This window comes from Paralichthys olivaceus, chromosome 7, assembly GCF_024713975.1.
Source record: "Paralichthys olivaceus isolate ysfri-2021 chromosome 7, ASM2471397v2, whole genome shotgun sequence".
Taxonomy (NCBI): domain Eukaryota; kingdom Metazoa; phylum Chordata; class Actinopteri; order Pleuronectiformes; family Paralichthyidae; genus Paralichthys; species Paralichthys olivaceus.
Window position 1 is genome coordinate 24,446,925 of NC_091099.1, and position 72,089 is coordinate 24,519,013.

At 38.7% G+C, this 72,089-nt stretch overlaps 1 protein-coding gene across 1 annotated transcript; it reads left to right on the forward strand.

Annotated features, from left to right (window-relative positions):
• The first annotated feature begins 20,909 nt into the window (after nt 1–20,909).
• LOC109624102 (solute carrier family 23 member 2) lies at nt 20,910–60,394 on the forward strand. Its single transcript, XM_069528833.1, has 12 exons — nt 20,910–21,213; nt 30,411–30,563; nt 35,154–35,311; nt 36,663–36,846; nt 38,116–38,297; nt 40,653–40,770; nt 44,849–45,005; nt 47,329–47,582; nt 49,984–50,148; nt 52,866–52,974; nt 58,381–58,476; nt 58,553–60,394. Exons 1-12 carry the CDS (start codon nt 21,142–21,144, stop codon nt 58,735–58,737), a joined length of 1,833 nt encoding a protein of 610 aa, XP_069384934.1. The 5' UTR covers nt 20,910–21,141; the 3' UTR covers nt 58,738–60,394.
• Nucleotides 60,395–72,089: the final 11,695 nt, after the last annotated feature.

The window sequence follows — 72,089 nt, forward strand, 5'->3', positions numbered from 1 at the left end:
GTACAACATACGAAGTAGAACTCTCCAATACATTTAAACAAACCCTAATGTATAAAATCAGTGGAGTCTCCCTTTAAGTTGTGAAACACTTGTTTGTCAGTGTAGAAAACACAGAGTGTGAAGATGTAGCAACATTTCATATAATTAATTAATAAGTAATAATAATAATTGTTATCCTGCAGTCCGGGAGACAGAGATACTCTGCTGAGAGAGAGAGAGAGAGAGATAGTGAGAGAGACTATGGGAGGTAAAACAAATAAATGAATGCGGGGGCAGAGAGACAGAGAGGAAGGGAGAAGTGCTCAGTGCTTGATGGGAGTTCCCCCAGCAGTCTAGACCTATAGCAGCATAACTAAGGGATGGTTCAGGACTCACCTGATCCAGAACTAACTATAGGCTTTATCAAAAAGGCGAAAGAGAAAAGAGATTTATAGTTTGACGTGTTTGGCTGATTGAGATTGTGGCAAACTGTGATTAGATTACAGAAAATACCCATAGCCTGAAAAAGGCGGGGAGAGAGAGAGAGAGGGAGTCATGGTCTTCTTAATTGAACATAGAACATTAGACAGTGGTCAAGCAGCACAGATCATTCCGATATGATTACAGGTGCATTTGCGGTGGCCTTATGGCCTTATGGCCTTTAATTTCATGTGAACATCCAGGCCATACATGTCAAAATGGCTGCTGTAAGGTCCAATACAAAACCCTTGTCACCTACATCAAACTAAATCCACCAACTTGTGCTAGTTTGACTTTGGCTTTGCAATTGTTTTTGTATGAAGTAATAAATGGCTTTGCATGTCTTTCAGACTCAATTTGAAGGAGGGCATGGGGGAAGGCTTACAGAACATTTTGTGGGCGCCCACTGACAAGCAATAGGAAGGATTCTCAGTTATGCAAGATGTTAGTCATCATGGCATGATTCATCTCTCGGTTCAATCTATCTTTTTTATTATCTAGGTCCTCTCCCCAACCTTAAACTCTCTTCCTGTTCAATATCACTCTTCAATGGGGGGCACAGGAGGTGGCATGGATAGCACAACGGCTTCTTATTTTTTACTGCAGGTGGAAAATAATACTGGGTCCAGCAAGATGCTAGAGGAATTAAGTCGTTGTATCTCCACTGCATGGGTACCATTAGCCTATAAAAGTGGAGGGAAGCGTAAATCAGAGGGCTATAGGCAATATGATATGTAAATCACTACACGTATATTACAAACTAAAATATTCTGTTATCTATAAGGCTGTGTTCATGAAACTGGCTATTGCCTGGTACCAGATGTTTGAATAGCCACCGACATCTCTAATTTCTTTTGTGATTCAAAAGGTGTTGCTCTAATGAGTTGAATGTTTTATGTGGTTGGATAATCAGAGGCAGTCAGAGCCTGTGGGTAGGTGTGTAAAAAACAAAGCCATCTAGTGAGAGGCACTTCTGTGGATGGAAACTCCTTGTGGATGAGCTGGTTAGTAAGAAAATGACCAGACTGGTTCAAGCTGACACAAAGGTAACTCAGATAACCACTTCTTACAACTGTGATTAGCATTAAAGTGTCAGAGTGTGCACAACATGTTCTTTGAGGCAGATACTGCAGAAGACCATGTCTGTAAAGGATGAACATGGAGCATTGGAATGTTTCCATGTTGTGCAGGAGGCAGGACATGATGCAAAACCTATGACACCGTGACCCTTCTTCTTCACCCCTGAATGTTTGTATTTTTTTAAGTTGGAAACATCATGAAATTGTGAAAGCATTGTTTGTCACATGAATGAGTGTTTCACTTGGTCGTCCTCATGCTTGCTCAGTGCAACATCTCGGCACATTTGCATTCCAAAATATCTTAAATCACTGTGTAACCCTTATAAACCTCCCCTTTAATTAAATTTTGCTTGCAAAATAGTGTTTACAAAATCTTTCATGGAGGTTTAAATTGCATTTTGTGTAGTATTTCAATTAATTCTATTTCCCCTTTTGCATTATACATTAGCCGCAGCAAGTGAAGACCTGCTGCTGGAGTAGCTGGACTCAGTCCACTGAACCCTGAAGCAGCTCCACCTCTGCTGCACAAAGCGTTGCTCACTTGTTTACTCAAACAATCTCATCTCATCTTATGTGATCTGAAATTGGAGGCAGCAAACAACTTTTGAGTCTCTTTAAGAAACATGGTGGCCTTGGTCTTTTGACATCCCATACTTTGCAGAACGGTTATACTGATACTCCTTAGCTGGCATAGGTGTGAATGCTACAAATTCTAGCTTAAAACTAGCATCTTTTCTCATCCTTGCCCAATCTCGTATGAAGCACCAGAAGAAAGAAAATGGTGAAAAACTTGATGAGTCTGTATTTGGTCCCCTTTGACATCCATTTAGCTTGCAGATTGAACGGGAGGTTGTCCACAACTGTCGCGATGCCACAAGCAGTGTCCAGATATAGGAGTCCTGGTAAGCAAACCTCCTCTTTGGCTGAATCAACCTCCATCAGTAGTTCCCTAACGTCTCGGAGTTTATTCTCTAATGGAGATTCTTAGAAAACATTCAATTATTTCGAGAAGTGCTTTTTCTATTGCTTTAGGTGAGCCAAAACACTCTTCTAGCCTTTCCCAGACCTTGTTCAAACCAAGTGCAGGGAGGTTAATACGTACTGAACGAATGCGTATGGTGTGCCTTGACGACTCATCGCCAAGCCACCGTGTGAGAAGATCCAGTTCTTGGCTGGGCTTTAAACTTAATCCCTTGATGGCATTTTCGAATGATGCTTTCCATCCCCAGTAATCTTCTGGTTTATCCGTAAACCTGGTTAGACCCTAAGCAACTAAGTCATTCCTAGCCATGTATCTAGCATGTATCTATTCTCCTGTGGAGCTGTATGTGATCTATAGTGGGGTGATGGGCTACGAGGGGTGAAGGTGTGGTTGGGCTGTTGAGGATCTCATAAGGTTGAATGGGGCGTTGTGGGTCATCGATTGTGTCAAGGCTCCGATGGACCCCTTTATGCAGACTATGTGTGTCAGATGGCGGTGGATTCGGAGCATGACTTCTATGTATGGGCAGTTTGACCTGTGTATGATCATAGAGGTCCTCTGTATTTGCCTTCTAATTTGCTATAATTATGATGCTATAGGTCTAAACTGCACTGAGCACTTCTCCCCTTCTTTCTGCTTCACCTTAAATCTGGTTCTGTTAGAGGTTTCTTCCAGTTATTGAGGGAGTTTTTCTCTTCACAGTCATCAAAGTGCTGCTCATTGAGGGAACTGTTCTCTAAACATTTTAATGTCTTGACTTTCTAAGTAAAGTGCCTTGAGATAATGTATATTATGATTTGCACTAATTGGATTGAATCCCAGGGCAATCCAATAATTCAGAATAATATGAATCTTTTTGAAGCTTAGCATAGCATTCATCTCATCCATTCACAATTCTCTTACACTGTCACCCCTCCTCTAATCAGCTGACATCAGATTTTGCAATGAGCTCAATCAGCCAATCATATTAATGCTATCAAACTTTAAATCAGTTCACCCCTCTGTCACTGTCAGCTGTCATTTCAGTGTTTTCAATTAGCTGTGACCTTCCTCCTCATCCATTCACCTCCATTCTCCATATCCGACAGAGGGTCTAAACCTCCAAATAGACTCATTTATATCACATCATCATCACTCTGATTATGTATTGTGCATGGAAATAAATGTAGTTCATTATGATTGGAATAGTACTCTAGATGTGACTGGCGCATATACTGCAGGAAAGTGCCACGCATGGCAAAATATTTAAGGCTTTATTTTATTTTTTGTGCAAATTGTGCTATGACAATGATTTATTCTTCATCTTGCACCATACAACCATTTCCAAACACCATCAACATCAAACTACATAAACCTGTTCTGATAATGATGTAATAGTTGATTGAAAAGGATGAGGGCTATTTCTCTTTTCCTCTCTCTCCTCCCTCCTTCACCTGACCTCCCCTTCTCATCCCCTCTCCCCCTTGCTTATGTAAGAGGGTGATAACAGCTGTCCACTGGGCTGTGGGATTTTTGAATGAAGGGGAAATTATGAATGAAAATGCAGCCATTGTTAATCTCACTTCGCTCTCCGATGCCTTCACATCCTCTGTCTCCAGATCTTCACTTGCTTTCTGTGTGTCTCCCTGGAATATTATCTCTTCTGTCGTGTGCTTTTCTCCTCTGAAATTTCCTTTTTTACTTTCTCCCATCCCTCCCTTTTCCTCTGCATTACAGCAGCACAGGGGCTGTTACTGTGCAGATTAAGTGTATGAAACGCACGGATGCAGGGAGCGTGCATGTGAGAAAGCACATGCACAGCCGTCTGCAGAAGACCGGATATTTCTGGTTGCCTCATATTATGGCAAGAGCAGCGGTTTATGACCGCCGCTCCATTCCACACCGCCGTTCCATCACCATGAGCAGCCCTGCCATCATCATCATCATCATCATCACTCCATCTTTTTAGGGGGGAGGGGGCACAGCTGAGCCAATGGTGAGGTCATGGGATGCTAATTCAGGAAAACAGCAGCTGGATGATGGCGGGAGGGGGATAAGAGAGCTCGAGTTGGAGGGGAAAGCTTGCCGTCATCAGAGCACATACAGTATAGCCATGTGCTCATTCAGAAAAAAAATGGCTTCAACAGAGAAAAGAAGAGGAAGAGGGGAGGGGGATATAAAGAGGTGTTTATAGCACCAGCTAGCTTCCCATTCATGTAATAACAGAGTATAGTGAATGCAGTGGATGACAATAGAGGTAGGGTAAAAGAAACACAGATAGATATAGATATAGATTTCTTTTACAAAAAAATATTTAAAAAGAGGACGAATAGAATATAGGAAGAGATGTACTCAAGAGGAAACAGAGAACTCCAACATTGTGATGAATAAATGATTTAGTGGAGACAGTAATGTGTGTGTTTGTCAGCATCATGCACAGAGGGGAGTGAAAACAGGCTACAGTGCACAGCCAACATATTGACCGACTATACAGCAACTCTGCAAACATGGTGGTTTGGAAATAAAACTGTGTCCTCCATGCAGTGAACTGAAGAGGGAGCCAGAACTGAGCACACGCAGTTCACCCTGACTGAACTGCACATGCACGTGATGAAACGTGACAGTGTGTGATGGCACGTTTTTGTTCTCATTATGAAAAAAAAACTGACAGCATGAGATATGACAGGAAACAATATGAAGATGATTTGCAGGCCTAAAGACAGATTAAAATGGACATGCAGATACAGTTTAAATATTATATTATGTTATTATATCAAAAGGTTCTTCCTTATGTTTAAATTAACAATGCAATGTTGCTACTGCTAACATTATTTTCCACAAGCCCGAGATTGCAATTAGTAGAGGAGAAGAATATAGGGAATATAAGAATTATATAAAAATGTAGGTTTAGAGACTATGGCTTAAAAGAAGGTGGATATCATAGGGGAGGGAAATAAGAGTAACAATACAATGTATTGTTATGCATGCGCTGCAGTTTTTTGTATGACAATAGAATGATTGTGCTTGGTCAAATCTGTAAGGGCTTGAATTCTCATTCAGATAGTTCTATACATTTTAGTAACAACCAAATGACTTCTCTGCTTTAAATTTAATGTAGGGTAGGCTGCTTTACATTCTCTACAGTCTTAAGGTTTCTGGATGAAGATCATGAAATTAATTTTGATTTGACTAAATCATTTGACAAATTCTGCACACAAGAAACAAAGATGTGTCTTGCCCTGTTAAGGAAGTTGCCTCTAATGTTGATAGTTTAGTATATTCATGTGATGTAAGTAAGGAAGAGGTCAATGTTTCTTAAATGCTGCAAACATCAGTGTAAACTGGGTCAGTCAAACACGCTGAGGCCCCAGGCCATGTGTGTCGACCAGTGGCTTTGTCTCTCTCTCTCTCACACACACACACACACACACACACACACACACACACACACACACACACACACACACACACACACACACACACACACACACAATCAGTCATCTCCATTGTACACTCAGTCAGAGCAGGAGTCAGGAAGTGCATGTGAGTGTCAGTAATGGTGTTAAATTGATTGTTCCCCATAGTGTTTTTTTGCGTCAGTAGTGAGTTTGTGTGTCAGACATTTTTGTGGTTGAATTGCCTTTGTCATTTCCATTCCAGGGTCATTAGCCATGTGGTCCATTAGTGAGTCGTCTTCCGCCCCCACTCTCGCCGACTCTGGGGGTATTTTTCGTTTAGTTGCTTTTGTAGCCATAGCGGGTATCTTCAAATACCAATTCCTATTGGATCCTGCCAGCTAACCCAAGCCAGCCCTCGTGGGGTCTATTCCTTTCAGTCAACTATCTTTCCTGGCTGTCACAAGGTCTTTCCCTTGTTGTCAGCTGTCCTGTTCTTAGCGATCACTGTATGCATCCAGCCAAAATCATTTAGAAAATAGGACAAGATGTTGAATATCCCTTGTACGTTTGAAGGTTTTCTGCACAATTGATGTTAATACCTACCAGTAGATGTAAGCAGGTGTTATTGGCCACCAGCAGATTTTTGGGACATAACTTTAGTTGTGCACCTTAGCACCATAAAGTGTTTTGGCTTGTAATCAATACAGGCCGAACTTGAGGGTACGCTGAGGCTAAAGGTAAATCTGCTTCCCTATTTTAGAACATACGACAAGATTGAGAATATCCCTTGTACGGCCACCACAGTAATTAATGCCTACCACCAGTTGATGTTATTGGATGTTAGTCACCAACAGCAGATGTTAGGGAAATTGTGGCAATTGACGATGCCACTGGAGTCTCCCACACAGCCAGAGACAAAACAATTGCTTTTCAGGATCTTTATTAAACAAAGTGAAAACATAAACTGACAAAAACCAAAGTTTTAACTGGCAGCAATTTCTGCTGGCAATTAACTTTGCAGCTCAGCATTGTCTCTCATGGGCCCCTGCTTTTCAAACATGAGGATCAATCACCTAACAGATTTCAACTGTGCTGCCGCAGTCAATTCCGTCAAAGTTTAGGAAAAAGGATTCAAGACTTAAGGTCTTTATTGTCAATTTAAGCAATTTAAGAGGCAAAACAGTGGAAAGAAACTTTGAAAAGCCAGAAGAGAAGCCCAAACTGTAATGTAGTTACACTAACTCTTAGTTTGTTTTTGTTTTGTTGTTTGGTTCCATGTCTCATCACTAACTCTCCTGTCATTTCAGGGCCTGCCTTTCTTCCCTGCCATGCAATCATCTCATTTCCCTCATTTGGTTTTCACCGCCCACCTCCTCACCTGCAGTCCATTTGCTCATTAGTTCCTCAGTATATATTCCAGTCATTTTCACTCGATCCCTGCCAGACTGTCTTGTGTTGTATTTTGCCAAGCTCTACAGTATTTCCACTTTTGCCATCTTGTTCTGACCCTGTTTCGCCTTCTTGGACTTGGGATACCTGCCTGCCCCTTGACGGATTTGTTTGCCTGATTTTGATCTCCTGGTTTTGACTCTGCCTGTTTCTTGGACTGAATAAACGGATCTTCCCTTGCAACTTGCCTGCCTATCGTCATGCTTTTGGGTTCTCCCTTGCCACCGCCAGTGACCGTGACACAAACAGTTGTTACAACCCATGCGGAGCCTGGGACAACGCGTCCCCTTCACACAGCGGATGTCAAGGCAATATGACTGCAGAAACAGCGACCACCTAATCAACCTTTGATTGGGACACTGCAGTGAGTTCAGGAAGGTTAGGGGGTTGTGATCAGTGTAAACCACCAGAGGAGGACCACAACCACCAACATATACAGTACATCAAAATGTTTTATGGCAAGGATTAATGACAGTGCTTCTTTCTCGATAACCGAGTAGTTCAACTGATAAGAGTAACATTTTTGGAGAAGAAGCTAACAGGCATGTCTATTCCCAGGTCATCAGCCTGCATGAGGACGCACCCTGCACCTACATTGCTGGCATTCACATACAGTTTAAATGGTCGGTCAAAACGCAGAGCAACAAGAACAGGAGCAGAGCAAAGTAGTGCTTTTACTTGTTCAAAGGACTGCTGACAACTGAGGGACAAGACAAATGTTGCATTCCCTTTCAGCAAGTCTGTGAGTGGAGCCACAATACTTGAAAAATGTCTTATAATAGCCGATAAGGCCGAGGAAAGCTCATTAGTTCTTTCTTGGTTGCAGGCACTGGGAAGTTCTCTATAGTGTGAACTTTTTCATCGATGGGACGCAATTGACCTTGCTTAACCAGCTCCTTTCACAAGGGACCTGCCTGCTTCTGCTTACTGGTATCACTGCAGGAACCAACACAGGAACATTAGATGGATTTGGATTCAGACTTTAAGTCCATTGCGCGCTTCACTGCACAGGCTGTGAAAGCCTCAGGAACATCACGTTCATTTTTATCCAGCTCTACTGTCACCAGCGGAACAGGAGCCACCAGAGCAAATACACACCTGCCCACACGCGAGTACCTACTAAATTGTTGCCCAAGACAACAGAAACTCCATCAGATGAATCAGATTTATCGCACTGAGGAGTAAAGGCATGAGACACGGGTGAGGCTAAACCAACCCCTTTTATGTGGACCACAGGCGTAGCATTTTTTTCATTTAAGTAAGTAACAGTCCACCTTCCAGTGACCTGGTATGTGACAGTAATTACAGAATGCCTCTGAATCACATATGTTATCATTTCCTTTACTCTCAGCCTCAACATTTCTACTCACTTCATTGAAGAATAAATATGACTTTCAGCGTCAGTCATTGCTGAGAGTGCTTCCTGCGTGTGCATGGAATCTGGCCAGTTATGCACATCAGCCATACGCTCAAACAATGAAAATAATTTTTTACTGGTCAAATGTTGGAACTTTTGTTGCAACCGGTGGGGAGACAGTGCCAGGAGATACAACAGACAGGTTTTCTATCAAAACTTTTTCTTCCAATAAATTAGATTCCAAAATAGCCTTCACTCTTTCTTTCAAACATTTATCACCAATTACAAAACTGTAATGTTCTGCTATTTTCTGCAGTTGATCTTTGGTGCAGAGATCCAAACACTCCTCAGAGGGAGAAACAAAAAAAATCTTCTACACTCATACTTATCAAGTGTGTGTTACTCAATGTAAGAAATCGTGAGGGCTACCCTGCGCACAGTCAAAGACTATGTCTCCTCTCAGCTCCTGGAGGTGTGACATAATCATATTTATTTTAGTTGCCTGATTAAACCCTTTAACATTCCAGGAAATAAAACAAATTTTATTCATAGATGACATGACTGATCAAAATCTGAGTATTGAGGCAAAAACGGAGATAAAAAAAAGGGAGAAAGGGAAAAAATAAATAAGAAAAAAGGGACAGAAAAAAAATATTAACAGCAATGCCATCCAGCTGAGTACCCCCCATCCCCCACACAGCAACTGATGTGTCTGTGACACAATAATGCCATGCTGCTTTTTTCAAAATCATTCCGGAGTTGCTTCCCTTCCTTATACCCTCCCCCCATCACACAGTCATCAAACAGAACAGACAAGAAAGACCACGGATAGTCTCTGGGGTGATAAAACAGTTCGCAATAGTGAAGTAGTTGCACACACGCAGCAAACCTGCTACTACAATACCATTAACAGCGTGACTCATCAGTGTTACATGCCCATACCAGACTTTCCCGTCATGAACATATTTTACTCTTCAAATTGAGTAGATTAAGTCGGAAGCACTGCCTCCACTTATGGTACTGATTACCCAATGTGTTTATGAAACATAGAAAACCAAACACGCAAAACATAACTCCTTTTACTCCGTGCGTTGCTCCACCACCTCAGCACAGTCATTTTCGTATATGTAGACCGGCTTGTCTTTGTATTTCAGCTCTGCTCGCTTCTTACGTGCAGCACGGATAATCAGATCCTTCACCTGATATTTGTGGAGACAAATAACCACGGCTCAAGGTCTATCTCCTAAACCTGGTTTGGGTCTAAGTTCATTATGAGCTCTATCAAGCTCTGAAGGAGAAGGGAGCACGTCTTTCCCCAGTATATCCACCACAAAGTTTGAAAAAAACAGCGTTGGCTGTGCACACTCGACAGCCAAAGGTATTCATATAAGACGTAGATTACATCGTCTGCTTCTCCCCTCCCTGTCAGTAAATTAAGCCCTTAGCATTCTCAGCAATCAGAATGGCTTGTGGTGCCACTAAGGACTGTAGCCGGTTTAGGCAAGACTCCACGTCGGAAATGCGCTGCTCATGGTTCATCACAGTGGTCTGTATCCCGTCTAGTTTAGAGTCAATAGTGGGAGTTTGGTTTCAAATGTGACGGCTAGTCAGTCATGTGGGCCGATCTGCTAGCAAGTAGGATGGGTAATTAGTCAAGACATGAACTGCATGATGGGAGCCGAAATAAAACACTGCTACTCCATTCTCAAGCCAGCTGGAAGTCCGGATCAGTATATTTTAACAACAACCCCTCTGTTTATAATTTTGGTCGTTTAGACATGCTGCAGTTTCCCTCTCAAAAGATTTTTTTTTTCTCAAAGACAACCTCTGGATCTACATATGAGCTAAATTCAATCCACCGTTGGCTCTGCTCTGAGCTGGGGGCGGGAGGCAGTGAACAAGGCAGCTGCAGCGTGATTGACATGTTCCCCAGCAATTCACTGTAAAGCAATGAATGAAGACATTCATTTTGGTTGTTTTTTACATAATGGACCATATTATTACATTTCGATAAAAAAATATATTTTTTTTAAATGCAACACATGCATTTTGTAATAACTACTGCATTATGTAATAATTTATTACATATTGTGTTCATGCTATTTATTACAAAAATGTGTCCGATTATTACATAATGCGGGCGTTATTACATAAAGAAGAGAAAATGTATTACATTTTTAAGTTTATTTACATAACGTGGTGTTATTACATAATGTGGTGTTACATGGGTATATAATGATTCCTCTTCCATCCTACATCCATCCCTTGAGGTGTGAGTCGGCATAGCTGCAAAAAAAACTTAGTTAGTTTAGTATGTGGTGTGGCAATGGGACACTGCTACACTGAGAGTACGTTCGAAACGGATGAATTCAGCTTAAACGATGTACAAATACCCATTCTGAACTACCAAAAACTGTGAAAAAGAAGAAGAGCAATAAAAAAAAGTTTAAATTATCCCACTGGTGCATCCAAACGAAGGCATGTGTCCATCACCTTTCAAGTGGGTCATAAAAAGTATCTAAGCACTGGTAGCAACATGTTTGTACATTGCAGCAAGCCCTCTGTCAAGTTCTCACACTCTGTAGAACAATAACACTGTCACTTTATCTTCTTGTGAAATTTAGTTTCATTTCTCGTGCTGCAATAAAAACCTTGTACTTAAAGAGGACGCAGAGGTGCAACCTGAGATTTGCCTTTGTGCAGGTCTGTGTCTGAATGTGTTAGTACCACATCATTCCATTGTGATGTAGAATTAGTCTTTCCATATGAACACAGTGTGTCTGTGTGTTCACCAGTTCAGTCGCCTCTGGTGTCATACCTTCTGTTAGGATATACTGTCACCCTGTGGACAAAAATAGGTTTTCAGTCTGAAGCATGCACAGGTTTGTGTGTTGTATGGAAAATAGTTCACCACAGTTCAGTTCCGTTTAATGATTCATCACTGACCAGTAGCATTTTTCCCCACCACTTTCGAAATAAAGGTGCTGATTGTTCCACTTCATGATCTGTTAAGTGTCAGAAATCCTATGTCAGGACAGGAGATATGGTTTAATTGATCACATCTTGGAATCTAAACGTCTTTGAGGTCCGAACAAATGTCTTTGTTCCTACTCATACATTGTTGACATCAGATGCTGCTGTTTGGACATGTGCAATTTTTCACTCTGAAGTTGAAGTGCTCATACTGGTTAGGTGATGTATATATGTATATAATTTTTGTGCTTGTTACAGTTTTATACTTTTTAGCTTGACCTTAAAGTTCTTCATCTGCCGTTACCTGCCACATCACGTCAAGTCTTCATCAAACTGCTTGGTTAGGAATCATTGTTTGCTTCACCATCTGCCTGTCAGACTCCAGTTCTGCTCCTTTGTGTTACCTGCCTAAAATCAAGTGCAACTTTTACAACAAAAAAAACATAAAATGTCAACAGTCTCTGAATGTGTACATTGCATTTTGAGTCCAGTCTATCAAAAGCTCATAACATTAGCTGCTAAAGTGCTGGGATTGTTGTATAGCTATGCAAATACTGCAATTTACTATGGTCAATACAAGTACAAATACAAATTATCAGTTGTGATTGGCTATCAGGTGTTGGGTATATATTCCATTTATTATATTAGATATGCAACAATTAAACTTGCTTTGAGGAATTCTGACTGGCATTTTATGTAAAGCCCACTTGAATACACAGCATGACAAATGCTAATAAGAAGGTAATGTCAGACTGACTTAGTCGTAGAGAAATATTACATGGTAGAGAAATATTACATGTGTTGCATGATAAAGTGGATATGTGATATTTACATCTTGGACATTTTGTTTTTACAACTGTCTTACAACTATTTAGAACAAATACATTTGACATCATTTCCTGACCCTTCCACGTGTCTAGCATGTGAGCTTATATTGTGTGAGCTTATAAAATTAAAATTTTTATGCCCAGAAGAACCTTTTCACAGTGACTTTTCTCTCATGACAAGTCTTCCAAAGATGCCATGACATATGACTGGCCTGGCATTCATGTTCTTACTTACGATAATTTCACTAATCAGTTAAACAAGCTGAAGAAAGATTTTGATTTTTGGAGGACTTTGCCTCTATCTCTTATAGGGCGTGTACATACAATTAAAATGGTGTCGCTCCCCACGTTTATGTACTTGTTTCAAAATATTCCAATCAACCTTCCGTTATTTAAAAAAAAAAAAAAAAACTTGACTCAATTATAATGCCGTTTGTCTGGGGCTATAAAACACATCGTATAGCCAAGAACCACCTACAAAAGCTCAAAAAACTGGGGGTGTAAACCTTCCAGTGTTTCAACATTACTATTGGGCAACTAATGCTAGAGCCCTAATATACTTGCAAGATCAGCTTCCCCAGAAAAATGAGCTCCATGATACACCAAAGTTGTTGAGATTGTAATCGAACACTGCAAGAAACAGCTCTCTGTCAGCTCTCCTGTTTTCTGCTAAGGATTACCCAGTGCATCTAGTTGAGGACAATTTTGCTCTCCAAAATTAATCTAAAATTTAAAAAAATATTAAAATGATACTTTAAGTTCCTGAATTTTCATTACATTCTCCTATTTGTTTTATCCACAATTTTATTCTGTCTCAATCTGATCCGGTCTTTATTTACTGGCACGACAAGGCACTGACTACTAATAAATAATAATTTAGCATCTTTTATGGAGCTGAAAAAAACCTTCTCTCTACCTCATACTCACTTTTTCCGTTAATTACAAGTAAGACATTTTGTTAAAAATAATATAAAAACCCACCAAAGGAACACTCTTTTTATGATTTGATGAAACAACTTCCTAATTCTAAACATCTTGTTTGAAAATTTGTGTCACTATTTGCGAAATAGGTCTTTTGTTTCATCAATACATATCAAATCTGCCTGGGAAGCAGATCTAGGTGTAGAGTTGAGCGACAACATGTGGAGGGAGGGGATGGAGTGGATCAATTAGTATAAGCTGTCACGCTGTAGCTTATCTCAGTAGAGTCTGGCTTTTTATTTTATTTTATTTGTATTTTTTTTTCCTTTGTGATGCTTATCTTTTATGCTTATGTTTGTATAGTATGTTCCGTTTTTTTTTTTTTTCTGTGTGAACTTAGATATAATACAGCAAGTGCCCTATACTTACTATCCTAGGAAACCATACAATTTTAAAAAGCATGGTTTAAGGACATAAAAATCTGGATGACCCACAATTTTGTCAGACAAAACAGAAGTTCTTCAAAACAAAAATCCTTCCTGAAAAAAAAGCTGAAGATTTTTGATTTATTGAATGATTGAACTGAGTGCACAGTTATACTGAAATTTTGTAGACGTATCCTATATAAATGTATAACATAGATAGCTGGTAATACCTCATACAATCTCAATAACTGATTTAATAATGGTTGGCTATGCCTCCCCACATGGGACCATTCTACAAGATACCTTTGCTACTGTGGGTGAGCTACTGCGTCACTTGTGTGTGTTGTCCTCATTACACTACTGTTTTACTTACACTATACCCAACTGATGCATATTCCTGGGAAACACTTTGTGTGATTGAACATGTCTAATCCCCCTTGAATTTAATATCTCACAGCATTTTGACTAAGGTTCAAGATTACATGCGATTGAGTTGGTCATCTCTTAAAGTAAGATTCATTTAGTGGGTTTTAATGGGCAGGCATTGAGAGGGGAAAGATGTAAGAAATTCAGTTTCTTATGGGAATCAAGATTGTTAGGTTACAGTCATCTGGTGGTTGAACTTTGATGTTACTGAACACTGAGGACCACAACATTAGCGTGTCAGGTCAATTTACCTCAATTGCTCTTTTTGTCATGGAAGGACCCTGGCGCAAAGATGTCGGACCTTTTACTGCATTCCTTCAATTCCTCAGAGACAATCTGCTAAAACAAAAAAGACACAACAAAGGATGCACTTTGGGCAGACCATGATGTGGATTATGGGATCGCAGAGGCCGTCATTGTCAGTCAGCGTTTCCCAGTTAATCATTAAATTATTTAAAAACATTTTTTTTTTTTTACTGAGAGCTAAATTATCTGCAAAACAAAGAGAACAGGCTAGTGAAACCAATAAAACACAGACCAGCAGTGTCACATAAACAGTCGTCTTTATTCCGATAACTTATGATCCAGACATTCAGGAAGTTAAAAATAGATACTGGGTGATTATATCTGGTCAAAACAAAAAAATATGTCTTTAACTGCTTTCTGACATGCACTGGACTCTGCAGCTTCCCCGTATTTTCCCCAGAGGAAGTGTATGTTACGCTCCACAGTTTCTACCAACTTTCTCCGCCTGCTCCTCATATAAAGTATGACTGACAACAGCTTTAGACTCTCAGTGGAGATTCTCTGACAATGTAACATCCAGACCTCCGATGACTAATGTGAGTTTAAATGAAACATTGCGTTAGTTCGTGCAGGACACGGAGTCATGTGCTCAGCTGCCAGCTACTGATAAGTTATGGGTGCTCGTCAGCCACCCACCAATCACAGCCCGTTCTCTCACCAAAGTGGTCCCTTTAAACACGAACTACTGATAGAAAAAAGTCAATTTTGACATGTACAAAGGGGATATGACATCACTGGTAGGCAAACTAAATTACGTATTTCTTTAAGTTTGAAAATTGCTGGAAACATTTAGGACTAATATAATATATTATTGTAGCACGACTCGTGCCACCGCGGGTTCCTCGTCACAGATGAGTCAGTCAGTATTCGGTTTACTTTCATTATTTGTCTTCTACACACATCTACACATGCATATTTCAATGTTCTTTTGCTGGGCTTCCCAGGTTGCCTCCAGCTTCTCCTCCTGTGTGTGTGTGTGTGCGGCCCTGTCCCAGCACGCTACTGCTGATAAAAGGGGGGAGAGAGTCATTAGCCAACACAGTACACCTGTACACAATCAGACTCTCTCCCTGGCACCAATCCCTGGGCCACCTGCCCACTCTCTCCCTCCTGCCACCAAAACTAACCACCCCCCACTACCACAATTATGTTCAATGTTTTTAAACTGATTAGCAGCCCAGCATGAAGGGAGTTTGACTTGGAGGTGAAAAATCTTGTATTCCTGGAGATATTTTCAAAATGAGTTTGAAACAATTTTGGATATCAATTTTAATTTAGATCCAATACTGTGTATATTCCCTGAAAACTATATAGAGACATAGATTTGACTTTCTCAGTGAAATTCTGATACTAGTAGCAAAGAGAATGATTACAACAGCCACAGTCCAGCAATCCAGACAGATTTGTTAAACGATGGGCAGTAGGGCACCAATAACACAAATGACAGAGCTCTAAGCACATTTCTCTGATTCCTTTTTTTGTCTTATTTATATGGGTCTTTAATTTCAATTCATTACCTGTATTATTGGTATGGGTGTCTTGTTTGTGATTTTTGGCCCATCACACTGTTCTACTTTGGGGTTCACCACAATTTGGAATGGGTTGAATTATTAGCGACGGCTCATTTGCAGGACGCGCTGGCTATATTAAAAGATACACCGCAGTAGTTTTCTGAATATCTGCCAATATCTGGTGGTTTAGTTTTGGTTTAACTAAGGTCAAACTAAAAAAGTTATAAATTAAACAACAAATTTCCTCATTTTGGAGAATGATTATCTTTAAAGAAAACTGGCCGAGACAAGGTGCTTATTGCTTTTACAGTATCAAAGTCTATAGGTTGAGTGAAGCTGTCTCGTGAGGCGACAGTTACACACGCTGATCACTTGCCCACAGGTCAGCAGCTAGTGTGTAAACTGCTTTTGTTCTGCACGTCACAGTGTCATGAGTGTCCATGGTTAATTAAAGCCTGCAAATGATGCTTTGATTAATGTTCAATCGACATCTACTCACGTGTTTCGTTGGACACTCTCTATCAGATCTGTAAGAAAACTGAGTCTATTCTAAAGAAAGAACCACACATCACTTTGAGGAAGTTTTGTAGTAGGAAATGTTTGGCAGGGGTCGACTGCATAATGTTGGTTACATCTGCGTGATTTTTAAAGCAATCAAGCACAGGTTCCACTTGCTGCTAATGTACAACATGTAAATCCTACACAGTCTAAATCCCCTGTGGTTGTTGATGTATCTGTGGTGTCATTTGAAATGACATGACTGTCTTACAACCTTGGGAAATACATAAAACACCATGGCCTTGGGGCCTCTTTGTGGTGAAGATGTAGGTACATGTCAAAAGTGCAACAAGAGAAAAGAAAAAAAAAAAAAACACTGACGGCCTTTAATGTTCGCAGAGGCCCTCTTCCGGCCTGGCATTCATGTCCATATGGTCTGGGAATAATATGACCTGATTCTATTGGCTGTGTGAGGAGGGATGTGTCGTGAGTCACACTGAGGGATCGCTGGCTCAACTTCAACGTCTGGGGCCAGCTACAGTGTCAAACCGAAAATATTTTCACACTTTATAGTGTTTCACACAAATTATGCATTTGTGTTGGTCTAACACAGTTCAGTTTAATTCTCATTTTTCTGTAAAAATGTGTGAAAAGCATAAATTTGTCCCACCCCTTATTTCCCTAAAAAAGATGGTGTCTAAAATCTTGTTATATTACAAGAATGCAAAACAGTTTCTATCATTTTAGTTACTGCATTAAAACTCTTGCAAAATATGACACCTTTTATCAGAGCTAGCACAACGTTAAATACAAATAACACAACACTTTGGTAAAGTACATTTGAAATAAAGATTCTAATACAAAATATTTAAATCAATATTAAATTCTGATTGGCTGGAATGTGCCCATCAAGTAAAGCTGACACTAAAGAGGACAATGTCATAAGAAAAATGTAGCTAGTGATGCGTCAATGAATAATTCACATTAAAAATGGACAGAAACAACATAACTGTTCTGACCTCTTCAGAACACAGAATGTTTCGTGTTTTATTATGATGAGTGTGATTAATGAAGTGTATATATATATATATATATTGATTTTATTCAGGTATTTTATTTTTCAATATCAAATAATGAATAACTATCTTATGTAGTCTATTCATTTATAGAATAGAATTATGTGCAATTTGTTGTTATTTGTCGAATGTGTTATTTCTGTGAAACCTGTTCTTCCATATAACAGGCTTGTTTGCTTTTTTACTGTTTTTACTGCTTCTAGCCAATACAAAGTTAAAGAAATATGAGCCCAACACATTTAGTTTTCTTGCATACCTAACAACTGTACTAGCATTGAGCAACTTCTACCACCATTTTCTGTAAACAAGCTTGAATAATTGTGTGTCACTGTGAACAATGTCATCAGATATGACAGGCAGTTTTTAATCAAGAGGGTTCATGTCAGAGTTAAATAATATAAAATATTATATGACAAAAAATGTATATTAAATAGATTTAAATAACAGCCTCCATTTTTTCGAGAAAATAAATTCAAAGCGCACAATTTTTCTTGCATGATATGATAGGATAGGCTGATATTTACATATGACAACTTTCATCAATTTCTTTCCAGCCCTAGGTTTTGCTAGTATTTGGTTATACTAGTTGATTTGTGGTTGAATCTTTATTGCAATCTAACCTGTGTCAACTTGTGTCTTTGCAAATCCCTCACATGTAGCATATTGCCTGACATAAACGTTTTATTTTCCAAAAATCTAGCTCAGAAAATGATCAGCCCTCAGCGGCTCCTGGCCCAGAAGAACCATTTCTCAGTAACTGCCCTCTCATGTCAAATCTCCCCAAGATGCCATGACATAGGAGTGAATCGATTTCTCATCCCCTAAGCAAGAAAATGGATTCCTATCCAGCATGTGGGATAGTGATATTGAGTGTAGTATTCCAGTTTACTTCATATCCAGAGCGTTTCAAATTTCTGGGTATGCATGGAAATAGTAGAAGTGAATATCAGTACTTTTGGGTCAGATGAGGTTTCAAATTTTGAACACAGTACAGACTGAAGAAAATGTTACATTTAAGCCCTGATAAAATAGATGTTCAGGCACAGAACCATTTGCATTTGTGAAAGCATTTGCAACCTGTGTAAGATTTAGGTGAAAGGGATTATAGGCAGAAATTGAATGTAGAATAATCCTAACGATGTTTTTCAATAGTTTGTTTCATCTAAATTATATGAATTGTAGTTTTCTTTACCCCATAAAAGACTCTTTATATTTAAATACTTTATATTTACATCGAGGGGGTCCTCTCTACAGAGGCCGCCATGTTTTTACATTAGTCCAGACTGGACAAAAAATTACAATAGCAATAACTCAAACTGGTTTTTATCCAATTGAATTTAAATTGTTGTGCTGATTGGAGCTAGAAGGATCTGGTCTGTTGATTTTCTTTTTCTTTTGTCAAAGGTCAAGGTGGTAGCATGGGATCATAGTCTAAGCATAATGCAAACATCAAATATAATACAACTTTTGTATTTTGACCAATCTCGGGATGTAGCCATACCCATTTCTGTCATAAATGAGCAAGATTTGTCAAAAAAGGAAGGCCGCCATCAACCTTGCATTCAGTGGGACTTAGTCTTGGTAGATTTCTGAGAATTTTGCTTTTTAACAGGTCAACCACAGCATTTTTAGCCTGACCCTTAGAAGGGACCACAATTACCTTCTGTGTTCAATTGTTGACCTTTCCACATCAGCATCCGCCATCAACGTTGTCCAGGTGCTTCCCGTCAGTCATCACATCAAACCTATTTTATTTTTGGTTGTGATTGGCCCGACCTGTCTCAGACCTATGAGCTCATCAAGCTATTTTTCCTTTTTAAGGCTAAAATGGAAGATGACCAAAATAATATGAAATTCTCATGAATTCTCAAGCGATACAATGAGGGAACTCGAGTTGTAAATTAAAGACCTGGGTTTTTATTTACCCAAAGAAATACAACACATTATAAACCAAAAATGTAATAACTAGGCCTATAAAAGGAGTCAACAAAAGGTAACCATACCTAACGCAACAGCAGATGACCGTGTTAACTGAACAAAACTGACTCTCCGCAATGAGACATGAGGCCACATAAATGGAGCGATGCCTGCAAGCTAGTTCAGGCAGCCAACTCAAGCTGTGCTGCTCCAATCATGTGACACACAATACATGACACACCCACCTTATAAGGCGGTCTATTTAAGCAGAGAAAATTTCCCATAACCCCCTTTGCTTGCATCACCTTTGCGTCCCTGTTGCAGTCAGTTGCTTCAGTGCCTCAACCTCCCCAGCATCCACCTGTAGGGTTACAAGTATTTGCTCACCATTCTCATACTGTATCTATGTGATCAAATCAGGGAGAGCGATTAAGTCGGAGCCTAGATGCCAAACACTCACCTGTTCTACTGTTGCAATAAACGTTTGAACATGAGTTGTCTGACTGAAATAGGGGTTTGGCCAAACCAGATAACAAACAAAGTGTAAACAAGATGGCCACCAACTGCAACTAAATACAAAGCAAAACAACTAAACATAACTCGGCCCAATGAGCTGGCTCCAGGATTTAAGTGTCCTCTGCCCTCAGCCACATCTTAGCCAGCAGGAAGGGACTCCCCAACAACCATGGTAAGCTGTGTGGCCGTGGCCATCACAGTAACATTGAGGATAACATTAAAACTAACAACACTACTTTTTACAACATTATACATTATATTGAGAACTATGCTGACTCATTCAGAGATACAAATGCATTGCAAAAATTTGACAAAGCCCTTTAGTTGAGGTTAGGGAAAGATTTAACTTGTGATGAAATAACCTTTAATACTGGTGGTAAAAAGATCCTTTTTAACGGCAAGTTGCAAACGTTCTTTACATAAGTTTGAAACTGAGTTATAATAGAGCATCACTGCAGGCAAGAGTCCCGGCATGAGAAATGATACATGTGAGTTCATGTGAGTTAGTGTAACACAATGTTCTGTTTCAGACATAACGTGATATGACAGTGTCATCCTCCACAATTGTCAGGCATCATTATGTGATATGTGATAACATGGTGTCTGTCATAGCACAGGTAAAAAAGTGGAGAAACAGCCATGAATTTCATCCTCAAAAATACTAGGTAAGACATGATAAGGAGGAGATCATCTTAATAGGTATGCCAAATTAATGCATGTGACAAACGTGCTTGTCTACTCTCCTAGGTTCCGCTCGTCACACACCAGCAGGCACATGACTGTAAGCCAGGGTGACTAAAGCCTACATTCACTTAGCGAAAGACCAGAAACATCTCAGAGCCACGGAGAGGACTACAATATAACAGAGCCGCTCTCTCTTTGACTGTGATACTCTGTTTCCCTGGTGACACGAGGCGGTCACTTGTCCCCTTAGGTCTGTTCTCAGTCTGCGGTTGGACTCCCACCGTGTGTCTGTGTATTTGAGCAGAGTCCACTTGGGTCCTCCGAAGCAACTGTACAACACCTTGCATTCTTATCCAGAATGCAACTCACGACAGAGGAGAAAATAGAGCTTGGGCTCAAGGAACAGGGGTCAATCAATCCTGCATTTATGGTAAGTGAAGTGTCATCTCAGTTCTTCAAACGGACTTTGCGACACCAACAAAATCAAAGTTTCAAACAGACTGCTGTGGGAGATTGTACCGTAAGTGAGGACGGTCACATGCAAGACTTTTGAAAGAATTATTTTCTTTGAGTTTTTCTAACAGAGCAAGATAAAGTGAAGTACAGTGCTATTTACTTACAGCAGTAAGAGCTAAAAGTAAGCCACTGTGGAATGTGTTCCACAAAAGACAGGCTGTTTGAGTTGAATCAGTAGTACAGTTTAAGTGTTTGTGGTAAAATATCAGCCTCGAGTGTGGTCAGACTGGATCAAACGTTTTCATCTAGAAGTACTCTTTGATATAAAGTCAAGCAAGACACAGAAAGTGAATAAAGAGAGTACATGTGGTACGTTTATGTATGAGAATGCTACGAAGGTCTGGCATCATGGGGTGTGCAAGTGTACACAGCTGACTCCAATGTTGATGTTTCCCTTCTTTTCTCTTTAGCCCAAATAACGGAAGAATTTGGGAAAGTGGGAATGCAAAACAAGCAGCGGAGCATTGACTCGCAGATGTGTGAACATGTCAGGCTGTCAACACTCACACTGGGCAAAGCCTTCATTAATTATTATTTTCCCATACTGACACTCCAACAAGAGACTAAAACAAAGTTTCATGATAAATGTTTAGGCTTTGATCAGGTAGTCACACATCAGTACAGTGTCCATAAAGAGTCTCAAAAGCTAAATGTTTTTCCTTCTATTCACACATGTCACAAAATCACCCTGATTAAACCAAGTTGTGCAGAACATTACATTCCTTTAGTATTTTTTTTCTCTATTGTTACTGTTGTATGTGGGGCTTATTTGTAGAAGTCCCATTGAGCTGTCATCAGGGGCAGATATTGTCATCCCCTGGCGGATTTAATTTGAAATGCTAAATACCATATTAAATGGCTTGTTAAGACATTGCAAGTGAGAAAAAATCACTTCTTCAGGCTAACTGATTCAGACTAGAATCAAATGGTAACAGATAATCATGCTTTAAACAGTGAGACTAAATGATTTCATTCAGTGCTAAAGTTTTTTTTTAAGATTATTCAATAATTTTGTAACTTGAGTATTTTTCAATGACTTATTTTCAGATGCCAAGAGTTTGGAAATGGACACATGTTGTAAGTTGTACAACTGATCCAGTGTACAGATTAGCCACAAATTTTAAGCAAAGCCTTCGGCTTGGAGAGCAAATATCTTTGTAGGCATTTTTCTTGCAGCTTAGACAAGAGAGCTTTTGTCTGTCCATCCGTCTTTGAATCCAGAGGAGGTCAGGTAGTGCCAGTACTTTAGTGTCAGGTATCAGCATAAGATAAACTCCAAAGCAAAAGGCCAGCTTTGTGTAAACGAAGGCTAAAACCTCCGGTGACAATAGCATCCTTGAGCTCCTCATTGGTGGTGTTTTGTAATTAGTGGCCTGTGGCCTTAGTTGCAGGTTAGACACAGCACTGGTTAGGTAACCCTAACCCATGCCCTGATAAAAAACACTATCAGCTTTTGTACATGTGTAAATATCAAAAAATAAAAAAGGAAAGATAACATAGTTGACCCATGGAAGTCATTTTTTTAAAATTAAAATCTGAAAACATGGGTAACTAAGCTGAGTTTCACCTTTTCTGCTTGATCGACTCCACATAGTTTTTAGTGTGGCCAGACAAGATCCCAAAAGCATTGAGCAGTTAAATCTTGAAGGTATTGTTGAGTCTTGATATTAAACTCAAGTCAAGTCAAGTCAACTTTATTATCAATAATGCCATATGTGCAGGACATAAAGAGAATTGAAATAGCGTTTCCCTTTAATCCCCGGTGCAAAATGCATTAAACGTGAAATATGAAATATAAAAAATATGAGTAATTAAAACTCGAAAGTAACATCAGTTAGAGTCACGGCAGCATATACGTTTACAGACACTGTTAACAGAAAAGCTAAAAAAGGTGTCTTCCTGCTGCACTGGAGCATCATTGGACCCGTTCTTTAGTTTTCTTCAGTTTGCTTTGTGGTCACTAACCACAAGTGCCTCTCGACGATCCGCCAAGCTAATGGGGCTTCCCACGCCCAACTTCTTCAACTGTATCATAACAGCTGTGACATGGAAGGCACACATCTTAGCACATGACACTGTGCGCTTAATAATCGCACTGGCTACATTCAGTGATGATTAACCACACTTTTAGTGCCATCTGGTTCTAGCACTTTCCAATTCTTATTTTTGTCCATATAGTGAAACCTGCTGTCTGTCTTTGCGGATAAGGAAACTGACTGATAAAAAATAATTTTAAATTCATGTTTTGTTGCTAAAATGCAGTTGGAATACCTCCACCTGGACCAACATTGAACCGGGGGGGGGGGTTAAACAAATATCCCCAGTTGTAATCAGAGTGGGCAAATTGTAATTACATGGTTAGTAGCCCAAAATACAAAACACAGTCAACAATTGTCCCTGAAAGACAAGTTAATTTATCTTTTTGTTCAATCATTGAAGCTTTTGGAAGTTTTTACAAATGATTTAACCCATATAATAGCATGAGGGAAATAGGTGGTGACAGTATTTTTCACGACTGTTTATGTTGGACCTCTCCCTGTACGCAGACTCATCCCCTGTGGTCAGTGGAGTGCAGGTGGATGACCACTAGAGGGAAGCATATGGTCATGTGATCCCATAGCAAATGTCTTTGCAAACTACCATAAATCAAAGACAGAGAGGAAATGTGGTGCAGATTTGCAGTCTTTCTCTCTCATGTGAATCTTGTGTGAGACAGATGCAATGGTTGGATGTGCACAACAAGGTGTTTTCTTTGAAGAGCTGACTGAATGCCAGACTTACCCTAGGAGACAGCAGGTTTCAGAGTGAATGACGTAGCATCTGGCTTTTTCTCTTGTCATAGGACTTTGATGTAATATATACATAGATTCCTTGCAGTCTGGGTCTTATCTTTTGTGATGTCTCCAGTATATAAGCTGTCAGACATACTGTGAGAAGGATGATACAATAGCAAATAAACTGTTAATTATTAGTGATATGATGCAGATTTGATTGGTAAAGTAATATTTAAAACTCAGTAATAAAGCACTGGGGCAACTGTGGCCTAGAGGTTAAAGTTGTTGCTTCATACTAAAAGGCTATTGGCTCTATTTCCTGGACTGGTAGGAAAAGAGTGGAAGGGTGCTTGAACTCCCCCATCCTCAAAGTCCACGTGGTTGTGAGTTCACTGCTCCTTGTAGTCCCCTTCATACATAGATCCTGATGTAATATCGTTATGGATGCCCTTCAATGTTATGTCTTTGCTCGCTTACACTGAACCAACCAATGCGACATAATGTGTGTAATTCAAGATAGACAGCAGGCATTCCAGAATCAGAGGCGTGATGTCTACCAAAACATCAGCATCCACCCCGCCGAGCTCTATATTTGGCAAATATGATGATCCAGCCCCTGCTTAAGACAGAAGAACAATGCCCCCTTATTATGTATATATATATATATATATATTTATTATTACTTTTTGTATATAGATTATAGAGGCAGAATAAAAGTACAACAATCCCACCTTGAACAGGCCATGTGAAAGAGTCTAGTTTGTGTATGTTCAATGCTCACAAATGGGTAAAGTGAAGGTTAAATTCCTGTGTGTGTAAAAATATACTTGGCTAGTAAAGCGTGACTGTTCTTCTTACATACTTCAAGAAGGATCACAGCCATATCTCAATATGTTAAAGTGATAGCCTACAGACCGAACAGGTCCACAGATGAAGCCATCGCCTTTGCATTATCTACTCACTACTATGTCGATGGAGGGGTGGGTGAAGTGTTTGAGTCCACAAAACACTTTTCAGGGGTTAACAGTGTTGCAGCCAAATCCAATGCAATTGAAGTAAATGGAGACCCCATGTTCAAACATAAAAAATAAATAAATTAAGGCCTTCATACTGCTCTTGTGGTGTCATCCAAGCCCAGACATTCCAATTTAACTTGAAACAGCAACATTTACACCATGTTTGTAGCCTAAACGTCCTCTGCTGGAAGAAGAGATGCTACCAAAACTAGCAATGCTACCGCGTGCACCCTTGGGCTAGAGCTTGTGTTCGTGCGAACATGAACGCGGCTCTAGAGGAAGATATTAGTTGACATTTAGGCGAGAAACAAAGTGTAAATTACGTTGTTTTGAGTGGAATTTGAATGTCGTGGCTTGTGGATACTTGGATGACACCACAGGAGCAGTATGGAGGCATGTTAGGTTTTTTTCTGTTGTTTTTTTAAGTTTGAAGTTGTTTGAAGAGGTGGTCCCATTTACTTCAATTGTATCGGATGAGGCTGCAACACTGTTTACCCTTGGAACTCCAAATGTGTTTTGTGGACTCAAACACTTCACCCACCCTTCCATCAGCATAGTGGTGAGTAGATAATGATGATTCGTTTTTCGGTGAACTATCCCTTTAATATTCCATGTCATCTTTTCCCTGTCCACTGCTACCCTCTATTCTTCAGTGAGCTAGATACCAGAGTATTAACCAATAATCCATCCATCCATCTTTGGCTTATCCAAGGTTGGGTCACAGTGGCAGCACATTAAGCAGGGTATTCCAAACATGATCCTTCCAGTGAGTTCTGGGTCTACCACGGGGTCTCCTCCCACTTGGATATGCCTGGAAAACATCCAAAGTAATGGGTCCAGGAGACATCCTAATCAGATGCCTGAAGCACTTCAACTGACCCCTTTTGACCTAAAGGAGCAGCCGCTCTACTGCAAGTGCTATTCAGGTGTCTGAACTCCATCCACTGGTCACTCATATTCGCAGACTCATTGGAACCTTGATCGACTGGTAAATGAAAAGCTTTGCCCCTGGGCCCAGTTCCCTCCTTGCTACAACAATCCTTTTTAGTGTCAGCATTACTGATGCCACACCAATCTGTATGTGTTAATTAATTTTTATTTCAATATATTATTCTATCAAAATATAATAAATGTAATGTAATACCAAACATACAAATGTGTCAGTTATTACAGTGATTATGAGAAGAAAAAAGTACACTTTCAAAAGACAAAATAAAAATGGTGGCATGGTGTAATTTAGTCTCACTAAATTACATAATGAATATAATCTGGCTGTAATGTCTACACTCTGAAGACAATTACTGTAATTTAGTCTTATTATGTTGTATGTAAAGTATTTAAATATAAAGGTTATTGATTATTTTATATTCAGTTTCTGTAAATAGATCCCTTTCATCTAAATTGTACACACTAGACCTTTAAGCATAACAAGTTGAGTATCTCAATTACAAACTACACTAAATAAAAAGGCAGTAATCACAATACAGTTACATCCTTAAAATAGATACTATATATATATATATATATATATATATATATATATATATATATATATATATATATATAGTAGTTGCATAGCTACTGGAGTTCAGCCAACCAATAGATTACATGAAGATTACTTTCAAGTCTGCATTTTTCACTGTGAAATTTAAAAGTAGTTGAATATTAAGGTGACTCGAACATTAGCTGAACACTAGCTAAATTACCTACTGAGTAAATGAACTACTAAATTGAAATCGTGAGCTGACTACAGAAAAGCCTGCTAGACTTGTCAGCATGGTGGTTAGCTTGCTGAACAGGTCTACCTAACACACCACTGAGTGGAGACCAGCCAATTTAGTCTACTATATTTATGTCCAATCATCAAAGCCTTCCTATGTCTGGGAACTCTTTTAAACAACCATTTGAGAACTAAAACCTTTTGGTACGCTAGCTCACTCGCCCGCTCTGTGCAGCAAGAGATTTACGTTTTTGTTATTTATATCTTTTTCACTAATCTAATGCTGTGGGAACACAGCAGGTGAAAACGTCCTTTTCTGGGGCTGTCAATGTAGGAAGAGAATGAAAACAAAATGTGCTGTAAGGAACTGTAAATTCACATAGTTTTATATTCGTCTTTTTCCCTCTAACACAATGCTATGGAAAATAAAAGGTCTAGAAGAAAAATGGGTCTGCATCCTTTTGGGCAACTAAACCGAGTGATCTGAATTATTATTCACAGAGTTACATTCATCTAATGAACAGGATGTCAGGAATCCAGAGTTTGAAGCATATGTTACTTATCCAGCGTCTACCTCACAAATACATTTATGGGCATGTATTCTGTAGTGAAACGCTACAGTTCAGACACCCCCTGAATACCACCATCACAGTTCAAAGGCAAGTGACATCTACTGACATGCACCCTCAAGAACTGATTTGTCCCATGTGGATTTTGTGAAGAGGGAAATTACCTCTTTGCATTTGAAGACAGTTTATAGGTCACTTGAGACATCCCATATTATACAAATGTAAATCCAAATATATAATGAGGACGTATAATTCTGAAAACAGAAGTCAGAAAGTATTTAATATATTGTCATGACTGACTGGCCAAATGTTTTACTTGTAGATATTGCACTGTTTACACATGAAACAACCAAACCAGGCATACACTTCAAACAGGCACATCTAAGTGTTTCTATAAACCCACAGGAATCTGATCTGTCCAATGGGGCCTGTTTTAAAAGGTAGTTGACCTCTTGGCATTTGAAGACAGCCCCTGGTCCCGCATATCAGGTGACCCTTAAGGATTACCTGTTCTTAACAGTCACTAGTTCAAGTCATGTTCACATCCGCCGTCACCAGATTTCCCAAAGGATACTCCCATAAAAATGCTGGACAGCTGCCTGTCCATCACAAAGATGACACACAGAGGTGTGCCGGAGTGCACCTATGATTTGTGAGCATTTTTATACACACACTGTTAATTGTGGCTCGATTCCAAGTTTACATGAACACTGTTCCTATGCTGAAAAGTAAGCATATGTTATAGTTATATATATAAATGTATATAGTTATAGTCAGTTATAACTCAGCCCAAGATCAAATGTTAAACTCTCTCTATGTTTGGTTTTATGTTCATGTTGAGAATATTTCACAAAAGTCAGCCAAACATCTAGCTTAGTAATGTTAGACAACACATTGGATGTAGTGGGTTGTAGTTAATATGGCAATATAAATGAATGAACATGAGTAGTTTGTGTTTTGAATGATTTGATTTGTACTTATTCATTAACTAATTATTGAGCACATGAAGCTGCATTGGAAACATCCGGGAAAAAGCTGTGGAGTAGGCAGAGGTCAAGCTATGAAAACATAACCAAGCTAGTTTAAATTACCAACAGACATTGTGGATGCAGCACAAGCTGTCCATGTTTAACAGGCTCTTTGCAAATGCATCACAAATAAAGAAAGCACTTTCATCTTTACTTTTTAATGTCAGCTGTGTAAAAATAATTAAAAGCACTGTGCCACACAGTGGCTGGTGGCAGCTACCGGTAACCTTGTGGTTGTGAATCAATCAATATGACAATTATCAATATGAAAACTTTGACCTTTCAATAGTTTTATTGGCTCACTCGCATGATAAATTCAGTGATGATTAGATTTTTCAGCATTTCAAAAAGAGTGTATACGAATTTCAATTTGATTATGCTCCAGCAGCACAACAGCTATTAAGACACACAGACAGCTCCATATGTGTCAGATCAGTTTGATTATGTACAAACAAATAACCCTGCCCTGAACACAGCAGATACATACTACAATTTCTCTAATATATTATATATATATATACAAATAGTTGTAAAATGGGGTTGTATCAATGTATCACATTTATGAATCACTGTTGGTAGCATTGAGTCTTGTTTTTCTCCATACCAAACCACTTGACCTACTTCATTTGTCTTTGCAAAGTGGTCAGCCAAAGCATTCAGTGTCCTATATGTCCGATGACCCGAGGAACACTTGATATGCATTTTTTTCACATTGAAGTGAGTAGCAAAGGTTAATGACTTTACCTTGGTAGACTCAACACTTTGGCCTGTTCATACCAGCTATAGATGGCTATACATGTGTGAAGACATACATAGATCCAGTTTCTTGGACAATGTAGTATGGACTGCATATGGTCACATTCTTGTGCACTGGGCCACACTGAAGGGCCGTCTGTACTCGTTCTCTGCATACGCGGAAGTGCACACTCATTCATATTCATTCAAATGGTTCTCAAATGGCGTTAACTGGCTTTGTCCATAAAGTCTGAACATTTCAAAGAGCCAATAGACATATCTTGTGTCAAACATACTATAGACTACACAACTGTTCAAAGCGCTATAATTATAAATATTTGTTAGCCACTTGAAATCTTCAGACTTTTGGCAAAAAATTATTCTTTGGCCAATATGCCAGCATACGAGGTCCCTTCAGGGGAATTTTTTGAGAGCAGACTTTTCTCATTTTTACCATGTTGATCAATAAATCGTAGCTTTAATTTAGCATGTTCGGAAGCTGTGTCTTTTCACAAACCATTCTGTTAGAAGCATCACATTGGCTTAATTCAAACTAATTGTCTGTAGAACAATATTGCACAGACATATACCTGCACACACACATACCAAACTATACATAGAGCCTGCAATGCAGAAAAATCTACTTTCATCTCTTTGTGTCTAATCAATGACATTAATGGCTACAAATGTATATTTATATATTGTCCAAACCAACTCCATATACATTTTATACACAGCTTTGGCTCCAACCTTAGCAAACACATGAAAGTGACAGAAGAGAGGGATACTGTCATAGTGCAATGTTAAAAATGTTGTGTGGCAGGAAAAGAGCATTTCTGCTCTGAACAACTTTACCAACAGCATCTTGATTGGATTTGAGTGAAGGCCTATCGTTCACCTACCTGCCCTCCACTATCACCCACATCTCCCACACTATAACTCACATTAATTCCATTGCACACACTCAGTATTTATGTCTCTCATCTGAACTAAACTAACCACAGCTTTAGAAAAAACTGAAGACAGAGGGCTTTCTCTGAATTATCCTTACTTTCAAAGGCATAGGAAATCTTAAGCTCTAGGAGAGTCTCTGGTATGCTCTTAGAAACACTAAGTGTCTGGTTTAAAATGTGTTGATAAAAAATGTAGGTGTGGGAGTTGGTGTCCGTATGGTCTGGGTAGAATTATAGTGGAAAGTATTGTTTTTTCTTGGATAAAAAACATTGGTGAATTGATGTCTTGTTTGTCTTTGCTGTGCTCCTTTCCAAGGGCAAAGACAGTGATGAACAGCCCCAACTGACAGTAGACGTTGAGGAGCCACCCACGGAGGCCCTGGAGGAGACTGTGGACAAAAGTCTGGATTTGGTTTACTCCCTCAATGACAGGCCACCGTGGTACCTCTGCATTCTCCTCGGCTTCCAGGTAAAGTGATCTCATTGAATGTTTTGTCCAGTGTCAGTGCGTTCATTATATTGTCAGTAGTGCAGAAAACATATAAACTTACAAAACTCCTCTAGAGGGTGGACAAATGCGTGTTAGGCTTAACAGCTAATGGTATTTTAAATATACTAAAGGGATTGTTCACTGAAAAATAAAAATACACTCAATATCTACTCACCACTATGCAGATGGAGGGGTGGGTTTAAGCCCTCAAAACACTTTTGGAGTTTGAGAGGTGAACAGCATTGCAGCCAAATCCAATATAATAGATTTAAATGGTGACATATTTTTCTTAAATGTAAAAAAACTACAGAAAATGCCTCCATACTGCTCCTATGGTGTCATCTAAGTGTCCGTAAGCCCCGACATTCATATTCAATTTGAAACGGCTTTTTTCAATCCATGTCTGCTACCAGAAGTAGCGATGCTCCTGCACATCCAGCACATGCCCTTAGGCGAGAGCTTGTTTGCAGCGTGTGCATGGAAATGTCAATGCGACTGCAGAGGTGGAGAACAGTGGACATTTAGACTAAGGACATGGTGTAAAAGACCTTGTTTGGAGTCAAATTTGAATGTCCGGGCTAAGGGACACTTAGATGATACCACAGGAGCAATACGGAGGCATTTGGTTTTTTTATGTATGGAGAAGGGGTCCCCAGTTACTTCAATTGTATTGGATTTTGGCTGCAATTCTGTCTACCCCTGAAACTTCAAAAGTGTTTTACTCAAACTCTTTATCAACCCCTCCATCGGCAGAGTGGTGAGTGATAATGAGAGAATTTTAATTTTTCTGTGAACTATCCCTTTAATGTACAGTAGCACAAAAATTTAAAGATTCATTAGAAGTATCAAAGAATGAAAGGCTGCTCCTTTATAGGAAAGGCTCTCATATTGCTACCAATATTATTTATTGTATATTTTTGTATTTAAGCAATAGTATTGGACTGTCAAGTGCGTTGCCTCTTTCCTGTAAAATCACTGTAAAAACACAAGACCCCGAGTCATTCCATTGGCATTTATTGAACTTCAAGCCCAGGAACAAACATCTGCTTCATTGAAAAAATTATGAAAGATTTTGCTTTGTCATTTCGAGAAGAATACCACCATTCACCTGGTTTGTGCCTTGACAGTAATTCAACAGATGACTATCACTACAGTCTGAAATTCAAAATGCGTGTTAATAAACCATCAAGTCATGTGGTTATTCACATTAAGATGTTTAAGACAATAATGCTCCTTATAAAATGCTTGTAGCAACTCTAAATCAAAACCAATGTGATTTAAGGCTCTTTATGCAAGGACTTGAGTCTGTGTCCATCCATCACTTTCTCAACATTTCAAATGGAACCATACAGAGGAGAACATACTTTCAGTGTACTTCCTTTCTTTTTGTATAGGTGGACATATAGGGAGACGGGGGATTGTTGTCTATTCAAAAATCACAGAGAGTATTTGTATGTTAGCGTGTGACCTAGGGATGGTACTGTGACCATGACAACAGGTTATATATAAAAAAAAGTCTTGTGCACTCTTACTTGTGCTTGCATAAGGAAATCAGAAGACCTGAAGGTCATGAGTTTGATTTCAGAGCAGTGCAGCCATGCAGTCATGCAGTAAAATTGGTTACGAGGAAGCCCTGAAAGATTTATAAAATAAAGATGGTCACAATACAACAATTAAGATATTGTTAAGAGTGTGATACTTTTCTTTATTTGTGCATTGAAGGCCCCAGGTTGAACAACAGACAAAGAAAAATGGAAGTGTTTGGAGCGTACTTTTAAGTTATTTTAAAGTTAATTCCTTCCAGCTGGGAGTTTAAAACAAGACATATGTCAGCCTAATGACTGTTGAAAACTAGTGGCTGCCGAGTTTTTCGTATTATCCTGTGATTTGTTTGTATTTATTTGCATTTCTTTGAAGAAAACCTGCAGTCAACGCATTTTTTGGAGCACATTTAATATTGACATTTTATCTATATTATTTATTATTCCATCAGTCCAGCACATGGTTGATCCCTCTTCTTTTAGGGTAATGTATGTTTTAGAACTTGTTGCGTACCTTGCAGTGTGTAGCATGAAGTTTATGAAACCAGTCACTTCTCCAATCTCTGTAAACTTAACAGTAGGTCAAACACTAAATCTGTTTCCTCTTCAGCTCTTATTTAATTTTTCCATGTTTTTTGGGTTAAAAAAAGGTGACATATCTGTCATAATGCAAAAGAGCATTCTAAACACTTTAAGGATACACACTTTGTGCATTCATGGTGGAGTTGAAGGATAATCCCAGTCTTTTGTGCTATAATTATCAAAAGAAAAAGTCTTATAAACCTTCCACCTATTACTTTCTATTAAAGAGGTAAAATAGAGGTCAACAACTTAAAGTTTCATTTTATTTTAAAATTATATTTAAATACATAAGTGTATATGAAATAATGAAACAGTTGTGTTTTGTGTTTTCGTGATATTTGTTGACAAAAATAAAAATATAAAATATCTTAAGATGTTCTGTTTGGGAACCACATCAATCTGTCTCTCATTGGCTGCCATTTTCACAGAAGTATAAACTCTCTTCCCATTAATTTGGCTTTCTTTCTTCCTGTTGCTTCAGTACAAAAGGATTATTTGTTGCAGTGATTTGTGCCAAGTGCTCAGTTCATTGCCACACAAGATTTGGTGTTGCACATGTTTGAGATATTTTTTGGGAGCATGCAAACAAGTTATCTTGTGAAAAATTTAAAGCACATTGAAGCACTTGTTGAGGTTATTGTCAAACTAGTTGTTTACATTGAGGAGGAGAGGAAATTGGTGTCAGTTGAGATCAATGTGCATTCACTGGAGATGATACAGGGGTTCTGTTCCTGAATGAATTCTCCCAGTTTCCTCTGTCATGAAACTGACCTTCAGCACCTCCCTCCAATAAATCTAGTGGGGCCTATCAACATCTGTTTTCATTTTTACGGCCCAGCGTATAAGGGAAAAACATCAATCCCTCTCATGTTGCAAGTTGAGCCGGCCACTTAGTGTTGATTGGCAAAACTAAAATTCAATTTTTGGATTGAATTGTAGTTTAAAATACAGAATAAAAAAATCAGTTTTTATGGGTATTTGGTTAAAAAAGGATGCAGGCAACTCATTATGAGGTAATATAATAATTATTTAAAATAAGCTGAGCTGCCATGTCCTACTTGTCCAACACTTTGTACCTATTTTAACTTTCATCCGACAAATAAAACTTTAAGCTGGTGATAAATATAAATGATACATTTATAGCCAGTGTCACCTTACAGTATAATGGGTGCATTTAATAGGTTACACACATATCTTTACAGGCAATCACTACATTTTTAATAACATCGATCACAGAGTACATATGGGTTTGAAAGGAACAGAACGTGAGCAACTGATACATTGTAAGCAGTCAGTACATAGAAAAGTTGCCATTCTCTTGTTTGAGCACATTTAAAATTAGTCACTTTTATTATTACATTTTTACACAAGTACTTTTACTACTTGTACTTGCTGCTGTTTTAAGCATATTGGTAATTAGTGGAGTTTTGTTGGAGTTGCCTCAGCAGCTCACTCTACTTACTGTGTTTATGGTGACATCTATTGGCAGTTCAGCAAGACTGCAGCTTATTTATTGTACAGTGCAGATGTATTATTTTTGTGTGTGTTTTTTGGCAAACACAGATCTAATAATTGTTACTATACATTCATATTCATCCCCCACAGAAATGAAAATGCAACTTGACAGCAGGATTGAGTGTTTAAATGTAACAGGTGGTTCATGTAATGAATTCATGTAATGAAGACTGTTTCTCTCAAACATAAAAAGTAAATACTACAATAAATCTGCTGGGATCATGAAATGAACAAAATTGGCACAAGGCTATCTATAATAGAGTGCACTTTAAATGATCAAAGTATGCAGCAATGAATACAAGTTCTTGTACAAACTATGTTTTGTATGGTCAGTACTTTTTAAACAGTACCATAGAAGTGATAGCAGTGACAGAAGCAGGATAATATTTGGAATTTGTCTTAAGGTACGGTTTGTTTTTTGTTTTTTCAAGGAAGGCTGTAAAGTGAAGAAGATAACATAATGTAAATTATGCAATTTAAAACTGGAAAGCAGTTTTCTGTATGGACTGTTCCAGTGGTTTGCATTATCACATCACTAAAATATCCCTTTTGTTTGAATTAATGAAAACACTTCCAGCTACATGACCTTTAATTTTGCTGCAGTTCAATATAATTGCCAATAAGTCAGATTTTGGCCGATGTCGATCCATGCAACAACTTTATCCTTTTCGGTACTTCATAGTAGAAACCACTTCATTTTTAATTTGAATGTAGTAACTCATTTCATAATGAGGGAATTTTAGCGTTTAATTTTTCAATCAGTCATTATAATGTGTAGTAGTGGATTCATTTGAGGTAAATGTCTATTTTGAGAAAAATGTAAATACATTCACATCTTTAACATAAAGACTAGTGAAGGTCAGGAAAAAACAGCAGGCCAAGATCATGATTTAATCGATATGAATGTATTCTTGTTCTTCTGCCTCCGCAGCATTACATCCTTGCTTTCGGCGGCATCATTGCAATCCCACTCATCCTGGCTGAGCCCCTGTGCATTAAGGACAACAACATCGCCAAAAGCCAGCTCATCTCCACCATATTCTTTGTGTCAGGGTTATGCACACTGCTGCAGACGGCTATCGGCACCAGGTAACACCCTTCACTTAAACACCTGTGAGCCTGGAAGTAAGAGGCTTCATGGTATTGAAAGAGTACTTAACAAGTTTCCACACTCTTGTACGCACTCACACACACACACACACACACACACACAAATGTAAACTTTGACAGCTTCTGCTTGTGTGTGAGCTTTCTTGTGTGTACTAACCTCCTATGGAATGATCACTCAGGATTCAGATTTACAGCAGGTACAAATGGAGGGAATGCTCGTGCTCAGGTCAGGAGTGTTCCCACAGTCAAGAAAACCACCATATTCAGACACTGCTCACCTTACACTCTGCCTCCTCACAATGGTCTCATGATGGTTTCAGAAAGTTCATGCATATACAAAGCTTCGCTGAGCTGTGTTTGCATCAGCCTGAAGTTGCAGTTTATAGCTCGGAGACCCATGCGGTAGTTCGTGTGGAGTTCAACTATGAGTTGGACCCTTGCCAGGCTCTTTGTGACTGTAATGGTGGAAATGACATGTCTGAAATAGTTTTCCTTAATGCTCTGTAAGCTTTAGGCTTAATTTGTGGTTTTCTTAGAGATGTCAAATCTGGGAGCTGTTTTGCACTTTGATCAATCTAAAACTGATGAATCAGTCACAGCGGCTGCCTCCCACACATACAATACTGTACTCACATTACAGGGGTCCACACCTACTTCCCTGCCCCTTCTGCACTGCTGCAGTAGTGAGCCTGAGCAAATAGCTAATTCTTCTGTTTGAGTTTCCATCCTACGCAGTTTGGCAAAAGCTTAAAGGGACAAAAAAGGGGTCCCAGCACACACACTTTGACACTGAATAGTACTTTTATTGCACCTTTTAGAGCTGTGGTATGAAGTGGTTTTGTACAACAAGAGAAGAGGGAGATAAAAAGCTCAAAGGCACGAAACCAAGAGTACATAGAAATATGGCACGATTGATGATTCACACATGCACAAATCACATTATTTAATGCTGATCAACAGTGAAAACACATTTCTCCACTAAAACTTCAGCTGGAAGCTGGAATCTAGAATCTCTGTATGATGTTACTGAGACAATTTCTAAAACAGCTATTTTATGAAATGATGCCTCTGTGCAACAAGGAAAAATTGAGGTGTGTCACCTTTTGTGAAATCCTTGCTCTGGTACATTTACCCCAAAACGCATTTGCACAAATTTTGTTTTGCTTTCCAACTGAACCAGTTGTTGGGGGGGAGAGGCCATTACAAATCTTACTTCTTCCGCAAGTCTTGTTTTAAGCAGATCCAGGTCTTCCTAGTCTGCACCTAGACCTGATATCATTGTGTTCCACTGATCCCTGACCTTTAACCTCTTTGCCTTTTTGACTTGGAGGTTGCCAATCCTTCAGGGTGGGACCTTCAGTTTCATCACTCCGACCCTGGCCATTCTTGCTCTGCCGAAGTGGCAGTGTCCAACCCCAAACTCGCCAGTGACGCTGTCCATCCACACGCAGAATGGCACCAGTCCGCAGCTTATAGAAGATTCTGATGAGGTCTGGATGTCACGAATGCGTGAGGTATGTGAAATAGTCACTGGTGGCAGTTTATAAGTCCTGTTAAGGAATCCAGTTGGAATCCAGTATCTTCGTAGTGCTAAGGGATTTAGGGGAATGGTCAGGCCTATGTATCACCTTGATGACTGTATGCCAATTAGAAATTCTTACCAATTTAGGAGATAACATATCAACATGCACAAGTATTGGACTAAAATCTAGAATGGATCATAGTTACGGTTCCATATTGTTCTCTTGTCATAAGCTACAGGTTGAATGTGAGAAGTAAAAATGTGTTAAATGCAAAAACTTGGAAATGTAAAAAGTACTAAATAACATAAGACCCAACAAGTTTGTAAAAAGTTAGGATAATGCCTCTAAATTCAAGAAATTGAAAGAGCCCAAAATTGTGAAAGAGAAAACTCACAGAAAATTGTGTAAAAGCAGAAAATGCTGGAGGTTGCGTTGGAATAACCCTCAACCCCACGTTTAAAGAAAGAGTCTTACATATAAATAGTCAAGATTCTTCCTCTGAGTCAGAAATTGATACTTAATGAAAATAATAAAAACACATCTCATTTCATTAATGTAAGATTTCCTTCAGATGTATTTCTACGAATAAATGGGGTCAGCAGGTTTTATGTGTTCCTCTGGAATAACTCTGACTCAGCATTTGGAATTGAATCTAAATTAAATTCATCGTATAGTGCTTCAAATATTGTGTTCCCCCAGATATCTCCTCCTCGTCAGCAGGGTTTTGCACAAGATTATCTTTCCCTGTGGCAACATAAATGGATGTCAGTCCCTCCCATATGTATGTTCCAAAAGGGAAACCGATCATACAGTTACCACACCTTTACATAGCTCTCGGCAGGAAGTATGTTTTACTGCTTTCATATGCACTCACAAATAAGACTCACAACTAAAACTACAAGTATATATGTGTACAGAGTAGTGGGAGGCTTTAAACGGAGCAGGTTGAGTATCGAAAATCCATCTGTAGAGATGGATTTACCTAATACTGAGCAGTTAGTCGGTCTGAGCCTTTGGAAAGCGTTCAAAGAAAAGGTGGATATAAAGCTGCCACAATGAAATGTGATAATTAATATGCAGTAGTAGGCTATATATAAACGCCAAAGTCCAAAGAATCGGAATGGAAAAGAATGTTCAGTATGTGTAACTTCAACCTGCGATATGAATCACTATTCTCTGTAAACCTGCAGGAAGACCACAGAAACCCAGCATATAAATTGATCAATGTGTATTATGTCCCTCCTGCCTTGCCATCCACAGATCCAGGGAGCCATCCTGGTGTCGTCTCTGCTGCAGATGTTCCTGGGCTTTTCTGGACTGGTGGGCCTGGTGCTCAGATTTATCGGCCCTCTGGCTATCGCTCCCACCATCAACCTTATTGGCCTGTCGTTGTTTATTGAGGCTGGAAAGAAGTCTGGAGGTCACTGGGGAATAGCTGCTCTGTGAGTGGAAGACGTCTTACACTGATGTAGAGAAAACATGTGAAGGAATTGTTTTCTTTAACGGCAGATCCATACATATCTGCAACAATGTGCTGGCAAATTCATAGTAAAAATCAACTTAAAGACTTCTTGGAATTGAGATCAGTTAAATAGGTCAGTTAATGAAATGAGACAGGAAGACGACATCGTAGAGATTTCCATCAGAAAAAGAAAACGACTAACTCCTTCTCTGCATAGAGTTCAATGTAAAGTTCAATGCAAATAGTCACATGTACTGGAGTGTTTTCTATCATGTTGAGTTACTCTAAATAAAAAACTATTGATTTAATTAATAGTTAAACTTATACATAAATATAAACATTGAACATATAATTTATTTGATTTGAAATTTAATTACATTGATTATATGCAGTTAAGTTACATGGGAATTTAATATTTAATTGAAATGTATAAAGTCACCATTTTAGGCTTAATTTTTTTTTTGAATTCATACTGCACTTCATGTGCATGGGTGCTGATGATCGTCAAAACACTTTGTGCAAAGTGCAGTGTCCCCAGAAACACTCCTTGAGATACACCCACCATAACAGAGCTGCGTACCCCCTTGACGCTTCTCACATTATGAGAAGCGTCTCTAGTGTTTCATCGCTCATTAATGATATTGATAAAAAGAAGGATAGAATAATCAAAATAGTCTGAATCTACTGTGCTGTGATGGACATTTATCCTATTACCTCGTGGCATTAGGAAAGATGATGCAATTATAGGACTTGATTGGTTTACTAAGATTACTTTGGGTGCATGTGAGCGTAGCAACGTAAAGACTACAGACGCAGTAATGTAAGGTATAGATACATGGGAAATGCATGACATTCAAAGAAAAGGTAAGCTCTATGCAGTCCTTCCATAACAAATTAAATCTAATTACCATGTGTCTGCAGAAAAAAGTTTACATTCATTCAGTATTTATTTGCCTGCGTTCTAGACCCTTTGCTCCTTGATGAAAGCAGTGATGTTCACTATTTTAATTCACTCAATCTGCTACCGAAATAACTGCTCCACATTATCTCTCCTCTCCTTTACCTTTGCCCCTGCCCAGCCAATTGTAATCTGTCATAATGTCCACGCTGCCGTCTGCAGATAATGAATGCAGACTAAAGCCATTACATAAAGTGATCCTTGTGGGTTTTAAATGGTTCAGCACATTCACCTCCTGGTGCCATATATGGATGTAATCAGTCATATCCTTCTTAGCCCCATGCAGTGCTTACTCCCCCACAGCCGTCTCCATGCAGGTTATCCAGCAGCTGACAGGAGCAGAGACATAGATCCCGTCCACTAAAAACATTAGAAACTGTGCCGGTCAGTCATAAGACACAGTGTGGTGGAAAATGAAGAAGACTATTTCTAAATCATGATCAATTTGACGAGCGAAACCTTTTTGTGTTTGATCCTTTATAAACACAATTTATACTTGTTTTTTTTCTCTCCCCACTCTGCTCCCTGGCTGTGTCCTGGTCTTTCATACAAGAGCAATTAGGTTCCCCAGGGGCTTTTTTTTTTACCTGTGACTAATTTATAATTCCATACATCCAACCAGATGTTTCCACTGATTGTGTGGTCACAGGTTTAATCTGGAACAGTGTTTCGGCTATGCTGTAGATGTTTAAATACGATTTGCTCGTTATGTAGAACACAGTGCTGCTGAGCGATAAGAAGAGTATTTCATGCACAGTGTGCAGTCTTTCATGCGCAGTGTGAAGTGTTTCATGCGCAGCATGGAATCCCATTCAGTGACAGGCAACTGTGAGGGCAAGTGTCCATGTAGTTTTCTATGGAAGTAAATTACTGGAAGAGTGCTCGCTACGGGGGCGCTGCCTCCCAGCGCTTCAAGTAAAAACGCTGCACATTGAATTTGCTTCCATAACAATCATCAGGAACATTCACAAAATACTTTTTTGTGTTTATTGTGATGAAGGCCAGAACAAGCTTCTCCAATTTCTTGGTGATCAAACCGACAAGTCTGATTGGTTGCCTAAAAAAGAAGCTCAAGTAATGACACCATTGCCTTTCTGAAAAGTTCTGAGATCTTCGACTAGAAGTGCTCGGACCAGCTGCACACAAAAAATTTAACGCTTTGTTTAAAGCTTTTTTTCTAGGTGGTTATTTTCCCTCTCTTCTTTGGGATGAACTGAAAACACACCCTCACAGTGTTAGCTGCCCATAATTCTTTCCCCTAATCGTGTGAGCGATCTTAGTATGTCATGTTCAAGCACATTTGGACTATTGGCTGTGAGCGAGAGCAAGGCCTTCGGAGAAACATCACATTTTGTCTTGTCTTCTGTTTTGCTACAGCACCGTCTGCCTGATCCTCCTGTTCTCCCAATATCTCAGCAAAGTCGATGTTCCAATGATCGCTTACAAGGATAAGAAGTGGAAGGTTTTCCAGTATCCCCTGTTCAAGCTCTTCTCTGTGAGTTGCAACTCATACACACATTGTTTCCTACTACACGAAAAAAAAACCTACATAAAATTTTTAGGCCCATAAAACTGTATAAACCCCGCTTGTTTTGTATCAAAAGTATAAAGTTTAATGAAAAACACTCTGCAGAAATCATACAGTATCAAGCCAGAGTCTGACACTCCTTCATTAGAATAGATTTCAGCAGTGATAATGTTCACCTGTAAGATGAATTTTTTATTAACCTATGAATCACCCAAAGGTCTGTCTGTATGTGGAATTCATATCTAATGGTTCATCTCATCGACTTCACATTTGGCACGTCTCTTGTGAATTCCACAACAATGTGCAGTGTTTAGTTTGGACGTGTGATATGTTCAATATTAATTAAAATTGAACTATGAAGCAAATTCAGTTTTATTTAATTAAAAACATTTACAATAAATTCTGTATTGCAGATAAACGAGGTATGATGAACACAACAACTTGCAGCACACAAACATAAAAAAAAGTAAATTGTAGAACAGTTTGAGGAGGACTCACTAATGACAAGGAATACTGTTGAACACAAGCCAAGAGAACAAAACATTCCAAACAGACAGGTTTAGAACTGTCAAAATTAAAGGTACAATTTTGAAAAGGTGAGTGGCAGATAGCTGAATTAAATCACAGTCTGGTATGTTGTGAGGGGTTCTTGTGTCTGTCCCTAAAGACACACAGAACAGAAAATGTTGCTTTCATCTCGCTGTATATACAATGAAAACATCTGTTGAGTCACACTTGATCCACAGACTCAGCAGGGACCAAACTATTTGTTCTAAAAAATAAAAAAAAGTCTGTGCGTGTAGGTTTTATGGAGCATGCACAGTAGGTAACATCCACATGTTGGGGAGGCCTGGCAGAGGAAAACCTACACAGATCTAAAGTTGGGGCTGAATGTAGACAGAGCTTTTTTCACATCAGCCGTTTTTGACATTAAACAGTAGCACACATGGTTAACTTGTCATATTAATTAAGCCTCCTAACCTAAATAGGACAGATTAAGGTGATGACTCGTGTGTCAACCTGCTAGTTCTTTTCAAAATGACTGCTCAAACTATTGCAACTTAATATGAAAGACGTCCTACATGAAATCCTTCATTTAACTTCATTAAAGGTACAAAGGCTTGTGTGTGTGTGTGTGTGTGTGTGTGTGTGTGTGTGTGTGTGTGTGTTTGGAGCTTCCTGGTGACAGAGTAAAAAAGTGTTGCCCAATTTATTTTTTATTTTAGTCTAAAAAAAAAAGTCTTTCAATTTAGACTAAAAAAAAATATATTTTTTATTTTACAGCATGTCCACTGCAGTACACCACAGAATAATTTTAGTGTAAAAAACAGTAACATTTAGAAGGTAAAATATCAATCCAACACTTCATTCAACTCAACTATTTATCATTCTGTATTATTTCACTTGCTCACTTGGTGCAAGGGTGGTGGTATATTTTCTGAAGTCATTTTAACCACTGCATCAAAGGGGTCCCCTTGAATACTTTATTAAAACACTGACAAGTGGAAATAAAGTATATAAAGTTTTATTGTAAATAGGTTGTAGGGTCATAGGACACAGTAAATTGAGCTAATTGTGCTCACTCATACATAATATATGTGCCTCCTAAAAATGTCCCCGAAATTCATGATCCATGAAATTTTACCTGGACAACACACGCACACACATACACATATTATATTGAGCAGAACCAAATCAATCAAATCTGTCTCTTCACAGTACTAGTGGCAGGCCACATAAACACACATGCAGTGTTTGATCCTGGGGCCAGTAGAGTTCCATTGTTCCAAAATAAATCCCCTGATGAAGGTGGTTGAGAACACTGTCTAACATGACGGTTATATCATATCTGCTGTGAGCTTCCAAGTACAATACTGTCAGATGGGAGCAGAGAAAAGAAGGTTAATTTAGTTTGAACGTATTGGTTTAATTAAAATAGAAAAAAGACAACAACAAAAAAACAAAAAATTCAACCAATAACCTAAGGTCTGACTTTTTTTATAAGCTCTTAAAAAAGAAGCATTATCTTTAAATATTTGTTAAGTCATGGTCTTTTAAGGAGAAATTCAATTAAGTGTCCAATTAGCCTGGGGAGGACCAGATGGCTCTGCAGACCTCATGTTTTTATTTGTGATGCCCTGCTAGAGTTTAAGAGTCATTAGAAGTGGTGAAAAATACATATAAATTTGGGAAATAATGAATAAAGTACAAACGTATGCAAGCAGGATTTAATCATTTTGTTTTCTCTTCAGGGGTAATTTCACTGTCTCTGTTTGATTTGAGCAAACACAATTAAAGTCAAAGTCTTTAGAGGGATACTGTGACCAATCCCACACCTACAACAGTGTTGTGTTTACAGTCACCACCTCTTAGGTAGAGAATCTCCTGTGGTGACGAACCAACACAGGGTGTGTGTTGTTTACCTGTATTTAACTAAGGGTGGATTGAGGTTGACACATGCTCTCTTTTTACCATCCCTCTTCACATTAATGCACTTCATGTAACTGGTCAGCGTGAGTACAACCTTTCTGTTCACATCCGAACAGACATTATTCACAGTTTGACAAATGTTAAGTATGTTGTACACTGAAGATTATTTTTGTAGCTTGGACTTTTACCCGTTAATAAACAGCACAGAATTGTGTTTTCCTCTTCAACAACAGCCAAAATAAATAAGGTGTGTGATTTTGAAGCTCCTTGGATGTTGACTCTGTGAAGACAGTGAGAAAAGAACTCTGACGTTTGACTTCAGGGTTCAGACTCTGAAATGCTTGATGAATGGAAGCTCCACACATTTTAGCAGAGTGACTCACATGTCGTGCAATCCAACAAAACCCTAAGGGCGAAGGGCCTTCGAAAAGAAATAAATCTTCCCTGAGTTTCTACAGCCATTCATCAGTATCTGTTGAACTGAATGAAGCAGGGATAATACAGCGGCATAGAAAGAGCACACCAATTTATGAAAACAATGCATGTATGCATGTATACATGTACACAGTACGTGGACTTATTACATTAAAAGTATAAATATGGCTTTTTTTATTTCATGCAAAACAAGAAACCCAAAAGTTCCCACAATGAGCAAACATTTTGCGACTGTGGAGAGAAAAAAAACAAAAAAAACGTTTAACTTGAAGAAACCTCCAGAACGTCCAGACTCAATGTGGGTGGCCATTTGCCTCGATGGGCTGGTGTGAGTGGAAAAAATTGTGAAAAGAGGAGAGGTGGGTAGGAAAGGAGGAGGAGGAGGAGGGGAAAAGAGACACCAGACTGGTTATAATCATAATAATAGTAATATTTATTGATGTAATTTTATTGTAATGTTATTGATGATAACATTAGTATTATTAATAGTAAAAATATTAATAACAATAATAATAATTATAATAATAATAATTGTTTTAGTGTAGTATCTTTTATAGTGATCTCTATCTCGATTCTCAGCTATCAGGATGTGTTGCATCTAAACATAGATCAAAATAATATAAAGAACACATTTTCTGGTATGTACTGTATGTCTGCTTGACTCTCCTCAAAGAGGAACATTCTTTCTTGTGCACAACATTCTGCTCCCATGTATTCCCCCCTATATGCAAAAGTACATACCGCTGCCCAGATCTCGTTTGGAGGAAAGCTGCAATGTAATGCAAATGTAATCAGACTGTGCTCATACTCCAGCATCAAAGATGGTTGTGGAAACATTATCATTATCGTGATGATGTGAATAAGGGAGTTTGCTCACAGAACCCTATGTTGCTGAAGTTATTTACCTATCAGCTTTGGTTGCAGTAAAGCATAACCCAAATTATTTCATTTCATATTTAGGATAGATTTGACTGTCATTGTTTTTTTGTTTTTTTATAAGAATCCGATTACTGGCAGAAAATGTTGACTCTATGGTTTGCATGTGACTTGAATTTAATATTTTACTAAGTAACTTAAAGGTCTTTAGTCTGTTCCTCACCAGATCAAGAAAAAACATTTATAATAATGTTTATGTGTGTGTTGGATGAACTTCCCTTGAAATGTTATCTGTATCTTATAGGCTCTGTTTGGGATGTGTGGCGGCTGGCTGGTCTGCTTCCTACTGACCATCTTTGAAGTCCTGCCTTCAAAGTCTAATGAGTATGGCTATTCAGCCAGGACCGACATCAGCCTGGACGCCGTAGCGAACTCCCCATGGTTTCACGTACCTTACCCTGGTACGTAAATCAGAATCATATCATCTCATGCCAACTCATATCATATCATAACAAATCACTTAGATCGTTGATACCTAATTGGTCAAACCTCGGTATATTCAAATAATATTATAAAGCATGGTTTTAACCGTTGCGACAGACTACTACTACTATGACTACTTTTTTAGTTTCTTCTAATATGGTTATACACCTGCGTCAGTGTGTGGTCCAGGTGTTAGTCACGTTATGTTTCTCACATTGTTTGAACTTGTCTTCCTTATGGGGGCAAAAAGCAAGTCATAGTAAAGTAAATCATTACGTTTAGGTGAAGACCTATTTAAAGGTTAGGTTAGGGTTATAGTGAGTCTACTTAATGTTCTATGAAGTCTATGAAGTCCTCTAATTCTACTAATATTCTGTTGTTTTGTTCACTTGAATATAATAAAGTATTGTGTTAGGTCGTTTGAAACTTTTGAGTGAAGTACACCCTACAGTTTATTCTCCTCCTATTCTTTAGTCTTCCAGGCACTCCTTAGTTTCACCTTTGACATGCTTCCAACAAATATGCAAACACAATACTTTCTAAAGTTTAGCTGACGATTGCACAACCACTCTTTAATGATCTGCCAAAATGTCATCAAATCTGTTGGCACAAATGAAAATGATCGTCATTTGCCTCAACTGCTTAAAGCACATCTTATATGTGCCAATGTTGACAACAACAACATGTGCTGCTATAAAAAAAAAAAAAACATTTGGATAATTCGTGTTTTCATCTTATCACCCAATATATGGAAATGTGGAGCTGAGAAAAGCCATTTTAGGGTCTGCTTGATAAACTGAACTGTGAATGGTAAAGCCATGCAGTTTTGTGGCTTTTTGATTATTTGCACAGCATGGCACTTACTGTTTGAAGATTGCACATTCACTCTGACCCTTTAATCTACATTTGAGTCTACCAGGATTTTAGCAACAATTGTGCCAATAACAATAAAAACAAAAGACAACTTTTATGTGTGAGCAGGCCCAACACAGTTCTTAACAAGTTAGGAAATATCAGTGCGCAATGTTTTTGGCAGGGCTTAGTATTATTCAGAAACAACCAATAAAACATGACATATTTGATATATGTGGAAGCCTTCAATCTTCAATTGACTTGACAGTGATCATTCAGACAGAGGCTATTAAATACGCTTGTATGGGATGTTGAGGGATAATCAACTGCCATGTAGGAATAAGCCAAAGCATCCCCATCACAGGTGACGACCTTACAAAGAAATCTTATTGCTACTCTGCAGATTTTCAATGCATAGTTGACATTTGAGGAGGGTATTATGGATGTTAATTATATGGACCAGTGTCATTATTTTCATGTGTGACTTGATGCATTCTGTGTGGCCACATGTTTCTGCATGTCTTTGAAAGGTGCTGGATTTAAACTATATATCAGTTTTAAGATTATCTGCATCATTAATCTGCTGGCATGAATACGCTTTAAGGATACTGTTTGATATACGTTTGACACCTGCACCAGTGGATGCCTGCTTTCAAGTACACACTAGTTGTGTTTTTAACAGCTTAAGGGGGAATAGCTTGTGCAGTGACACGCACAGAGCAGATTAGTACTGATACAAAAACATTGTGTCTACTTTACACAATAAACATCCTTCAACAAATGAAAAAAGCCAAAATATTAAGATATAGGATCACAGTAAGTATACACCTTACACAATATTCACAGTAAAGTGCCCGCGGATATCATCATACATTTGGAACGAAAGGACCTGACAACTTGAACTCTTAATGAAATGAACAGTAATTGGTGGGGATGAATTCTTTTCAAGTCACTTTGCAGAGACTGAAACGTTTGTATATCAAAAAGATAAGATGCAAAAAGCTTTGTAAAAACAAATTTGAGTATTGCATCCTGATTCTGCAGTATTGGGTTGTTTAAAACAGTACAACCCATATGTCAAACTTCATTTCGATTGTTGATTCCATTTCAACCTGCAGATACTGAAACTGCCCTTAAATTAAAATGTATTTATTTTGATTGTGCTCAAAGTCATATGTGAATATCACAGACATGAGGAATCAAGCTCATTTTAAACAAAACATTTTTTGTGCAGTTATTGGTTTGTCAGAAAAATATAGTACTAGGAGAAGTGCACAGCCTTGTGGAGGGTCTGTGTTAGATAAAACAGTAACCAATGTCCCACATTCACCTGTTGAGTAACTAACAAAATAAATACATTCTATCAGAAATCAATCCAATGTCTTTATTTGTAATTTTTGTAGATGTGTGGTTTAATGTCAGTAATGTTTTCCAATTCTGTACCCATAGGTCAATGGGGTATGCCAACAGTTAGTGTGTCTTCAGTGTTGGGTATGATGGCAGGCGTCTTGGCATCGACCATGGAATCAATCGGTGACTACTACGCTTGCGCTCGCTTGTCAGGTGCCCCTCCACCACCTACTCATGCCATTAACCGAGGTATTGCTGTAGAGGGCATCGGCTGCATCATGGCTGCACTGTGGGGAACTGGAAACGGCACCACCTCCTATAGTCAAAACATCGCCGCACTCGGCATTACCAAGGTAGACCATATATTAAATTCATTTTGTATCTAAGGACCCTTAAAGGTACAGTGTGTAGAATTTTGTGATATGTAGTGTTTAAATTCCATGTTGCAGCTGAACACCCCTCACCACACCCCCACCTTCCAAACATGAAAAACAAACTGTGGTAGCTTTAATTGTCATAAAAACTCAAAAGGTGTTTAGTTTGTTCAGTCTGGACTAATGTAAAAAACATGGCGGCCTCCGTAGAGAGGACCCCCTCGATGTAAATATAAAGTATTTAAATATAAAGGGTCTTTTATGAGGTAAAGAAAACTACAATTCATATAATTTAGATGAAATGAATCAGTTAAAACATCATGAGGATTATTTTACATTCAATTTCTGCCAATAGATCCCTTTCACCTAAATCTTACACACTGGACCTTTAAAGCTGTATTAATTGATCTTTTTGGTCCCACTTGGGGGAAGGAGAATTCAGTGGAATACACAGGTAAACTATCACCATTTTGAGTTTGTAGATAAAATCGGCGACGGTCGCTATCTTCACCAGATAGCAGATTAATTTGTTTGCTGGTGAGTGTAAGCAGGTAGCGGTTGTTTTATCAGATCGGTTTTGGGGAAAACAGCTGTGGACTGTTTATGTGCATGGGTTTGATGAAAACAGAAAGACTGCTGCTATGGAAGCCTTGAAAGGCAAAGGCAATCTTTTTTTAATCTGTGAAAACACTTGCCATGGGAAGCAGGGTAAAAAATATATTTTTTAGTAGCTCTATGCACTCTAAATACAAGCTACATATATTGTGTGTTTGCAAGATATATAACATATACATAAGTGTATTTTAATCAGAGAAGGTTTTTATACTACACAGGCTTTTGGTAGTCAGGTGTCTGCTTGTGAAGCAGGTTGTGATGCATTGATGGGTCAGACAGACTTTCACCAAAGACATTCAAGTTAAAATACAGTTATTGACTTCTTTCACTTTCAACAGGTTTTTTTTCTGCAGCTTGATTTAAAAAAAAAGAATGCCTTGGAGTCGACTAGCTGAACACGATTTTTCTTGGAATGCCCATCTTTGCCTTGCATCTGCAGTTGTCTTGACTTTAACAGAAGCACATTTCGGTTGTTAGTATTTGCTTTTCATTCTTTCTATGACAGGACTCCTTCACAGTCTGTTGAAGAACACTTGTCTCATCATGCCTCAGTCAGTGAAGCAATTTTCTCCTTAGTTCAGGAGCACTCTAATGGGGAACTGCCCCTTGGCACTTCCCCTTGGAAGAATTTCTTCGCAGTTTTTAGTGTTTGGGCATTAAAATGACATTTAAGTGTACTTTGTGATGTCAGTGCTTCAATTGCCTAAAGCAGGAGCAGGGAACATCCAGCAACTGAGTTGCATTGGACACCTGTGACAATCAGACTGTCAGATCATCGTAACAGATAAATAGCAGTTGTCACATGTCATGCTAAGAAAAGAAAATTAGATGAACAATGTTACGTGTTCCCAGAGAAAATTATTATTATTTTGTTACTGATGTAATACACAAGACAGTGGGCATGCATCTAAACTAAATGAGTAACAGGGACTAATGTTCTTGGAGAAAGTTAAGACTCTTCAGTTTAGGTGTCCAATAAGAAACTTTCAAAAGACTGCATCTTAACAGCGACAATGTTATTCAGGCAAGATTTGCAGTCAGTGAGCTGATAGCTTAAAAGCTCTGTTTCCCCCAGGAAGAGTGGCTGATGTTCTGCATCAGCTTAAGGCTATTCTGATAATATTCAGAAATAATTGTGACTAACCAAACCCCAAGAAATAGCCCCTCACTGCTAGGCTGAGATCCAGATGGAATAATGGACACTGTAAAATGTCAGAATGATGGAGGCTAAAGTGAAAACATCCTCCAGTTCACATGTAGTTTTCTACTGTATCTTGTTCAATTATTGCCTCTTCTCCAAAACACATACTGGCAAAACTGAAAAAAGAATTCTCCCAACAGTGTTGGTGACAAAAACAACAATTGGATGAAAGTACACCATTGGAACAATTGCGTCACACAAAAGTACATCTGGTTACTGCTGACAATAAAGAGACTTTGTATTCATTTAACTGTATTTTAGTGGTTGATTTCATGGGAATGATATATACAAATTACATAAATCTGTGACAGGATGTGTCAGATTGAAGTACCCATTTAAAATGACAGCCTGTCTATAAGTAGTGAAGATCCCACCTGAGGTGAAACCAAAGGCAAGTTGTGAAAGGTCTATGAACTCGAATTATTATTTTTTTCTTTGTTGCCAATTGTCTATGTCTAAATCAGAATGATCACAAACATGATAGCATGCCGCTCAGAGGTTTTTGTCCATGTCATTCTGATAAATAAATAAATATCTTGTCCCTGTGCTCTTTTTTTATGCCAGGTTGGCAGCAGACTGGTCCTCCAGACAGCTGGTCTTCTCATGATCATCCTGGGAATCTTTGGGAAGTTTGGAGCAGTTTTTATCACCATCCCAGACCCGGTCATTGGAGGCATGTTCCTCGTAATGTTTGGAATGATTGCAGCTGTGGGGATATCCAATCTTCAAGTAAATGCATCTAAACTATTATACATATTCCATCGGTTATATCATTTTTTTTTTACAGTATCATATTTTATTTGCTGGAAACCTCTAAAGCACCTGCTGTATGGAGTATTAAGACACTGTGACACAAAACATAATTTGCTGAAAAGGTCAATCAATCAGTCAAATCAAATCAAATTGTAATTATATAGCCCATATTCACAAATCACAATTTGTCTCATAGGGCTTTAACAAGGTGTGACATCCTCTGCCCTTAACCCTCAACAAGAGTAAAGAGAAACTACCCAAAAACTATATTATAGACAAGCTGTGGAGCCTAATAATACGGAATTACAATAATCAAGTCTGGATGTGACAAAGGCATGGGCTATTTTCAGCCTCTTTTTGAGACATGTCTGATTTTTGAAATGTTATGTAAGTGAAAGAAGGCGGCCCAAGACAAGGTTCAGTGTGTGAGAATTAGGTGAAAGGGATTTTTTGGCAGAAATTGAATATAAAATAATCCTAGTGATGTGGGGGGGGGGGGGAGTTTTCATGACAGCTGAAGTTCAGCACAGGTTCTCCTTTATGTTGGGAAGGGGAGGGTGAGATGAGGAGTATTCAGCTGCAACATACAACTTCACCTATATACAAAATACATGATAAAACAGATAATTCCTATATGGATCAGTTAATGAAAATAAACTTTATTTGGGGAGCACATCTCAAATGAATCAGTAAAGTCATTCAAAGAAGAAAGCAAAACGACAAACTGAAGTGTCAAGAGTACTCAACAGTTGACTCTACAATTAAAAGCTACATGTCTGATTTTAAAAACCATACCATTATTTTCACTGCAAACATATTTAGCATGCCAGTTACTTCCCCTTAAGAGTCTCAGTCTGTGGGTGGTGATATACTTTTAGTGTGAGTGTGGATTGGAAACAGTCCAAGCAACAAGATGAGCTGGGGTCAACTGTAACCCTCTCTCCTGGTACGGCATCTTTCAATGTGATTGAAGCAGGATGTGTTGGGGTAGGTGTTAAGAACTGTTGCCAGTTAAAACCAGCCAAGACCTATATCTTTTAAAGGTACAGTGTGCAGAATTTAGTGATATCTAGTGTTGAAATTGGATGTTGCAGCTGAACACCCCTCACCTCACCCTCTCCTAACAAACATGAAAAAGAAACTGTGGTAACCTTCAGTTGTCGCAAAGGTGTTTAGTTTGTCCAGTCTGTCCAGACCGTAGAGAGGGTCCCCTCCATGTAAATATAAAGTATCTAAATGTAAAGAGTCTTTTCTGGGGTAAAGAAAACTACAATTCATACAATTTAGATGAAATGAACTCATGAAAACATCATGAGGATTATTCTACATTAAATATCAGCCAATAGATCCCTTTCACCTAAATCTTACACACTGGACCTTTAACTTATTCTCTTTTGAAGATTAGGTAGATTTTCCTGTTGAAAAAACAACATTACCACCATCATATTTTATCATACACATAGGTGAAAAGTAATTGACTTTCAACTGCCAGCAGTAAGCATGCCAGTATATAATCTTTTCCTATATAAATTTAAAATCATCAAGCCTTTTTCCTTGACAGACACGAAGGTCATTAATAATAATAATAACTGCATTTGTATAGCACTTATCTAAAAAACGTTACGAAGTGCTTCACAGGAAAAATAATAAAATCCATGGCTAAAAGAAGAATAAATTATAATAAAAAGGTATTTAATTGAGTAAAATCTTTTCAGCCACAGAGCACCATCACATTTGAGCTCTGTAAGAGTGGTTGTTGTAATGAAAAGAATAACTTCAATTGTGTCAATTGGATTATAAGGAGTCAAGAGCTGCAAAATGTAGGTTGGGGCCAGCCTATGTTGGGCTTTAAAAGTTATTAAAAAGAATCTTGAAATCAATCCTGAATTTAACTGGTAACCAATGAAGGGATGCAAGAATCGGTGTGAGCCCTACGGTTTGTATTTGTTAAAATACGAGCAGCAGTGTTCTGAACAAGCTGTAAACGAGATACCAGGTTTTGGCTAAGGCATGAATACAGGGCGTTGCAATAATCCAGGCCGGAGAAAACAAAGGCATGTATTACCTTTTCTAAATCAGAGTGGGATAGAACCGATTTGATTTTAGAAATGTTACATAGATGGAAATAGCAAGATTTATTGATCTGATTAATATCAAAGCAGGAAGACATAAGATATTGCCACTAAATTAACTCTTTATTAGTTAATTTGGCTTTAAAATGTAAACTTCTTGCTGTTGTAGAAATGTTTTTTTTATTGAGCAGTTTCTCCAATTCCAAGTAGCAGGAAGCGAGAGGGAGTATTTGTCCGAAAATAAAGTCAGTTGAAATAAAATCATTCTGGTGAAACTGATTCAAGGCCAAAGTTCTACCTAAACAGTGCATTTTGCCTGGATTGTGGTAATTTAGTGTAATGGGCCAGGATATAAATTCTCCAGCTGAATGAACACAGAACATTCATATAGTCCCATTCTGGCCTGTGTTGACCTGTCATGACTGAATACATGTGAATCCTCCACCAAAATAAAATTCAGGCCACTTTTGGAATCCAATATTATATCTAATCACATTTCTAGTCAAGTTTGGTAGCCAGCTGACACAGACCAACAAAATAATGGTTTCCATCTGAGAGTCAGTTAACCAATTGAAATAAATTTGTATCACATAGTCTCTCTCTCTCTCTCTCTTTCTTCAGTATGTGGACCTGAATTCATCCCGTAACCTCCTCATCCTCGGCTTCTCTACCTTCAGTGGACTTGTCTTACCCACCTGGTTTCACTCCAATCCTGGCGTCATTGACACAGGTTATTTTCACACTGACACACAAACAGACACACACATTCATTAAGTATGCATGTACTCACTGACTCAGTCCCTTAAATTTTAATCATATTAGAATTTATATTTTAAAATAATATATCTACCACGTGTTATTACCTATGCAAAGATGTAGTGGAGCAATGGAGTTATGAGCAGTGAATGAAGTCACACTCTACTGTGTTTATTCTGATCAAAACTCTGATCTTTGCTTTGGTAACCGATCTGGCTGCATGTGCATGTTGATTCTTCCTGTTGGCTAGACGGAGGCTGGAGAAGTGGCATTTGATTTGGTGTGAGATGCTGGTGCTCTCCTGCGACATCTAGAGGCAGTGAATATCAATTAAACTGAGAACAGCCGTGTTTAATAATTCCATAAATCACTGTCGGTCGGTCTGTCTCTGTGTAGCTTGCATATCTCAAGAAATGGTCATCTTGTCAGCTTCACACTTCTGTTTTTGGAAAGACAGCTGCAACCAGCATCACCACACACCAAGAAAACAGCCCATTCCAAACAGGCATGTCAGAACAGGCTCTGCACTGGTTTAAGAAAGCAACTACACTCATAATGACTTCCCAGCAACAGCAGACTGGAGAGCGATGATTTTGTGAGAAGTCTGGTATGTTCTTGTACCAAAATAGTCAAAAACTGTTTGTCGTGCAAATTTATGCTGCATGAGAAAAATCAAGACAGCGGAAGAAATGCTGAAGTTTGATGAGATGGTAGGTGGAGAGATGGAATATATTTTCTACTAGCAGAACCACTAAAAAGGCAAATGACTGAGGGCAACACACACCACTAAGAAATGAAATGCATCAAAACACCCACACTTAGTTTTAATATACACTGTTGGCCCACACAAAGTGTTAACGTGGGTTAACTTTTCAAGATACTTATTTCCCAGCATCGATCGGCATCAACTCTTAATATAAGCAGCAGATATATCACATTTTCTCACTGAGATCAGCAAATCACAGTTACTGTACCTCAATTACCTTTTCATCTGTACCCACATCAGAGCCACACGTGTTAATACCAAGACTGAATAATATCACAATCACAATCTGTACACACATTCACAAATGTGTGTTTTTCATTTTCATGTGGCTTTGCTTTTATTTGCTTAATTTTCATCATAAGTCTGGCGGTCTCGTTTTTGTTATGATAAAAAAAAGGGATACATCTAGGTTAATCCCTGTCGGAGGGACAGCGAGAAGAAGGCTGTGAGCTACCACTGCTCCACTTAAAGATTGCACTAGAAAAGATGACAGCGGTTCTGCCAGCCTAAGCTCCTGAGGTCAACGTGTTCCGAAATCCCACAGGCCCATATGGCAAACACTTGGTTACCTTTAGCCTTTAGCCTAGATTTTAAGTTGCAGGGAGAGCATTTTTAATTGTCTTACCTGAGCCTGAGCCCTGATAATGTTTTTGTGTTTGTTTTACCCCCAAGTAGTTAGTTTTAGGATAAACAGGTCAGTTGTTTATCACTCATCTGAGAGGCACTTGGCCACTTCAGTTATGTCAGGTGTAAAGAGCTGCTCGGCCTGTAAGAGCTACTCAAAGGGGCATTTACACTCTTGAGTCTATCATTCACTCATGACTTGGGAGCGACTGTGGCGAAGAGCAGGGCTGTGACTTCTCTGTGGTTTGATCTGGAGCTCCTCCAGCTCATTCCCTCCTCAAAGTGTCCTTGGGGCAAAACCCAGAAACCCAAATTGCCCCTGATGCCTGTGCTGTTACAGTGTGAATGGATGAAAGGGAGGTGTATGATAGAGATGCACTTTATACAGAAAGGCTGTATGAATGGATGAATGTGACCTGTAATGTAAAGCACTTTAGAATTTCGCTTTTTGTTGTGGTATTAGGGTTGGAGTGTTATTTATTTAAAGTTTAATCATGCTGGTGTTGTCAGTCCTTGTGAGGGTGGAATTGTGAGTCTCAAACAGTGACAATTAGCTGCCTGGGGAAACTATAGTCAAAAAATAGTTGTGATTATCATTCAAAATACATCAATTATCATTGACGGTGTGCACACTTATACTATCATTAAAGCCACACACACAGAATTTCTTGTTTTATTTACCTTTTTACTTTGGTATATTACAGATTACAGATGTTACTGACTGACTTACATCAATTCTTTTATCATTCTTTTTTGACTGAAAATTGCTGCACTACTGGAATAAAAACTGTAATTGAATGAGTCACATAAGATAAAAATGTCCTTGTGATTATTTGTGAATCCCATTTGCATTGTAGCAGCTCTTGAAAAAGGTTCAAGTTCAAAGGAAAATACGTGTGCACAGAGTTCACATAGGGCAAAATTACACATTCACTCTGGGTTTAAATCTGGGTTGAGTGTCTGCTCCAGTGAACTGCATCTTTTCCGCTGCATTAACAACACTACTGGCTAGTCAGGTAGGAAGGAGGAAGCCAGAGGGAAACTAACAAAACCAAAATATGAAGCCATAGTCAGAAAACATATTCCCCTAAAATAAGTAAAATATTGCTAGACTTGCTTATACTTGAAATCATCCATTTTACATAAAGTTAACACGCACACAAATACATATGCGTAACAGGTAGAACTTAATATAGCTAAACCACGGAATATGAATCTATCAAATTAAATTAGACAACATGGAGCTTCTACAAACACAAAATCTGATCGATCAGAGAGCTTAGAAACAGTCAGAGATCAATCACAGGCCATCACCTGATGATTCCTCGCTTTTGATGACACATTGATCGGCCTCGCAGCATCGCCGTGGCCACCAGCTATGAAGTGCCATCAAAAGAGCAACTCTCAAGATTAAACAGCTCTTCCCTGCAGACATAAGACTTTGATCCCATGAGTCATGTGATGAGTGTCTCCCAGGAAAGTGCTAATCCAGAGTTCAACACTGGGCATAAAGGCTTGTCTGGTTTTCTCAGGTCTAGGCTGCTTACCTCCAATCCTCTTGGCTAGCCCCCATGTCACTGGCTGTAATCTGCCTGGCTGAGATAAAATACTCTCTCCCCAGCCTCAACACTGAGGCCATAGCTGCTCACATGAAGGAGCCTGTCAGTACTCTTTGTAAACAAACTGCTGCGCATCCAGACGTCTTTAGATTTACAGATTGTGAGATTTAAAATCAACTCAGCAGGTGCCTTGAACTTTTGACTGATACCTCTCTAGGCAGGGTGTGTGTGTGTGTGTGTGAGTGTGTGTGTGTGTGTGTGTGTGTGTGTGTGTGTGTGTGTGTGTGTGTGTGCGTGCGTGCGTGCGATATGGGATGGGTTCTACGAACAAGAGTGTGTTCAGAGTCCAACTACGTCAATACTGTTTGCGATTCTTGATTCAATTCAATACAACTTCATTAAGCTGTTTATTACCTAAGGGGCATTATGAAAACAGGACATGCAGGCATTCACATATTCAATGGAGCTCTGTATTCACCCATGTGCTAGTGGCAACACATGCCACATGAAAGGCCTGACTGAGGAAACTGGAGTGCCACAGTTGTCTAGTGATTACTGAGACTGCTCCTCAGCCACCAAACAACCTTCAGAAGTCCAAATATTTGGCTTAATGCTCTCCTTTATCAAAACTGCCTAACACGGCCAGATCTGCCATTTGACCTATGAGGGAAGAATGTTGAAACTAATTGTCAAGTTTTCTCATGGTATGGTACTCTTATCTACTGTCTTTCTTGTCATTCGCCTGTCTTAAGTGTCATAAATATGGGCAACTGGATATGCAAGTGTTTATGGCACATACCACCTTGACAGTGGTCCAGCCAGTCAGGATATGAGGCTGGCTGGATGATTTACTGCATGTCATTCCCTTTCTGTCAAACGGAGGCATAAAAATGTCTAGAAAATAACTATAAGAAAAGAAAAAATGAACCTAAGGCAGATCAAGAAGCTGAACATGCAAAGCATATACACATGCAAAATATTATGTTGAACCACACACTGGTGAAGTTGCATGTTGCAGCTGAATACAATAGTTAATTAATAGGGCTAAACAATATAATTTGTAGGCCCAGATGATGCAGGAGCTGAGGAGGAGGTGCAGACGACCTCTCACTCCCAGTTGCCAACGCTAGTCACACATTCCACTTCCCAGTCCTCCTTCCTGGAGTCTGGAGGTTGTACAAAAATCATCTGGCTCTCCTAGATGCAGTGAAGGAAATTGCGACAGGGTGTGTGTTACATTTTTTTGGACAGCCTGGCCTTCTTCATTTGTGCGTATGCATGGTCTGAGGAAGTTCTAAATTAGTTTGCAGAGTACAAACATATTAAGGTTAGAGTTAAATGACTATATAACCATTAAATTGCTTTTATTGGCCATCTTTAATGGCTTTAGTGGTGAATGGATCATCAAATGCAAAATAATATATAAAAGCAAACTGAAAATTATACTCTCTCACTTAAATAAAGATATGGAGCAGTACACCTATTGTCTGCAGGTTATCCAGGGTAAAACCAAGGGAGTTTCAGGAAAAACACATATCTGATTGTCAAGGCTTACCTTGTGAAGCAAAGATGGGCAGACGTGGAGGTGAGTGGGGTTTCAGGGCAAGGAGCATGTTTGACAGAACAAGGGGCTGGAGACAGGGTCAGAGTAGAGACAGAACTGCAAGAAGTAGAAATCAGATAAGAAAACGGGGTAATGGGCTACCAATAATATAACTTTGAATGGTTTGTTGGGGATGCAGGCACAGGGGGAGGGGGAATAGGGAGAGACGGTGTGGTGTGGTGGAGGGGGGTGGATGTGACAATGAAACTTTAAAATGGTCTAAGTTTAAAAAAACACAAAAAGGATCTGGAGGTGTACATTTAAAGGAAGTGAAGAACTCTGTAGCTTGCCCCAAGTCTTTGCTTGAGGCGAGCAGCTCAAGACTACAGTAGCCACAACAAGCATGGCATGTGCATCCCCGACCTGTACTGTACTGGTGGTCAAGTTGCATTGTGGGCAGTGGGAAGATGGTTGCATGGCTATAAAAAAAGATGGCAGTGGATTTGATCCCTTTGTTTTGACTTTGATTAAATCTAGGTAATGCTAAATCTATGAATAGTGAATATTGTTTTCAGAGGGGGTTGGGACGGTTGGAACCACAGATGCATAGTAAACAAGAATGAGACAACACGAATAAGTGGAAATTATTTGCACAAAATGTTTTTTTTTGTACTGTCAGGCCCCAGTTGCTGTTGGTTTTGATTTGTGGGAGCCTGTATTTCTTTCCGTTTTTACTAGGCTGAACTAAAACCTGATCTCTGACCTTCATGTGGAGGAGGGAAGAGCAAAACGAATCTCCCTAAAGGATTTATAGTTGTCACTTTGTTATTTCACAAGGTACATTGGTCGGGTTACAAATGAAGTTTATTCTCTTTCTTTGATTTGAAGGAATAAAAGAACTGGACCAAGTGATTACTGTGCTCTTTACTACCCACATGTTTATTGGAGGATTCTTTGGGTTCATCTTGGATAACACCATTCCAGGTTTGTAAATAATAATAGTCATACTAAATTGTTAAATATGTCCAATCATCATTTACAACCAACTTCTTTTTTTCAGGTACTGAAAAAGAGCGGGGCATCAAGAACTGGCAGGAGAAGGTGCAAGGGGAGTGCAAAAACATGTGTGACCAATCTTGCTATGATATCCCTTTCTGCAACAGTGTTTTGAAACGGTTTAGAGTTTTTCAGTACCTGCCCTTCCTCCCTTCTTACAAGACCACCCAGCAGCGGACATCCAAGTAATGAAGTGCTACCTTACAGGGTAGAATGGATGCCGGCCATTTGGCCAAGCAAGTTACCTTAGTTACCTTATGATTGGGAAACAGAACAAGTGGAACTGGGGAACTGCATTGAAAACAGGCTTCTAACCTCACATAAACATTGTTGGCATACTGGTCGTTGAATTGCTTTACATTATTCATGGTGATATTGAATTGTCAGAGTGATAAATGTGTTTACCACTGAGCCACTATGACCTTTGTCTGCTACAGTTTCCTCCCACACTTTGAAACGTTGCAGGTTTGTAGACTGGATAAAACCTTTAAAATATAACATATGGTTACTGTTTGTCTCTATGCAGCAGTGCACCAACCAGAAACCATTCAGACTGTGCCTGACCCTCTTAACTGCAGTGTGAGGGAATAAAATAATCCCCTTTGAGTGAGGTTCTGTTAAATAAATCTAATCTAATCCAAACCTCATATCATCTTTAACACTTAAAGTATTTTGTCCATACATAAAGTCAGAAACCGATTCAACTGAATTTATAAAAAAGAGTTGAGTTTCTGTGTCTGATAACAGTTGGAGTTAACCCGCTCGAAATCTATAGTTAGTTAAAGTTAAACATTTGTATAGTGCCTGACCAATCAAAGAAGTGCGTGATACAGGAAGGAGGAATAATCAAAGATAATATATCAAGGAGATACTCCTCCTTAGATATGTTAAAGACAGCAACAAGATATAACATTTATTCAATTTAATATATTACATCTCATTGAATTTAATATATTACATCTCATTGAATTTAATATATTACATCTCATTGAATTTAATATATGCATACATAAACATATTTTTATAGATACCCTTTGTGATCAAAGAGCTTTACATAGAAATTAATTTGGCAAATCAGTGGACTAATGCACTGTTCCAATGCAATGTCAGAAATTTTTATTTTTATTTCCTCTAGTGTGTTATTTAGGTTTTATTTAAAAGGTCTGCAAAGTTAAAAAGTCCATAGGAAAGGGAGCTTTACAGAAAACACTGCTCCTGAAGTCCATTAAACACCTCGTCAGTAGTTTGGTTGATACGTTAACATAATAGTGATGTCACATTTCCTGCCAGGAAAGCAGCAGTTCTTACATGTGCTGGAAGCAGCTGACCAATCACAACAGAGCAGGCTAGCTGACCAATCATTGCAGAATGGGCTTTATGAGGAGGGGGCCTGAAAGAGACAGGAGCTAAAACCACGAGTTGCATTTTAAAATAATAACCCAAAGTAAATTTAAGCCTGGCACAAAGCCTGACTGAACAATTATTTGTGTCCCGAAGCGCTAAAGTTCAGGTGTTACAAACTCATACATTTTCAGTAGAATGATTACTACCTCAACAACAACAGTGGCTTAGAGAAACAGATAATTAATGAAAGGCTTTTTCATTTGAATAAAATGGTATTCTCTGATGTCTTTGAAAAGAGCTGTTCTAATTAACATTACTGCTTTATACATTACATTTTGTCTTTTGTCACTGTAAAGAAGTACATTTGTGTTTTTTAAATATGATGCTTTTACATTGAAGTATATGTGTAATTTTAAATGTTTTTACTATAATTTTGAATGAATACTAAACTGTGACAGTAAACGGTTGTCGTTAAATAAATGATGCACCTAATAAAGACTAACATCGTTTTATTATTCATTTGAACTTAGAATACAAAAAAAATGACGTAATATCTGCATCTCTGCATCAATATATAATGTGTGTCATTTGTGAATGACAATCACCAACATGTCCCAAAAAGAGTGAATTGCAACAAAATATGCACTGAGTTTATTAAAATGTGTTTTAGATTACATTTTTTGTTATCCCACAAGTGACTTCCTTAAGAAAAACAAATCGATAAACTAAAGAGATGTAGTATATAATCTGCAGTTATCGGAAAGGAGTTGAGGTAAATACAATCTGTCCCTTACTATTAAACTGATGTAAAACCGTGTAAACCGTGAGCTTTCTAGGAGAGAGATGATCCTAAAAGCACAAAAGAGTCTGTCCTTATTATTGTTGTTTTTGCTTGCTGTTGATTGTGAATGTGATACACCTCTAAGAGAATGTTTTATAATAATTTGAGTTTCTTTATTTAGGCTAGGATTCTTTATGAAAGGGTGTATTGTGAATAAATTACTGAATATGACGAATTTCAGTTATGGTGGACATACCTGAGGGGGCGTCTAACAATCACATTAGTTTAAAAAAAACGGAAGTCAATTTCTATTCACTGGATATGTCCGGGCCCAATTAAAGAGCAGCCTCAGGTCATATTTTGCAGAGGAGCTGATATTTTCATAGGGCCTTTAACATTATTATTATTAGAAAAATAATAAATATGACCCTCCTATCACCCACAAATGAAAATTCACTCGGGTGTGTGTGTGTGTGTGTGTGTGTGTGTGTGTGTGTGTGTGTGTGTTAGTTTCAGCGGAGCCCAGAGGAGGCCTTTGTTCGTTCATTAAATACAAGTTATTAAATATGCTTGTGTTGTTCTATGATAAACATTTAGTAACGTGCATTTCACAATATGTAGTGTATGAGCCTGGGAACAGTAAATCTATATGTATGATAGTATTATTTGTTGGTGTTTGTTGGGTCAGAATTCACTAGCACCTCCTAGAAACAATCAGGTCCCCCCATTGCCCCCCCAATAATAATTTTCTGGTGCCACCGCTGGGGGTGGGTGAAGTGTTTGAGTCCACAATTCACTTCTGGAGTTTCAGGGGAAAACAGTGTTGCAGTCAAATCCAATACAATTGAAATAAATGGTGACCAATTGTTCAAAAGAAAAAAAAGTGAATCCACACTGCTCCTGAGGTGTCATCAGAGTGTCTGTAAGCCACAACATTTAAATTATTATTGAAATAATTTATACCATACTTTTAACATTAATTTCCTCTGTTCTCTCTCTCCTAGTTACAACCTGTGTTGCACTTGTGTTGAACTGATATGGCTCAATAATGGATAATGGGTATCTATTATAATAATTATCCTTCACTGAGGATAGCTAAGTTGGTAGCAAATGAAATAAAACGGAGACAGGCAAGCAGCAAGTTAAAGATGACCTTCTTAGTTCCCTGCATGTTAGTGAATTATGCAGTATGAACTGTTTGAAAAAACATGTTTGGGTTGGGACATCTGAGTAATATGTGTGTATGTGTGTGTGTCCACCATAAATTTAGCTCCTGATCTACATACTTTTGTGATTTCCAAATTCCTTAGAGCAGCTTTGAAGTTTGTGGGTTTTTTTACATTTTGCCTTGTTCCTCATTTCTCACTGATATCGAAAATCTTGAAAAGCTCTTCCTTTCTTGTAAGATCTTAAGTGAAGTATATCAGACTGCACAGATTAGCCTTTTGGCCTTTTCTCAGACAATTTAACAAAATGTCATGTTGCAACAAAGGTCAGACACTTAATCCCCAGTGGTATTCACTGTCTATCTGTAAGGACAGTGTTCCTTTTGTAGTATGAAGACAAACTTTGGAAGGTACAACAATAGAAACACTTACATTTCCAGACAAGATGGCCAGAGCACTTTGGCAATAATATAGATACTGAAGTTAAGCAGATTTTTCTATGTATTATGAACAAGTAGAGAATCATAAATTCAACTAACAACCTTTGATTTTGTGACCTACTCAGATCTTTTTTTTAAAACCATCAAATGCTCACGTCATAGGACCCCACCCCCACAAAAAAACAATCCATAAGTGGCACTAATTTAATAATGCCTTCAAGCTCAGGATCCTTTGGAATGTTACTATGTATTTAAATAATTTGATTTAATTTCAGCCCAAGTTTTTACACTATAAAATGAGGGTGGTCCAATGCATTTACTACACACCAACCAGCAGGTAGAATAAGGACCACACACAGAGTGCCATTAGGAAAAGCGATGTGGCCGGGACAGGTGCCAACGCAATACCATCACCCGGCCAGTTTCACAGATCCACATTAAAGATGGTTGTCTAGCCTTTTCAACTGAGTCGGCACATATCTAACTGGATTATTCAATTCTAATAGGGATTGACTTGCATCGACAGATGTGAGCATTCATTAGGTGAAGAGGCACCTTGGCCACAATGTTCCGAACGTGAGGTATTTGAGAAAGTCTGTCAGGGAATTAGTGGCTGTGGGGATTACCGTCCGCTTGTTAATTCCCTGATTAACACTGAGCTCACCATCTTCACCACCCATGCACTTTGCCTCACTGACAAAACTGACAGTTAGATCCGCCTGGTTTCTCTCCCACCAACACTAATGTACAGTCGATGGTATTTTCTTGTAAGAAGTATACAAAGTAGGATTCTATTGCACATTTGTTTTACATTTGACCTTTTTTTTTTTTTTTTATGTAATGCATCAGTATGCACAGTATCTACACACTGACACCATCAATGCAGCACCATGGACAGGGCCTTACTAAGCTTTAAATCAATCAGGACTGTGCCTGGTGTCATATTTGTTTCATTTATACCTAAAAGTGTGAGTAGGTTAATGTATATTTACATCAATATAGTTTAAAACACAATTCAGAACAAACTCTTTACAATGTGTTGTTCTTTTATATGTAACTAACCCTGACCGCGGCAAATTAAATTCATTTGGAATGTTTATGGAGGAATGCAATGCAGCTTGGGTGACCTTGGCTGGTACCATTTTGTTCTAGTGCATTCAAAGTAGTGTTATTTTCTTATAGCTCAATTCATCAGCAGAGGTGATCGTCTCATCTCACGCTTCAAGACTGTGAGTACTTCTAACATACGTAAAAATATTTTTAATATTAATATTTATCAATATTATTTTAGTTGAATCCCAGTTTCGTTGATTCTGCATGCCGAAGTGTCCTTAGACAAGATTCCCAAATTGCTCCTGATGGCTGTGCGGGCAGTGTGTGAGTGTGATAGAGAAAAGCGCTGTACATAGATGCACTGTATGAATGTATGTATGAATGGGCAAAACTGTTAAACTGTAAACGAGCTTTGAGTGGTGATCAAGACCAGAGAAGTTCTAAATAAATGTCACTAGTGTAACTATGGATCTCATTAGGTGGAGGTCGGATAATGTCATCCTGAATTAACTGTCCAGGGGCATCGACAAAGTTTCTGAAGTTCCTATAAGGACTTTGGTGAAAACCACTAATTACAATTACTGCTATTTTTCGACAAACTCACTGGTCTTCCTGTAATTTCAATCCTGTGCAGGGCGTCCATGTACTCTGGATCTGCTGTTTCTGCCACAGAAAGCTTTAACTTGCTGGTTGCTATGGAAATCAAGCTCTCATTGACTCACTTCATATCTTCCCTTGTCTTCCTCTAATCAAATGAAAACCTTTCAGATCGACCTTACCAGTGAATGTTGTTTTCATCTGTGAAGTAATATTATCAACATTAGACTGCAGATATGATTGCTCTCTCATTCTGTGGATGATTTATTTGATTCCAGTCGGTTAAAGTGACTATTATTTAATTTAAATGATCATCATGGAGAAAATGTTATGATACATCCCTGCAAAAACACCATGAATATCACATTTAAGAATGGAAATTAAGCTTCAATGCACAACTCGCTTGTGCTGTTCTTCATCCATTCCAACAATCCTGTAAGTATGGCAGCTTTCCCGACACTTCTATATGAGATGTGGGAAGAGTTTGAGCTGTCAAAAAAGTGGTTTGAATTCATAAGTAATAGCCCAGGGTGGGCTTGGGGCCTAACTGGTAGCTACAATACTGCTCAAGTAGCTTATCTATAAGTAGTTCGGCAATTGACGGCAATAGAAGAATAGAATATTAAATATTGAATATTTTAGTGTAGTATATTTTTAAATTATTAAATGTACAAATACCCACTTCACTTGCTCTGATTGAGCAGGAGAGACAGACAGACCAAGAGGGAACTCTGCTTCTCGTGCTACAAGCAACTAACTTCTGTTTCTTTTTCTCATGCAGCCATGCCATAAGTTGTTTTGTTACTTGTTTAATAAACTATTAAGTTGGTCAAAATATCTTCCTGGGTCACCTCTCATCTGTACTGGCTGTGACCCAGTCATGACAGCTTTATGAATTAGACAGATAACATTGTGTACTGAATCTGAAATACATTCTGGGAGTTATGCCATGTAGAATAAAAATCTCTGAACTACTGCCAATGTATATAAGGGGACGGTGAGCAATATATCTTCTCTAATGTTTTACTGCCAACCAAATTATGAAAATATTTTACATGTTGTTGTGGCATGTCTTATTGTTAAGGGTGAGACTACTAGACTGAGCAGCACAGCTGGGTGCACAAAGCACAAACACTGTCTTTTATTGGCTCTGTGTTGAATGAAGCAGATGAGATAATCACCAAGTCATTTCACAATAGTATTTCCACTCAAGCTAAATGATCTTGCTGTACTTTTATAAACAACTATACTCCTTACCAAGGTTATTATAGTTTTGAAATTTTCATTAGTTTTTCAGTTTGCTTTTTTATTTCAGTTGAGTTTTAGTTAGTTCAACAAGTGATTTTGTAGTTTTAGTTTAGTTTTTATTTTGAGGAATCGACTAGTTTCAGTTTAGTTTTTATTTAGTCTTAGTTTTTCCAGGTATTAAGAGAAAGCCTTGACTTGTCGAAGCTGAAAAAGGATGGAACAATGTGTGACACCAAATATGTTTTATCAAGTCCTTTAATTTTATTCTTTAACCATCACCTGCAGGACAGGTGAAAACTAAACGACAACGAAAACTTAACTGAATTTATCTGCAATTCAGTTTAGTTTTAGTTAGTTTTGCATTGTTCATTGTAGTTTTTATTTAGTTTTAGTTTTTTTTGTAATTGTCGTTTTTATTTTTATTTCAGTTTACTAAATTATTTTTTCATTGCTAGTTTTAGTCTTAGTTTTCATTAACTATAATAACCCTGCTCCTTACAATATTATTATCTGATACTCATTACCCTAGGAGCAAGCTCCTGGCAACAGTGGCGAGAAAAAAAAACTACTTCCTTTTAATGGGACGAAACCTTGAGGGAGTTAGGTAGTGAAAGGGTGAAAGAGAATGGGGGGGTGGAAGGAGAGAACACAGGAGGAAACAAAGGATAGAATAATGCAGCTTACACATAAGCCGTTATAAGACATGACCTCTGGGTAAAATCTGGAGAATTGGCCACAAAGTTTACCCAGAGTCTGCCTTTTAGGTCTTCTGCTGAGACCTGTTAACAACAGCATCAAATCTCTCACATTGTCAGGTGAGACACATTGCAGCCGGGCATCGTTGTGCCAGTTTACGCTTGAAAAGAAGATCTCACAGTGTGTGTCGCTCTGAGCGAGTGAGTTGGGTCTGTATGTGTGTGTATGTGTGTATAAGACATCTTTACTCGGTCATGGTATTTCACTTGATGGCTTATTCGATGACGATTTAAAAAATCTTAAACTGCATCATATGTGAACCGATTTGTTCAGTTCAGCGTTCACAAACAATATGCACAACATTGCAGCAGGGTGCAGCAGACAGAGGAAGGAATTGGCGTTTCAACTCTGCTGCAGAGATCACAGGATTTTGTTTACAGTACCCTGACACCGTCATCAGCTCTTATCGCCACTAACTCTCTTGACATCTTCATCAGTGTCTTCTATGTGTATGACAATGTGGTGTCTGAAATGCCATGTGTTGTTTTACTCTTTTAATGAAGTTGATTGATGAGTCTGAAATCTATAGGCCCTGATAATCTGGAGGTCCATTTGCTTTGGTTCCCTGAGAAAAGCTAAGTATGGGCATTAGGTTAAGGCTCTAACCACCGCTCTAAATTTGGGCTCTGTTTCTCTGTTTCTAGACAGAGAAGGTGTCCTTGTAGGGGAACCTTATATGTTTCTTTAGGTTTACGACGACAACTCTCCTATATAAACGAGGAGTTGAAGCTGTTAGGGAGAAGAGATTCACATTGGCCCCGAATCTCTGTCCAGGCAGACTGCAGTGCTTGTATTGATGCTGAGCTTTTTTTAATAAACCTTTTATACAATCAAGACGGTGTCACAGGATATTTCTTCATCATCTTCACATCATCGCTACTCAAATATACAACAACAACCCTTTGGTGAATCCAGCTGGGATCCTCTGCTGTGTTCACACAGGATTATACTACAAGGCCAGGCGGAGAAAGTCTGCAGTAACTGCAGAGTGTCTTACTCAAACCTTTGTGTTTTACCACCTCCTCCAGAGAAAATACAGAGGAACTGCGAGATTCAGTGCATGTCTGAAAGCAGCTATAGAGATGTCATAACAATGATAATAATTATAGCATTTGGTTTAGCACTGGATGCGTCGGGGCAGAGTAGGTATGCTTTAACGAGGCATGTTATGACTCTGCTCTTTACTTGACAAACTTTATCATTATTATTATATCATTGGCAGTCATCAATCCTGACTCTAAGGCTCTGGAGACAGGAACACCTGCAGCAAGTGACAAGAGGTGGCAAGAGCGAGATGAGAAAGCACACAAGTGCCGGGTAGAGAAGTTGCAGCAGTGGCAGCTGGTTAATACAGGGCACTGGGGCGCCGCCCCCTCCAACATCCTGAGACTATATAAAAATGTAACACATAATTGAATGCAATAATATTAGTTTACTTGTATAATTATCCTGGGAGGCACCTCTCTGTGCCCTTGACACTCCCGCTTTAATTTATGTCGAAGAGGTATCAATTTATGTTTTTTTAATCTAATCAACCATCGATGCCGTCTCAGTTACATCCGCCGTCACTGACTCACTTTCACTGTAAGATGACTGGCAAAGATAATCCGTTAATTTCTTAAAAACACCCTTTCACAAGAAAAAAGAGGAAAAAGGAGCTTGGTCCGGACCGACTTGATTTACAGATCGAGCAGCAAGTGATGAGGATGAGCTCACACCCGGTGGTTTTGTTATGAGAAACAGAGGTCTTTTTAAAAAATGCCCCCCCCAATACATTTTATCCCCAGCCACTGAGTTGCTGAGTTTGTGACATGTATGGATGTGAATTCATATAGATGGGGATTTCTATACATTTCCTCATCTCAGAGGAAATCCCCCAGGGGTCTGTGCCTTTACATCATAATTAAGGGGGTTGGTCCCGGCAAGCCTGAGCCAGGCCTAAATATACACTTGATCAAAGACAGAAAGTTTGAATCTTATTCTCTTCATGGGTTCAAAGGGAACCAATAACCAGATCATTACATGGGAGCTACTTCCCGTAAGTATGTTTTGGATCAACTGGACACTGGACGTTCCCATGGTAAGGAATTAAAATAGTCTTGACAATTGTTAAATTGCATACCCTTAGCAGAACCACAAGATAAATGCAGATTAGCTTGTTAGCATTGTCAACATAGTATTCAGCTTTTTAAGCCTACCTTCTAAGTCTACCTTGAAAACCATAAAGTGGAGACCAGCCAATCAATTCATTACATGAAGATTTTTTTTTTTTTTTGCCTTATTCACTGCAAAATGTAAAAGTAGTTGAATACTTAACATTTGAAAACTGATTCAATTGCCTACTGAGCAAGCTACCTACTACATTGAATCAAAAGCTGACTAGAGAATAGCCTGTTAGTACTGTCAGCATAGAAGTTAGTTTGCTAAGCAGGTCTACCTACAACTGCCAATTGAGTCTTACGTTTATGCCCATTTATCAAGAGTCCAATGTCTGCGGATGTCTTGGACCTTTCAAGCAGCCTTTTGAAACAGGATGTGTAATTTCCCAATATTGCACCAGTAGAGGGATGTTTATATACAATACATTATGTATTGGACAGAAAGTTTGTCCAAACACTGATGTAGTGACTCCAATAAATGTATTGCATCTGGAGCCTTTTTATTTTCACCCTCTGTCCATTTTCTTTCAAACCAGCTCCACAACCAGAAGCCTTTTTCTGTGTTTTTTTCTTTTAATATCTTGAGTCATCATCTTGCTGTAGAATGATCCAATCAGTCTGTCGTCCTTTGTAATTTATGGTTGATGGTACAACTTCCAGCAGTACAGTATTCTCCTAATAATACATTATGGGCCTGATCTACTTTAGATTTCCAAGTGTAAAAACCTGTGCAAAAAAACAAGCAATCTGATCTACTAACAGTGCACACTGAGGATTGCGGGCAGAGTGTTAGGCACAGATGGCTGCAGTTATTGAGATGAGGAGGAGACGGCATGGAAGAAGATGGAGAGAACAGGTTTTTCTGCTCATGTTAGGATGTTTGGATCGACAGAAGCAAAAAGAATCCCTCATTGTAAATATGTGCTTAAGTGTTAAATTCTATACATCTGTTACTGTTGTAAATTATATATTTGTTTTTATTTTTTCAACAATTGGAAGTCTCCCATCATTTATGGCTTTATGTGATTAGTCGCGGATCTGGATCGGAGGTCACACAGTTGTTACTTAAGCCTGTGTTAGTTGCTAAGTCTGATTAAACACACTAATGCTGTGAGACATACTGTGTGTGATGTGAGCAGGACTGTGGATACCACATTAACAAGAGAACTACCCACTTAAAGGGATAGTTCACCCAAAAATGAGAATTCTATCATTATCTACTCACCACAATGCTGAAAGAGGGGTGGTTGAAGTGTTTGAGCCCACAAAACACTTGTTCCACAAAAACACGCTGTTATCGTCCTTCGTATTACTGCTGCAGTAACTGCAGCTATCGCAAGAACTTGCGAGCATTACGAACTGCAGCAGTAACTAGGGGGATGATATCAGGGACATTTAGGCTAAAAATGATGACCTTTCGAGTTGAATTTGTATTTATGGCCTTATAAACACTCTGATGACACCACAGGAGCAGTATGATTTGCATGTTATGTTTTTTTCTTTTGTCATTTTTTATATTTGAAGAATTGGTCACCATTAACTATACTTGACTGCAACCCTGAAACTCCAAAAGTGTTTTGTGGACCCCTCCATCAGCATAGTAGTGAGTAGATTATAAGTGCATTTTCATTTTCGGATGAACTATCCCTTTAAGGTTTCCTGTCCTACTGTATGGTCTGTCTGATCAGCACCCAATCAAGGGATCAGGCCCTGGGACAGGAGGCTAGGAACAGATGATCCCTTGTTGGAAAGCGTTCAACTCTGGGGTAATGAGTTCACTTCATGTAGAAAATAGAAAGTCATCTAATCCTAGCATGTACCATGTCACTCATGCAGTCTCAGGCTCAAAGCATGTGTTCTGCAGCACTGAGTGGCCAACCAGTCACATAAAAAAATAATAGTCCCACAAAATTCTCACATTATGCCAGTGAGTGTTCTGTGTAAACCAAGGAGTGGGGAACATCAAAGTCCATTTAAAACTTCCTTATTGGGCTATACTTAATTATTGAACAAATACCACTCTAACATTGCTAATGGCTGGAACTGCTTCTCTTTGGCGAGGCATCCGATGTCAGATGGTAGTAAGGACGATAATGATGACTTGTTGTAGATTTTACTCAAACAAATATTAGTGCCATGTATGGCTTTCACAGACAGTAAATCCTTCCTCATATCAAACTTGGCAGTGTTCCCAAACTCAAACAAGTCTAGCCGGGCTAGTAGTTATGTTTGTTGTTTCATTGTAGGTGAGAAATTTGAATCTTCACGTCAAACTGATACTCTTACAACCATTTTATTATGCAGCAACAAGAATTCTTAAAAAACTCTAAGGTTTCAACTTCTTAGCTATAAGCTTGCTGCATAACATTGTCTCCGTCAGAATGTAGTCTTAGGAAAGCAGCTTGTTGGGCACTTAAACTCTGCCAAAGAGCATTAACTTTATCCAAGAGCATGTCTCCTTGTGACTCATCCAGTTTAGCTGCATCCCTACCAATTCAACACATTACTTTGTCTCTTACTTTAACAAAAATATATGTGTGTATCCCAATGCCTGGTGTACACAGTATCCTACACGTGAGTTTACTGATTGAAGTCTCGATTTAAGACACAGCAGAAAAGAAGAGTTTGTCATTAGTAACATCAATAGTTGTGCCAAGTGTTTCCCCATCCGCCGCTGCTCTTTCAGAATGAGTTTGTGCAAAAAGTTTGACCTCTGCTGTCTGGTGTCCTATTGAGCCAATGTGTCAATTGTCTGTTTCATTTCAAATTCACAGTGGGCATGTTGTGAGTTTTTTTTAAATATCTGCATCATTTTTACTGCACATGATCCATCTGTGATAATGGGAACTCTGGACAGTATACCCACCTTAACGTATTTGTAACCAACACTAATTTAATTCATCAGTAGCAGCACTTCAAACATAGATCTTCCTTACAGTCTTTACCAGATTATTCACTCCCACATTGTGGTTATAACGCAATGGCCACACTTAGCTTAGCTCTGAAGTTTTGCCAGTCTGCTTGCTACTGTCCAACACTTGTTTGCCTGTACAGGCTGCCTAGCTGGCAAACAACCATTCACACCTAAAGTCAATTAACACCAGTCTGCATGTCTTTGGACTGTGAGAGGAAGTCAGGGTACCTGGAGAAAACCAACGTAGACAACATGCAAACTCAACACAGTAAGAGATTTGAACCAAGAATCTGCAGGTAACAGTGTTCACTCGCATAATGAGGACTTTATTCATGGTTTATGAAAATGTTGCCTGCACGTTACGGCAGAAAGCAGGACTCAGTTGATAACCAGCTCTCTAGGAAAGGCTAATCAGAATTGCAAAAGTCAGGTTTAGTTAAGCCAGATAATGAAAAGATACCCTGTGTATTTCGAACTTGCTTTGAGGTACAGGCCCCAGGAGAGACAAACAGGGCAAATGTTTGGGGCCTTCATTGTATAAATTACTCTCCAATGGCCTTTGGTATTGGCATATTATGCAATGACAACTTTTAACCCCTTTAAACCTCACAAAGACACTAAACAGTGCACTGCAACTGCATTACAACCCTTTATTTACATGTCGCTCCTCCTTTGTTGTTGGAATAGTCTGATGTGTGTGATCTTTATTCATACTGAATAAATTGGCCCTCTGATGGGCTCATGCACATATGGTGTCAACAGCCATGAGCCATTACATTTGTTCACTTGGTAAGTGGTATTTCAATGGCAGAAAAAAGGCTGAGATCAAAAGACAGAAAGTGGCAAATGTCAGAGAAGTGTTGGGATTGACATGAAGATGAGGTAATCTTCACAGGGGACAAGGTTGGTGAAAAAATTAAAACATGGATGTCAAATGTGATCGGTCACACACCTACGTAAAGTAAAGTAAAACACTATTAATCTTAAAATAGGTGTCCTAAGCTTAAAGTGTATGCAACTGAACAGTGACGGATATGAGGGGTAACTTTAGGTTTGCTTTGTGCTGTGATCTGTGTGGCAAGT

What these genes read in the sequence shown, in the direction of transcription:
- LOC109624102 (XM_069528833.1), top strand. Translation starts at nt 21,142, where the DNA reads ATGCAACTCACGACAGAGGAGAAAATAGAGCTTGGGCTCAAGGAACAG. An exon ending in CACTGGGGAATAGCTGCTCT is followed by an intron (nt 38,298 to 40,652) that starts GTGAGTGGAAGA and finishes GTTTTGCTACAG; the next exon opens with CACCGTCTGCCTGATCCTCC. An exon ending in TCCTGGCGTCATTGACACAG is followed by an intron (nt 52,975 to 58,380) that starts GTTATTTTCACA and finishes TTTGATTTGAAG; the next exon opens with GAATAAAAGAACTGGACCAA.